This window comes from Suncus etruscus, chromosome 13, assembly GCF_024139225.1.
Source record: "Suncus etruscus isolate mSunEtr1 chromosome 13, mSunEtr1.pri.cur, whole genome shotgun sequence".
NCBI classification, from domain to species: domain Eukaryota; kingdom Metazoa; phylum Chordata; class Mammalia; order Eulipotyphla; family Soricidae; genus Suncus; species Suncus etruscus.
The window spans coordinates 98,008,194-98,076,820 of NC_064860.1; the positions used below are offsets into that span (position 1 = coordinate 98,008,194).

Sequence of the window (68,627 nt, forward strand, 5' to 3'; positions counted from 1 at the left end):
TGTCTGCTCAGAAATAGCTCCTGGCAGGCACGGGGGACCATATGGGACACCGGGATTCGAACCAACCACCTTAGGTCCTGGCTCGGCTGCTTGCAAGGTAAACACCGCTGTGCTATCTCTCCGGGCCCAAGGTAAACACCTTAACCCCTCTACTGTCTCTCCAATCCAAAATCAAACATTTATGTATTGTGTATTAATTTATTATGTATCAATCAATATAGGCAAACATCTGTCCATCCATTTGCAAGCCAACCACTTGTTGCCCCATTTGTTGGGTCCCATTTACTCCTTTGTTGATTGTTTGAGTTTCCGAAAAGAGCTCCCAGAATAAGAAATTGATTCCCATCCTCTTGTCCCCTTTTGGGAGGAGATCTTAGTAATATTTATCCGCAGCAAATAATCCACACAGAGAGGAGGGTTAAGGGGTACAGGTTGGGTGAAGAGAGTCCTTTGTCAGCCTGCTGCTAGCTCCAAAACACACTAGAGCCAGCCAGTCAACTCTGGCAAAAGACCCCAAACACCTCGCTCCCAAACTATTTATTTGGCTCTCAACAGTGCCCCACCTGGAAGGTCAAGGTGGGACAATAGGCAAAGAATAATCTTATGGAAATATTTTCATATACAACACCACTCATTCTTCCATATTTTCACCTAATCATCCATCCATCCACCCATCCATTCATCCATCTGTCATCCATCCATGCATCAACCCTCCACTCTACCCATCCATCCAATCATCCATCACTCACTCACCCACCCACCCACCCACCCATCCACCCATCTATCCATCCATCCATCCATTATCAATTTACCCATTCCCTTACCTAGCCAGTCAGCCATCTAATCACCCATCCACTCATCCTTTCATCCACCCAGACCCTGTGCCTCCAAGTCCGCTGAGCCACATCCTCTGGACCATGTTAAACACCAGCATCACCAATCTAGGTGCCATGACCACAACATTCACCCATATTTAACTTCTCCCTGGTTCCTTCCATGGGCGTTGCAAGTAGTCACACACAGTGATGTTGAGAAGCAAATGCCACAGACCAAGGAATCTTTGGCCACTGTCATCCTGCTTCTCCACAGCATGAAGTAAGTTTCTCCCTGTTGAAGGGTCCTAAGGGAGCATCCTGGCACCCAGCACGGGCCAGGCAGGCAGGCGAGGACATCCTCACAGATGCTGGCCCCTATTCTGAGTGGCCCGCAGTTAACTCAAAGAAGCCCAAAGGCACAGCAGATGGGGCACTGGCCTCACATGAAACCAACTGCGATCAAGGTCCAGCATCCCAGATGGTCCTATGAAAACTGCCAGAAGTAATTCCTGAGTACAGGATTAGGAGTGACCCCTGAGTTTCACTGGGTATGGCCAAAAATATAAATAATAAATAAATAAAACAAAGAAATCAAGAGCACTCTGTTTTTGTTGTGTCAGGAGCACTCTTTTCCCTCCCTCTAAGTGGCAGATAATTAGATTTCAGGATAATTTGTTCAAGTTCCATCTGCATCTGTCAGGTCAGTCCATGGACGTCAGAGACTAAAATGGACCCACGAGCACTCCCTCCTCAGCCCTCCCTCCTCCCGTCAGTGAGATCCTGCTCTTGATCTAATGCTGAATCTTGAATATTGCGATCCTGAGAGACACTAAACACCAGGATGCTGCAAACACAGCTCAGCTAAGTGGGGTTTTTTTTTTTGTTTGTTTGTTTGGTTGGTTTGGTTTTTGGACCACACCCAATGACGCTCAAGGTTACGCCTGGCTATGAGCTCAGAAATCGCTCTGGCTTGGGGGACCATATGGGATGCTGGGTGATCAAACCGAGGTCTGTCCTAGGGTAGCTCGTGCAAGGCAAACACCCTACTACTTGCAGCACCACTTTGGCCCCAGCTAAGTGGTTTCTGAGCAGACAGACGCCCTCCCCAAAGACATTTTGGCCTGCTCTGAGCATCTGGGGGCAACTTTTCTCTCCTCCTTTTTTTTTCTTCTCTCTTCTTGTAAAGGTGGGGAACGAGTGCAGCCTATGCCTCTAGTTCATCTCACATCACACACATCACATCACATGCATCATACAAATGATGCATCACACACATATCACATATCACATCACATCTCATATCAGATGCCCCAAGCTGGGCTGCAAAACAATGAATGTTTCTGGGGAAGGGAAAAGCAGAGCTGTGTTCCTCCTCAGTATGGGAGGCGGGGCCAGAAGAGCCTGGAAGAAAAGGAGGAAGGGAGGGAGGGGTGAGGAAGGAAGGAAGGAAGGAAGGAAGGAAGGAAGGAAGGAAGGAAGGAAGGAAGGAAGGAAGGAAGGAAGGAAGGAAGGAAGGAAGGAAGGAAGGAAGGAAGGAAGGAAGGAAGGAAGGAAGGAAGGAAGGAGAGGAAAGAAAGAAAGAAAGAAAGAAAGAAAGAAAGAAAGAAAGAAAGAAAGAAAGAAAGAAAGAAAAGAAAGAAAGAAAGAAAGAAAGAAAGAAAGAAAGAAAGAAAGAAAGAAAGAAAGAGAAGAGAGAGAGAAAGAAAGAAAGAGAGAAAGAAAGATAGAAAGAAAGAAAAGAAAGAAAGAAAGAAAGAAAAAGAAAGAAGAAAGAAAGAAAGAAAGAAAGAAAGAAAGAAGAAAGAAAGAAAGAAAGAAAGAAATAAAGAGAGAAAGAGAGAAAGAGAGAAAGAAAGAAAGAAAAGAAAGAAAGAAAGAAAGAAAGAGAGAGAGAGAGAGAAAGAGAGAAAGAAAGAAAGAGAGAGAAAGAAAGAAAGAAAGAGAGAGAAAGAGAAGAAAGAAAGAAGAGAAGAAAGAAAGAAAGAAAGAGAGAGAAAGAGAAGAAAGAAAGAAAGAAAGAGAAAGAAAGAAAGAAAGAAAGAAAGAAAGAAAGAAAGAAAGAAAGAAGAAAGAAAGAAAGAAAGAAAGAAAGAAAGAAAGAAAGAAAGAAAGAAAGAAAGAAAGAAAGAAAGAAGAAAGAAAGAAAGAAAGAAGAAAGAAAGAAAGAAAGAAAGAAAGAAAGAAAGAAAGAAAGAAAGAAAGAAAGAAAGAAAGAAAGAAAGAAAGAAAGAAAGAAAGAAAGAAAGAAAGAAAGAAAGAAAGAAAGAAGAAAGAAAGGGAGAGAGGGAGAGAGGGAGAGAGGGAGAGGGAAAGAAAGAGGGAAGGAAGGGAGGGAGGGAGAATGGGAGGGAGGAAAAGAGATTTTTTTTTTAAAGAGAAAGTAGATTCTGTAGAACAAAGCAGTACCTCCACACTGTAAGGGGTGGGGTACAGCCCCCTAGCACTCTCTCATTAAGGCAGAAGCAATTTAACCCTAAAATAAAGTGCTATTGAATCATAACTCAGAAACTAAGTGCCTGAGTCCACACAGAGCCATAAAGGGCTGAATAAACAAACCAGCGAGCAGTGAGCGTGGGAGCAGAGACTTTCCCAGCAGAAGCCTCCAGAAGCTTTGGCATGGGCTCTGCCCTCCCAGGGACCCCTGCCCCCCACATCCTCCCAGAGAGAAGGCACAGGACGGCTTCAAGGGAGACGCTGGCCCATGCTATCAGCAGGAATAGAGGGACCCTTCACCAAAGTGCACCCAAGGGACCAGGAGAGATCCAGCCCGGGGTCTACAGGGAACCCCACAGGACACAGACCCTCTGCCCAAAACACATGCCCCACCCCCCTGCGCTCCCCCAGGGCTCTCCTTTGTCACCTGCAGGTGTTCCAGCCCCCCCCCCCCGACTTTCCTGGTCAAAGACACAGATGAGAGGATCTGGGACACCAAAAAGGGATATCTCCCTGGGGTCCCGAAAAATGGGGCACAAGTGCTTTCTCTGGAACAGCCAAAGGCTGGGGGGGGATCAGCTGCCTGCTGCTGGGGACCCTGAGGGAGGGTTCTGATCTGCTCCTTCTTGCCAGGGTGCTCAGAGGTGAGAGGAATCGCCTTCCTCAACTTAGAACCCCTGCCCACCTGGGGGCACCCTAACTGGAAGAGGGAGAGGGAGGGAGAAGAGGAGGGAGAGGAGGAGGAAGAGGGAGGAGGGAAAACAGGGAGAGAGAGGAGGAGGGAGAGGAGGGAGAAAAGAAGGAAGGGGGAGGGAGAAGGGAGGGAGAGGAGGAGGAAGAGGGAAGAAGGAAAGTAGGGAAAGAGAGGGAAGAGGAGAGAGAGAGGAGGGAGGAGGAAGGGACAAAATGAAGCTCTTTGTTCACCTGTGCTCCTCGCCCTTGAGAAAGAGGAGTGCCAGGAGGAGCCTAGGACCTTGGAGCACCTGGGGAGGACCGGTGAGCACTCAGGAAATGAGGGCACAGTGCTGAGAGCTGAAACTAAGAGAAGCCACAAAGTCTACATAAGCACTGAGATACGTGTGAGCACTGAGACATACTCGAGCACTGAACCATTAAAATACACAGGATCGGGTCCGGAGAGATAGCACAGCATTGTTTGCCTTGCAAGCAGCCGATCCAGGACCTAAGGTGGTTGGTTCGAATCCCGGTGTCCCATATGGTCCCCCGTGCCTGCCGGGAGCTATTTCTGAGCAGATAACCAGGAGTAACCCCTGAGCACCGCCGGGTGTGGCCCAAAAACAAAAACAAAAACAAAAACAAAAATACACAGGATCACTGCCCTCTAAGACACACATAATCACGAACCACTGAAATGCCCAGCATCTCTAAAATACAAAAAATAAATAAATAAATAAAATACCCTTAAAGTATGCACCAGCGCTAAACCACTAAAGTACAAACAATCACTAAACCACTCAAACACACATAATCACTGACTGCTAACACACACGGCGTTGCTAAACCACTAAAACACACATGGTCAGTTACCACTAAAATGCGTAAAACCACTTGAGGTCGGAGACATAGCCAGCAGTAGGGTGTTTGCCTTGCAAGCAGCTGATCCAGGATGGATGGTGGCTTGAATCCTGGCATCCCATATGGTCCCCCAGGCCTGTAGGAGCAATTTCTAAGTGCAGAGCCAGAAGGAACCCCCCCCCACACCCAGCACCAGCAGGTATGGCCCGAAAACAAAACAAACCAAACAAGCAAACAAAAGAATATAACCACTAAAATCTAAGCTCCTCAGAGTCCACACAACCACCAACCCATTCCAACACACATGATCACTGGCCACTGAGACACACACGGACCCTCTTCTCCAACTCATCAGACACTCAGGAGGATTGTGCCGCTGACAGCTGATGTCCAGGAGCCACGAAAATCACCAAAACATCGAACCCCTGGCTCACGGAAATATCACACCACTGACGGCATGAGCCCCTAAAGGTACAGCGGCTGATTGCCAAGCCCGGGAAGGGGGTGTGGAAGGGCAGAAACACGCCTCGAGTCCAAATATCGCAGCTGCAAAGCTCGGAGCTTGGCAAAGAAGCAGCCAGCAGTGTGGGAGGAAGCCGCATAGAGACCGCTCCATCACTGCACCAGGCAACCCCCACCCCGGGCCCCCATGCTGGTTTGGAACCTGGTGATACCCCCACAGCTCACCCAGGGACACCCCTAGCACCCACAAGCTCCCTGCTCTGGTCCTCACCCCAAGGGCCCTCCAGAAACCGCAGCCAGTTGGGGTGACTGTGGGGCTGGGTCCGCTGCTCCCACTGTACTCCAGATGTTGAAGAAACCAGAGTCCCCAGGGCAGCCCTCGGGGACTTGGAGCTAGAATCTGGGGGCTCTGTCTCACTCTAGAGATTTGGGGGCTCCATGGAGGTGACCTCAAAGAAAAAGTCTAGCAGAAGAGGCAGTGGGAGATGTGCTTCTGGGAATGAGAAACCCCTTTGGAGAAAACTGCTCAGACCCTCTGCCATGCTGCCTCTCTGGTGCTCCCTGGCCCCCACCTGGTCACCCCAAATCCCCCCTGCCCGACCGACCCTAGGACAGATCTAGGCCCAGCCCTGTGGGTGACCACCAGGGGGAGCCTGTCCTCCCCTGCCTCCTCCTCCTCCTCCCCCGGCCCCAGCTGGAGAATTGGGGTCACCTCTGTCTCCGCTGGCATTTCTGTTATAATCGTGCATGATCAGCCGAAGGCCGAGGGCTTGCAGCTGCTGAGGAGCGGCTGCCGGTCAAAGGGCCATCCTGGTGGGAAGGGCCCGTCGGAATTAGATGCTGTCAGGAAGGGTGGGCTGGAGAAGTCAGAGCCAGCTGCGGACAGGCTTCCCCTTGGTCCCCCGAGGCAACAGGAGGAACTGAGACTGGGCAAGCAACTGACCCCCAGCACCACCCAGTGTCTCCCCATCCCAGTGAAACAGGGCTAGAGACAAGAAAGGAGAGGTTTTGCCTTATCTGCCACTGACCTGGGGTTAGTACCTGGCACTGCAGAGAGTCCCCAGAGAATAGCCAGGAGTGAACACAGAGCCAGGAGAGATCCCAGAGTACAGAGCCAGGAGTAAATCCTGAGCACAGAGCCAGGAGTCAGCCCTGAGCATAGCAGGGTGTGAGGCCCAATTCCCCCATGTTGGAATAATCGGTTTTCTCTCTAATCAGGACATTTCTTCTTTGCACGTGTTTGTCCTACCTGGATGGGAAGCCCCTCTGGATTGGCCCCTGCCCCTACCTGTTCTCCACCCATGGAGGGGGGGTTCCTACTCTTCCCAACAAAGACCTCGGTTTTGGTCTCGGTTACTCCAACACACCCCCCCCCAATATAAATCAATAAAAATAACATCTTGGGTCTAAGAGATAGCATGGAGGTGGGGCATTTGCCTTGCATGCAGAAGGACAGTGATTTGAATCCCGGCATCCCATATGGTCCCCCGAGCCTGCCAGGGGCGATTTCTGAGCATAGTCAGGAGTCACCCCTGAGCACTGTCGGGTGTGACCCAAAAACCAAATGTTACTAATAATAACATCTCATATGTGGGGGTGGCGTACAGGGTGGCATGCATGTCTCATGGCTAGTTTGATTCCCAGCACTGTCCTCCAAGGCGTCCCTGGGGGCGCCCAGCACCGTCCATCCAGACCTCTGGACTATCCAGTCCTCAGCACCAGGACTAAACCCCTGTTGCTGCACACACACACACACACACACACACACACACACACACACACCAGTTATACCTAGGACCACACACACACCCATTACTCCCAAGACCACAAGCTGAGAACTGGCCTGTTCTGTTCTGTGGGTCTGGGGGACCAAAATCCCTGACTGATGGAGGACACACCTCTCCCCTCAGACAGGCCCCTCCTCCCCCCCCTCAGACTCAGGCCCGGAACCTATCTGCTTCCTCCTGCCTCGCCCCTCAGGTCTCCTGGGGGGAAGGGCCTCGCCTGGGCTGTTCCGTTTTCTGGAACATTCTTCTCCACATCTACAGAGCCCCACCTGTCTGCTCTGGGAAATGCCAGCACCCTATGCAGTGCTCGGTTGTTCCGGGCATGACTCGCCCTTCTGCCCATCGGCCTACTTAGGGTCTGTCCCATGCCCAGACCGGAGGCTGCATCTCCATCTTTCCCCCGGTCCTCTAGTGCCCACAGACCAACCTAGCACAGACCAGAACAGACCAGAACAGAACACACCAACCCAGACCAGGCCAGACCAGACCAGACTAGACCAGACCAGTCCAGCCCAGACCAGACTAGACTAGACCAGTCCAGCCCAGACCAACCCAGACCAGACCAGACCAGACCAGTCCAGTCCAGCCCAGCCCAGACCAGACTAGACCAGTCCAACCCAGACTAGACTAGATCAGTCCAGTCCAGACCAGCTTAGACCAGTGTGGCCGGCAGTAGGGCCAGCTGTAGGCACCCCTGGGACTGCACCTTGATGCCCTGAATGTGGGAGCAGCCAGCTGGGTAATGGTGGCACAGGACATTGGTGCTGGATCACCCCAACTGCTGCTGGAGCTAGCCCTCCCCCAGCACCCCAGAGACAGGTGCCCCTTCGATGAGTCACCACCCTCTAGGTCACCCAAACCTCCAAGGCCTCGAGCTGACCCTGGCACTATGCCCACATGCCAAGTCTGTTTCCCAGTGCCCGGGGAGCAGCAGCAGGACCCTGTGTGGTGCCCAAGGGTGGAAAAAAACAGCCACAGGGAAGATCTAATCAGGGGAAGGGGGTCCTATGGGAGCAGACCCAGGATGGCATCGCCAGAAATGCTGGGGGGCCCACCCTCAGGGATGCAGCCTGCCCTCACCCCCAGGGGACTGGGGCCACCAGGCAAGCAGCAGTAGGACTGGCGAGGGCTGTGATGGACAGGCCTGTGGGGGGCACTGGGGCGCAGAGAAGGAGCTCGAAGCAGAAGAAGTGAGCTTGAAGGTTGGAGTTTGAACCTCCACCGAGGAACCACCTGACATCCCTGACACCCACCGACAGCCCCCCTGTCAGCAGGGGGAACCCCAAGCTCAAGACGGCCCCCAAGGGCAGGCTGGCCAGCAGTGGGCAAGTCCTTGCAGAGCAGAAGTGAAGTAATGGGATTGCAGCAGCAGAAGGGGCCCCACCAGGGAAGTGAGCAGAAGGTGAAGGGTGGTGTGTGAGACATAGCAGGGTCTGGGAAGATGGAGGGGGTCACAGGAGTACAGGACAGGGACCCTAGGCCACTTCCCAGTTGGGTACCCCCCAGGACCCCTTTCCAGCAGGTGCAGCCCCCAGATCAGAAGCTGCCCAGAAGGCCGGGTGGGGCAGGCACTTGCATCCACTCCTTGGGGGCCCCTCTGCTGACTGCAGAGGGTAGCTGTGGGCATTGGTCACCTGCGAAGGTGATGGCCGGCCCTGCCTCTACCAGGGCGGCTGTGGAATGGGAGGAGCCCCTGGGCTGGTGGTCACAGTGAGCTGAGGACACTTTACGGGGACAGGCACCCCAGTGAGGAAGAGGGGGAGAAGGTGCAACCCAGGAGAGAAGGAAGGAGGGAGGAAGAGGAGAGAGGAAGGAAAGAGGAGGAGGAGGAGGGAGGGAGGAGAGAAAAGAGGAGGAAGGGGAGGAGAGAGGAAGGAAGAGGAGGGAGAAAGGGGAGAAAAGAGGAGGAGGGAGGAGGAGAAAGTAGAGGAAAGAGGAGGTGTGCCAGGAGGAGGAGGAGGAGGCGAGTGGAGGGAGGGGGAGAAGGGAGGAAGGAGGAAAAGAGGAGGAGGAGGAAGGCGCGCGCTGTGCGGTCCGGGGGCGCGCGCGCGAGGCTGGGGCGCGCACGGCTTCGGGGTGCGCGGGGCCGGCCGCTGGTTGGCCGCTCCTGCTCCTGGTGCCCAGTCCCCCGCCGCCCCACCGGCCGGCAAAGTAGTAAAAGTGCCTGGGGCGGGCGGGCGGCCCGGCTTCGGGGCGCCATGGGCTCCGGCCCGTCCAGCTACAGGCCCAGGGCCGTGTACCTGGACGTCGACGGCCGCGTCCAGAAGGTAAGGGCCGGGCGGGCCGGGGCGCGATCCAGGGAGGCCGGACACCCCCACCCTCAGCCGCGGGCAGCCCCAGCTCCCCCCCGGGCGGTTCTGGGGAGCGAGCAGGTGGGGTTGCATCCGTGCCCCCATGGGCCCCCTCCTCCAGGTCCCTCTCCCCAACCGGCTGGAGATGGGGGGACAGGCCCACGGTGCTCCCCCTTTGTTCATGCCTCCCCTCCTCTCCAAGTCTCTCAGACCCCCGCTCCTGGGTGGCACAGCGATGGGGAGGCTGGCTGGGGGCAGGGTGTCTCGCATTAGAAGCCCCCCCAAAGCCTTAGGGAGGATGTAGGACTCCCACCCACCCTCCCACCCAGCTGGACCCTGCAGCCCTGGGGACTCGGCAAAGGCGCACGCCCTCCCGCCCCTAGGTGCCCGCTGCTCTCATTAGTGCCCAGGGCAGACTCATCCCATCCGGGCGCCCTGGGGGTGAGGCGGAGGCTGGCACCACTTTAATGGAATCACGGGACTCGGAGCCAAGGACGGGCAGGGCCGGGTCTGAGCGCGCACAGCAGCACGGCAGGGCCACGCCAGGCTCCCCACTGGACCCCTAGGCCTGCCACAGGACGTCTCTGACGGTCATCAGCCTGGGTGGGGACAGGCAGACATCCCCGTCCCAGCACATGAAGACACGCAGACGCACGCATGTACAGAGACACGCAGGTACACTCAGACACATGCAGGCATGCACAGAATGTACTTATGCAAGTACATAAGACAGCAGGCACACAGACATACAGATACACAGAGAGACACACGCACACACATGCCTATCTCAGCATACACAGTCTTACAGAACACAACTTACAGGCATGTCGCGTGTCTGGGTACATGGCATTAGCCTATAGACGTTCACACATCAGGTGTGTTGCATGTAGGGATGCTCCCAATTGTCCAGGTGCCGTTACTGGGGGGTGTCATCACCCCTTAAAGATGCATTGATATTAATCCCCTAACCCAGTCAGTACACACAACACGCGTGTTGGATTGTGCACGTGTGTATGCAGATGCTAACATACACACACACACCTGTGTGGTCGGCGTGGCCTGTGCTTGCTTAAAATCCCGGGGATGGATTAAAAGAGACGTAACCGTGAATGCGGCAGCTACTGGGGGAGATGGGCCCCCTCAACTCTCCAAGGCTGGTTATGGGGTGCGGCAGGGAGGCTGGGACTGCGTCCTGCAGCTGGCTAGAGGTGGGTTGCCCACAGCCCTGCAGACTCCCTTTTTCCGGAGCGTGGATGAGACCTGTCCCGGGTCCTGCCTGTCTCCGGGCCGCACTGCTTTGGCTGCTGGGAGGCCTGGGCGGCACTTGGAACATCAGCCTCAGGCCTGGTTATGGCCACCCCCAAAATCTGTGGGCAGCCCACTACCACTCCTGACCTTTTTGTGCAACTTTCAGGCCTCAGCAGGACCAGGCAGAACCACTCCAGGCCTGCAGTAACGTGCTAGAAAAGAAGCTCTTGGTCCTGACCCATATCAGGCCCCCGGAGGGTCCTGCCTGCCACACATGGTCTGAAAATGCCCCAACTTTCCAGACTGGTCAGGAATAAGATCCCTGTGGCTTCCACAGAGGAGGACGGAGTGACAGGGCTCCGTTCCTAGTTGTTCATGGCCCCCAACCCTGCACCCTAAAAGCTCTCTAATCATGGAACTGGCCCTGTCAGCCCCAGATGTCAGGAGCCCAGGGTGGGTGACAGACATGGGGCCTTGGGAGACAGGCCAGGGGCACATGCTCTCCTTCCTGGCAACCAGGGTGTTGGGGGCAGACCTGGGAGGGTCCCACTGGCCCAATCCCCCATGATTGAAATTAAACACAGACCCAGGCACCTGCCCAGGGCATATAGTGGGGTACCATTATCAGGAATTTGAGGTCCCCCGTCACATGGAGATCTTAGTCTTACTTTCTGCCTTTGCAGAATTGGAGAGGGGGCCCTCAAACCCTTCCTCTGCTTTGGTTTTGGGGCCACACCTGGCAGTGCTCAGAGGTTGTTCCTGGCTCTGCGCTCAGGAATCTCTCCTGGTGGTGTTCAGGTGACTCTATGGGATACCAAGGATTGAACCCAGGTCAGCTGCGTGCAAGGCAAACACCCTTCCTCCTGTGCTGTCGCTCCAGGCCGCATCTTCAGTCTCCACTTTGTATCCATGCACACTTGTTTGTGTGTTCATGCTGTGTCTGTGCATCTGTTCGTGTGTGCCCTTTATTGCTCCTAGCAGTGTCCACTGGGCCTGACCTGAGGTACACCATATGCCAGTAACTGCAGTGTGGACATGGGTCCTGTCTCCCTGACTCTCCAGACCTTCCTTGCTTCCCCTGCCCGTGACCTTCAGGAGTCCAGCTTAAGGCTTGTGATGACCAGGGCCAGCCTCACGCACCTTCAACCAGTGCACTCAGGCACCCGGAGGGCCCGAGCCCACCACAAGGCCCTTCGAAAGTTCCCACCTCTGCCAGGACCACTCTAGCCACCCTGGGCAGGGTGAACAGCAGCCCCTGCAGGCCTGCGTTGGGGAATGGGGGAGGCGGAAGGGGGAGTAATTGGAGTGTCTGTCCTCCCAGGGGGCTCGTGGTTAGGTGCTGTGGTCTGGGGGCATGGGCAGGGCCCATCCAATCTGCACAGCCACCCAGCTGACCCCAAGCTCCGCCACTTGGAAACTGTTTCTCCCCTCGCACATCCCAGCAGCCTCTGGAGCCAGACCTGGACCCAGGGGTCTCTTGCCTGGGCCTCGCCCTGGACTTCTGCCCTTTCACCCAGGTGGGCATCGACCCCCTGCTCCTCCAGGACCTCCAGCTTCCAGGACCGACTGCTGGCCTGGTTCCGGCTTCATTTTTTGGAGCTGGTGGTGAAACACACCCAAACTCCGTCCACCCTCTGGTGCATTTTCAAGGAGGCATCCCAGAGCTGCCCTCCTCGGGTCACAGTGCTCCCTCTCTTCCCCTCTGGAATGGAGTTCTCCTCCCACTGCTCCTCCCCCAGTCTGGCTTCCTGTTCCAGAATGCCTCTTCAGGGACACCTCCTCCAGCCGTGGGACCGTGAGGGGCAGCACCCAGCAGTGTGTTGGGGTCACCAGCACCCACTGGGATCCCACAGCCTAGGGCTGGGCTTTCAGCCCTGGGATGTTTGCTTGGCGCTGCCTTGGGGAATTGGTTCTGGAAATTTCTGTGACCTTACAACAGAGGCATCTTTGGGGCTGAAGGGAAAGCAGAGTCGGGAGGGTGTTTGCTTTGTACTCAGCAAGAGACTGACCTGGGTTCAAGCCCATCAGGTCCCCTGAGCACCACCAGGAGTGATTCCTGAGTGCAGAGTCATGAGTATTCACTGAGCCACTGGGTGTGGCCCAAAACAAACAAGCAAAAAAAAAAAATAATAATAATAAAACCCAGGGCTGGAGCCTGTGGAGAAGCATGGCAGGTGGGGTTCTGACCTTCCTCACAGCAAACCTGGTTGGAGCAATGCCCAGGCGCCAGAGTCAGGAGTAAACCCTGAGCACTGCTGGATGTACCCCCACCCTCCAAAAAAAAAAAAAAAAAAAAAGAAATTAGGATTTGGGCCAGAGCAACAGTATAGCAGGTAGGGAACTTGCCTTGCACCTGCCTGACCTGGGTTTGATCTCTGGCATCCCATCTGGTCCCCCAAGACTGCCAGGAATAAGGTCCAAGCATAGCTGGGTGTGGCCCCAAAACCAAAAGAATAATAAGAAAGAAAGAAATTGGAGTTTGGAGTGGCCAGCAAGCCCCAGGTCTGTCTCCTGTGGTGCTGGTCAACAGATCCTTCCTTCTGGGCAGCCCAGGCCCCTGACTGGCCACCAGCACCCCTAGCCCAGAAGCCTGGGGTGGGACTAGAGCAGGATGAGGTTGACGTGGAGTCAGTCAAAGTTGGGGGTGCAGCTTCCCTGTATGCCTGGTGGGGCTCCCACCTCTCCAGTCTCCATGCAGGCTCTGGGCGCAGGAGCCCTGGACTCTCCACCCTGCTCCCACTGATGTCCTCTGCCCTGTGTCTGCCAGCTCTGCCCCCTCTGCTCTCGCTCCTGCTCTTCGAGTCCTGCCTGGTCCTCTTCTGGCTGACTCTTGACTTTCTCCCGGAGGCAGGCTACAGGGAGGAGACAGCGTGAAGTCCCACAACGCAGTTTGTGCATCCCTGGTTCCGTGGCTAGTGCTCACCTGGCCTTGAGTCCCATCACTCCCCCACCATGTTTGCAGCCACATGGAGACGAACAGAAGGACACAGACCCCAGGCCCCTGCCCTTCAACGGGTGTGCCTGTGGGCTCGTGCCCATGGCTGCGTCGTGCAGTGTAAATGCGACATTTGTATAGATGTGCCCCTGGGTATCGTGTATGCATGCATGTATGTGTGTCTGTTTATGGCTGTGTGTCCACATGTCTGCATTTATTTGTATGTCCAGACCTTGTGCATTATATACTGTGGGTGCATATATATAGTTGCACCTGAGTGAGGGATATGTGTATGTGTCATGTATGTGTGTCTGTGTGTCCATGTATGTGTCTGTCCACATGTATGTGCATATATCTGTTTCCTTATGGACATGTGTTCTATATGCATATGTCTGTGTCCATGTGTATGTGTGGAGAGAGGGAAAAGGAGAGAGAGAGGAAGAGGGTGGGAAAAGAGAGCAAACTTTTTTTTTTTTTTTTTTTTTTTTGGTTTTTGGGCCACACCCAGTAACGCTCAGGGGTTACTCCTGGCTATGTGCTCAGAAGTTGCTCCTGGCTTGGGGGACCATATGGGACACCGGGGGATCGAACCGCGGTCCGTCCAAGGTTAGCACAGGCAAGGCAGGCACCTTACAAACGTTTAGCGCCACCGCCCGGCCCCTAGAGCAAACTTTCTTTGCACCTTGGCCAATCCAGGTTCAATCCCAGCACCCCATGAGAGGGAGAGGGAGAGAGAGAGAGAGAGAGAGAGAGAGAGAGAGAGAGAGACAGAGAGAGAGAGAGAGAGAGAGAGAGAGAGAGAGAGAGAGAGAGAGAGAGAGAGAGAGAGAGAGAGCAGGGGTTACAGAACTTGCCTTGCGTAGTGTTGACCTGGGTTCAATCCCAGCACCCCATAGAGTACTACACCCTACCCCCAGAGTGAGCCCTGAGCACTGCCAGACATGGTCACCAACAAACAAGCCCAAGTGGCCAATTTGAATTTGAGAAGAGTCTCACTGCTGTGAAGCACTGGGAGGTGGACCGAACCCTGAGAAAACTCCTCGAGCATTAGTGGGGACCAGCATGCACCCTGGAGCTGCCTCCCCACAGGCTGCCCTGCATCTGCTGGGGTGTGCCAGCCCCTCCCCACACCCCCCCCCACAGTTTGCTGGAAAGAGGGGTCAAGGAGAGTTTCTAGGGCTGCAGATACCAAGGGAGACATTCACCAGAGTGTGGGGCCCAGAAAGGGGGACCCCTGCATGCTTCTCTCCAGGAAAGAGGGTGCTCTTATAGACCCCATAAGGGAAGTCGGGGCCAAGGGCATGTCCCACATGATCCTGCCTCAAAGCCAGACTCACATGACCTCTGTCCTTTCCTTGGCGTCAGATGTGCCACTCAGCCTGGGTGGACTGTGACACCGACTCCGCCTGGGCATTTATGGGGCCATCGCTTTGCTTTGGGGCTCCCTGGAACGTGAGCAACAGCACGTGCTGCATGTCCGCGTGCAGCCCCTCAACCGGTCCTCCTCCCCCCGCAGGTGGTCTTCAGCCGCTACTGCAGCTCCAGCGACATCATGGACCTGTTCTGCATTGCCACCGGCCTGCCCAGGTGGGTGCCTGCCACGGCCCTCTGTGTGCCCAGAGGAGGCTGCTGGGTCACTGTTCATGTGCTTATCACAGGCATCATGCATCATACGTGTGACTTCCTGTCTGTGGCAGTGATCATGTGTGTTTACCAAATGCCATTCTCATGTCTGCTGCCTGTCACATAAGCGTCCTCATTATCCATGTGATTAGACAGAGACCTTGACATAAGTTACTCATATTTGTCCATGTGGGCTGTTATATGTGGCGGCACTGGGATGATTCGTGATATAGGTGGGGCTGCCTTTTCTCTGTTACATATATCACTCTATGTCTCCACAGAATATAGTATTACCATATCTTTTGCATATATTGCTTTTTTTCTGGTGGTGCTCAGGGTTGGTACTCAGGAATCCTGGCAGTGCTCAGAGGCCCATATAGGATGCTGAGGATTGAACTCAGGTCGGCTACACACAGGGCAACTGCCCTCCCCGCTTAGCTATCGCTCCGGTCCCCATTCATTGCTTACGTATGTAATTCATGTTATATGTGTATACAGGACAACTATTGCATGCATTGCTTATGCAATTGTTCATGTTATGTAGCCATGCAGGACACTGTGTTGCTTACATGTATTCTTCATGTTATACATGTGGTTCTCATGACACCAGTACACATATTACATGCAAGTCATGCTATGACACCCGTTGCACAAACTGGACGCACATAACCAACTCTTCACGTCACACACGTGATTGTCATTGTGATACCTGCTACATATATAGCCTCTTAGAACAACCTGGGTTTACTAGGGCATCACGCCAAGGCCCACATCACATGTTAAGGCCATGGCAGCAGAAGCTCAGAGCCTGCATGCTGGCAGGGGTCACTGTCCCCGTTTGGGCAGAGCAGAGGAGGCTGGTGGATCTCTGTGGATCCTTGTGGCAGAGACCCCTCCGCTTCAGAGGCTGTGCCCAGGGCCAGTCCCGTGCTTGCCAGGCTGGGCTTGCCATGTCTCTCCTGCTTTCACACCCCACTCAGGACAGGATGGGATGTGAGCTGCAGGGGCGGGGGGCAGGGGGTGCTTATGCCGACTGTGTCACAGGAACACCACCATCTCCCTGCTCACCACGGACGACGCCATGGTGTCCATCGACCCCACCATGCCCACCAACTCAGAACGGTGAGCGGCTTTGCGGGGGTGCGGCTGCATGCATGCAGGGTTGTGGGGTTCAGGCCTGCAGAACAGCAAGCGGGGATGGAGCGGCCCCGCCCACCACTCAGACCCCGCCCCTTCTCCTTCATAGGCCACGCCCCTCACACAGGCCCCGCCCCTTCCCAGACCCTGCCTCCCATCCAGGCGACGCCCATCATAAGGCTCCACCCCTCACAAGGCCCCACCTCTTACACAAGCCCCGCCCTTCTCTAGGCCACGCCTCTCGTGAGGCCACGCCCCTTCCCGGGCCCCGCCCCTCGCCCCGGACCCTGCTGGCCCTGAGCACCAGGTGATCTGATCTAGGTGAGACCTGAGCTTGGGAGCACTGCCCCACCTGAGCTCTGCACCCTGTGACACGCCCCCTTGGAGAGTCACAGAGATCCCCAGGTTCCCGTGCCTGCCTCAGTTTCCTCCCTGACCCTGGGCATCGGGGGTCGAGGCCAATCCAGAGGCCCCAGTGATGTTTCCCGGAGGGGAATGAGTGGCAGCCCCAGGACCTCCCCACACACCGTTGGGTGACCGGCTCAAACTCACAACCTGCTAGCCACCACCCTGCACCCTTCACACCCCTGGAAGTCTGTTTTGCGATGGCCCCTAAGCTCCAGGTCTGGGAGCTCCGCTTTGCTGCCATCTCCAGTCATCGCCTATCACTTTTGTAGAGCAGCGGGGTGATTGGGCCTCCCCCAGAAGTGCTCAGGGACTCAGAAGTCACTCCCAGCAGCAGTACTGACACTTGGCCTTCTGGTTGTTCTGGGGGACCATGTGGGCCTGGGGGATCAAGCCCTGCTCCCCAGCCCTTCTCTCACCCCTCTTGGCTATGTCCTCCTCTTGCCCTTTCCTGGAGCTCCTGTCTACAGAGACGGGGCCCAACACTGGGTTCCTTGGGGTTCTCGGGTTTTGGGGACGAGCACAACCTTTTGAGCAGCGGGCAACGCCAGCTTCCCTTGGCATTCACTGCAGCAGGGCGTATAGGAGGTGCTAATGGGATCTGTTCCCTATGCCTCTAACTCAGAACATAGCTGAGACCAAGCTTAGCAGGACATGCTGGATGGGGTTTAATCCCTGGTACCCCCATAAGATCCCCTGTGCACAGAACCAGGAGTGATCCCTGAGCACTGAGCCAGTAATAAGCCCTGAGCACCATCAGGGGTGACTTCAAACAAATAAACAAACAAAAAAACCCACAAGAATAGAACTGCGGGGCCGGGCGGTGGCGCTGGAGGTAAGGTGCCTGCCTTGCCTGCGCTAGCCTAGGATGGACCTCGGTTCGATCCCCCGGCGTCCCATATGGTCCCCCAAGAAGCCAGGAGCAACTTCTGAGCGCATAGCCAGCAGTAACCCCTGAGCGTCACAGGGTGTGGCCCAAAAACCAAAAAAAAAAAAAAAAAAAAAGAATAGAACTGCTTGGGGCCAGAGAGATAGCACAGTGGTAGGGTGTCTGCCTTGCATGGGACTGACCTGGGACGAATTCGGGCTCAATTCCTGGCATCCCATATGGTCCCTTGAGCCTGCCAGGAGCAATTTCTGAGCACACAGCCAGAAATTGCCCGAGTGCCTCAAAGTGTGGCCCAAAAGCCAAAAGCCAAAAAAAAAAGCAATAGAGCTGGAGGGTCACCCACGGGGCTGTGACATGCCTTGCATGTCTTGCATGTCTGGGCTCCAGCACTGGCACTGGGAAGGACCCTAAAAAAATTGTAGACAAAATGAGTACTTGAACACATGGAGGATTCCCTTGCATGAGTATGCACGGGACAGAAACTGATTGAGAAAATAACACCCCAACCTCTCAGCGTACATCCGGCTCTCGGGTCTCACGGCCAATTTCTCTCTTATAGGACCCCCTACAAAGTCAGGCCGGTGGCCCTCAAGCAGCTGTCTGGTAAGGCCTGTCTCTTTCTTTTTCTTAGAATAAAGGCCCACTTGGACCAGAGCGGTAGCAAGCAGGGAGGGCACTTACCTTGCCAACCAATTCAATCCCCTGCATCCCATAGGATCCCCAGAGCATGTTCAGGAGGGATTCCTGAGTGCAGAGCCAGAAGGAACCCCTGAGCACCATTAGATGTGGCCCACCAAAAACAAACAAAAGAAAGAGGGCTGGAGAGAGAGAACAGAGGTAGGGCATTGGCTTTGCCTTGCACGCAGTTGACCCATGACAGACTGTGGTTCGAATTCCAGTGTCCCATATGGTCCCCCGAGCCTGCCAAAGGCGATTTCTGAGTGCAGAGCCAGGAGTAACTCTGAGCACTGCCTGGTGTGACCAAAAACAAAAACAACAAAAAATTACTCCTGATGGGATTGGGGGCGGGGGAGGGGGGGGGCTCTATGGGATGCTGGAGATCAAGCCCAGGTCGGCCGCATACAAAGCAAATGCCCTCCCTGATGTGCTATGTGCTATTGCTCTGGCCTCCCACATTCCAATTTTGCTTTCTCAGACAGTGCTCCTGAGAGTATTCCTAAGAGAACACTAAGGGGGGGGGGCATGCCTCTAAAGGAAGGGCACTTCCCCTGAATTGAGCCCCCAGAGTTCCCCCTCCCCGCAGTGGGTGCAGACTTCCTGGTGGTGTCTAAAGTGGTGGCCTTGGAATGTTGCTGCTCTGACATCAGGATCGGTAGACGCTGAGAACAATTTTGTGGGCTCGTAAACCATGCTGGGACTTTTCTCTCCCTCTCTCTCTATCTCTCTCTCCTTTCTGAGAGGCTTTGCGTCATTTTGCTGTTTCCTTCCTATGTCTATGTGTATCTGGCGTTCCAGATTTTTTTTATAAGTTTTTATCTTTATTTTAATATTTATTTATTTATTTTAAACTTTATTGATTGGTTTTTGGCCATACCCCGTGGCACTCAGGGGCCACTCCTGGCTCTACATTCAGAAACTGCCCCTGGCAGGCTCTGGGGACCATAAGGGATGCAGGGTATAGAACTCAGATTGGGAAGAAAAAAAAAAAAAAAAGAACTTAGGTTGGTTGCATGCAAGGCAAAGGCCCTCCCTGGTGTGTTATCGCTCTGACCCCTTAAAATAATTTATTTATTTTTTAAACTTTACTTATTGATTGATTGATTCTGGGCCACACTCAGCAGCGCCCCAGGGTCACTCCTGGCTCTGCACTCAGAAATCATCCATGGCAGGCTGGGAGACTATACCATATGACAGGAATCCAACCTAGTCCCTCCTGGGTCGGCCGCATGCAAGGCAAACGCCCTACTGCTGTGCTATCTCTCCGGCCCCTTATAAGCTTTTGTAAGTTTTATAAGTTCCAGGTGAGGTATACGCCCTGTAGACTAGGCCTGGCTGGTCTCCAGTCGCCTCCTCCCAGCCACCTTCTTCCGCTTTCCTGGACTTAATGCCCGGGGTTTTCCCTCGCCTTCCTCCTGCTCCAGTCTTTGTGGCTCTGCTCTTCCTGGCCTGTGTCTCACCCGTGAGCCTCGTTTTGGGAGCAGAAAGGAACCAGGCCCCGAGTTCCCACGGCTCCCGCTGCCCCGCCGAGGCCCCTCCCGGAAGAGCTCACCCCACTGTCAGACAAAGTCCAGAGTTCACAGCAGGCTCCATCTTGCCATCCTCTGACTGTTGGTGACAGCAGGGGCTCTCCCACTCACTCCCCTCACCCCCCCCCCACAACTACACTAGATTGACTTTCCCCAGACTTCTGCCCCATCACAGACAGATGCTGACAGCTCTGACTCGGGTTTGAATCTCAGCACTGCTCCGGGTCACTCCTGATCACAGATCTGGGAGGAAGAGGCCCCCACCTCCCAAACGCCACAGGCTGTGCCCCTCCCAAATAAAATGAGCAGAAAAGGGACTGGAACAATAGTAAAGCAGGGAAGGCACTTTTTTCTGCTTTGGTTCTGGGGGCTGCATCTGGTGACACTCAGGGGTTACTCCTGGCTCTGCACTAAGAAATCGCTCCTGGCTTGGGGGACTATATGGGATGCCGGGGGATTGAACCACGGTCCATCCTAGGCTGGTGCACGCAAGGCAGATGCCTTACGCTTTGCGCCACCTCTCTGGCCTCAGGGAAGGCACTTGTTTTACTCACTGCCAACCCGGGTTTGATCCACAGCATCCCATATGCTCCTCTCAGCCCTGCTAGGAGTGATCCAAAAGCACATAGCCAGAAATAATAGCCTGAGTACAGCTGGGTGTGTCACAAAATTCAAATAAATAAATTAATTTAAAAAAATTGGGTGGGCAGAGTTATAGTACAACAAAAAGGTCATTTGCTTTGCATGCAGCCTACCCTGGTTTGATCACTGGCATCCCAGATGGTTCCCTGAGCACCACCTGATGCTCAAACTAAAAATTATTTTTCAGAGGCCGGAGCAATAGCACAGCGGCAGGGTGTTTGCCTTACATGCTACCAACCTGGAATGGACCCAGGCTAGATCCCCTGCATCCCATACGGTCCCCAAGCCTGCCAGGAGCTACTTATGAGCACAGAGCCAGGAGTAAACCCTGAGTGGCGCCTGGTATGGCCCAAAAATCAAAAACAAAAAAATTATTTTTAATTAAAAATGCAGAGCCACGGGGCCGGAGAGATAACATGGAGGTAGGGTGTTTGCCTTGCATGCAAAACGACAGTGGTTCGAATTCTGGCATCCCATATGGTCCCCAAACCTGCCAGGAGCGATTTCTGAGCAGAGAGCCAGGAGGAACCCCTGAACACTGCCAGGTGTGACCCAAAAACCATCAAAATGAAATAAAATAAAATCCAGAGCCATGGAGCTGGGAGATAGTACAGCAAGTAGGGTCCTTGCCTTACACACTGCTGGCCCAGCATCCCATAGGTTCCCCTGCAGCCTGCCAAGAACAATTCCTGAGCGCAGAACCAGGAGTTACCTCTGAGCAGAGTGAGGAGTGAACCCTGGGCACAGAGCCAGGAGTCATCCCTGAACACCACCAGGTGTGTCTTTCCTCCAAAATTCCAGAGCAGCCTGTTTGTCTTGACCTGAGTAGCTACCCTGCAGGTATCTGTGGCTTTGGGGCCACCAGGTGGGACCACTGGCCACTGTCTCTTCCTCCTCCCCAGAACACCATCAGGAACACTCTCCTCCCCAGAGCACCATCAGGAACACTCACCCGTGTCCTCCCACTGTTGGGAGCCTATCATGCCTGTGCCTCCAAGGGGGTTTCTGGGGTCACGGGGAGTGGGGTGACTCAGAGCCTCCTTACCCCTGGGCACTTGCTGTATCCTTGAGCCCCACCCCACTGGGGTCAATGCACCAGCCTCGGGTCTCCTGGTATTAGGATGAGCTGGTCCCGCTGCCAAAACCTGAGGCCAGGAATCTCAGTGATGAGAGCTCAGATCACACAGCAGTAACATCTTGAGCCAGGGAGGTCAGGGGGCACTGAGCCCACCTGGTATAAATGGGTGTGATCAGAGGGCATGGTACAAGCAGGTATAATCAGAGGTGCATGATGGTGCCCATCTGGCAAAAGCGGGTGCAGGCAGCTGAGACCAGTTAACCATGAGAGTGCACCCAAGGCTCCCCCCAAAATCCAAGGGACCCCATTCCTACACATCTGAGGACCCTGTGAGGCCCCCAGGAAGTCACTACTCCACGGACTTTCCCGGGGCCCTGCCCACCCTGCTTTCCTCTCCCAGCCCCCCCCACCTGGGGTCCCCGTACCCCCCTCTGCTGACAGAGCCTATGCCTTTAAGGCCCTGCAGACTCTGCCACTCTAGGCTGCAGCTCCTTCCTGGTCCTTCCTCCCTGTCTGTTTTATGGGGCTCATAAACTCCCGACAGGGCTGGGTCCCCACTGGCTTCGAAGTTTTCTGCTGCAGCGGCTGGCAGGGAAAGAGGGCAGAGGTGAGTCCCCCCCGAGAAGCAATAGGGGTGCCCCAGAATGGAAGCACAGAGAGGGAAACAGGAGCAGGGTGAGCACTGGATGAGAGCATAACTCAGTGCACCTCATGTTCTGGGAGGGTGCTCCCCGGAGGCCAAGAGATGAGAATCATGGTCCCCCAGTTTGTGATTGAGGTGTGGGGTGACTATGTTCAAGAGACCTTGAGGGAAGTTCTGTCTGCACCCCTGTGGCTTTGGGGGAGTCAAGAACACAGCCAGGATGGCACCAGCTATGGTACCTGATCAGCAAGTATGGGGACGCCCTGGGCTCCCTGCAGTGCTGCCATCTTCCCCAGGGGCATCGCCCTCTTGTCCCTGTGCATGGGTCTGACACTCCCATACTTAGTGGTCCCTGCAGCCAGATTCCCCGACATCCTGCACTGCAGAGACCCAGCTCTGGAGGTGACAACTCCTGGAAGGGGGTAGAGAGGTGGGCGGGTAGGCTCGGGAATCGGACAACACCCACCCTGCTTGCTGCTCTTGGGGCAAATAACAGAGAGGCCCGACACCCCCAGTTCTCCAGCTCAGCCCTGCCTAGGAGAGACACTGCTTGGGGCCCTGCTGGCTGTGGGGATGTCTGCACTGGAGCAGACACTGGGGGTCTCCAGGTGGGGTTCAGCAGCAACCTAAGCCCTGGACATAGGGCAGGGCATTGGCTCGAAAGACTGTATGTAGCTCTATTTCCACCCCATTTGGAGCCCAAGCATCTTGAGGTCTCCCAGCCCTGCAGGGTGTGGACATGCCCTGCCTCACCCCAAAAAACAGCCCAGACCCCAACACTCCAGGCCACTCACTGATGCACTTGCCCAGCAATGCCACGTCCCTGATTGTCCCTGAACGTCTTGTCCTCTGGCTAGAGACCCATCCCGGAGTGGGAACTGGGGTCTCCAGGTTTAGGGGTGCGTTTTGCTCACACACGAGCTGTCCCCGCACTGCAGGACCCCTGGAAGAAGTCGGGAGCACACGGTGGCACCCAAACCCAGGCTGCGCTCCTGCGGTCCCTCGGCCCTTCCTAAGACAAGTTGCTAGCCTCCAACACAGTTCCCAACTCTGCCTCTGCTCACAAGTCGCACCCCTGATGGCATGGAATAGAAGCCTAGGGCCCGGAGAGATAGCACAGCGGCGTTTGCCTTGCAAGTAGCCGATCCAGGACCAAAGGTGGTTGGTTCAAATCCCGGTGTCCCATAGGGTCCCCCGTGCCTGCCAGGAGGTATTTCTGAGCAGACAGCCAGGAGTCACCCCTGAGCACCGCCGTGTGGCCCAAAAACCAAAAAAAAAAAAGAAGCCTAGGAGGTCCCACAAGTGGTTCCCCCATGTACCGGTGACAGTGTCATCCTGTCCCTTCACTCGCCTGTCCCCACCTTCCCTGCACCACTGGAGCAGGACTCCAGAATGTGCTCCCATGAGGGATGCTGAGCAGTGCTCCATGGGGACCCCCATGTCTGAGGGCCATAGGGGTGTTGCTGTCACCTGCCCTCAGGCTTGTCCAGTGTGTGTGAACCCCCTTTGCGCCTCTGCCCAGATGTGGTTCTGAAGTCCGTGAAGTCAGGTAAGGGCAGGTGTGCAGTCCTGTGGGTTTGACTAAGGGCCAGGGGTGTTCCCAGACGAGACCTTTTCTGTGGAGATTTCTGGCAATTCTTTTTGTTTTGTTGTTGTTTTTGTTATTGGGTCACACCCGGTAGTGCTCAAGGGTTACTCCTGGCTCTATGCTCAGAAATCACTCCTGGCAGGCTCATAGAACCCTGTGGGATGCCGAGAATCGAACCTGGGCTTGCCACATGCAAGGCAAACGTCCTCTGTGCTGTGCTATGGCCATGGCCCCTCCTGACAATTTTTAGCCAAACCAGGCTGGCGGTCAGTGACAGGTCATACCAGATATGTGCCAGAGACACTGGGCAGTGCTCAGGAGACTCTCACCCCTGTATGGGCCCCACCCAAAAATGCTGCAGCTTCAAGAGCTGCTGAGCTGACTTTCAGAGACCCTCAACCACGCACAGAATTCAGAATTTCTCCATGTGCTACTCGTTTTGGGGGGTGGTCACACCCAGCAGAGCTCAGGAATTATTCCTGGCTCTGCGCTCAGAAGTCAGTCCTGGCAGGCTCCAGGGACTATATGGGATGCCAGGATTCAAACCAGGGTCCATCCTGTATTGTCCGCATGCAAGGCAAATGCCTTACTGCTGTGCTATCTGCGCTCCAGCCCCAGGTCCTGTCTTTTATTCTAGAATTTTCCATAAGCACCAAGACAGTTCTACGGTTGCTTCTCCTGCCCTTCCTCCTGGTTCCTGCTGGCTGTCAGCAGTGCCCCTGTGGGGATCATGCGGAGCTCAGTGGCCCCTGGTCACCCAGGGTCCTAGGCACAGCTGCAGGCAGGCCCCCAGCTGAGCACTGCAGCCCCTCTCAGCCCCATTCCTGCACCAATGGGTCCTGGGGTTCGAGTCATCTCTAAGATCCCCAGGAACCTTGATGACTTGACACTATTCTGCTTCATGTCAGCTGGAGGGTTGTGGCTGATTTTCCTGTCCCCAAAGGCCTGTATCCGCAACTCCCTTTGTCTTTCCACCGAGTAATGGGCCTCAGCCGGAGAATCGGAAATGGGGCGCCTTTGCACATCGGCACACAGACGACCGCTGGGCTCTGCGTCTCTTGCACCCAGAGCCACACCCGACCAGCTGCACAGGAGCCAGATCCCAGGTCCCTCAGGCTCTGGGTCCTCTTTTGCAAATGGTGCTCGCTCTTCTGGTGCCTTTGTGGATCTATAAATACCGGCAGCGTCTTGTCTGACTAAAAATCTTGCTGGGGTTGTGAGAATTGTCTGGAGGCCCAAGAGATAATGCAGTGGTGGGGAAGATGCTTACCTTGCACATAACTGACCTGGGCTCGGGCCCCAGCACCCCATATGCCCCCCTGAGTCCCTCCAGGGCTAAGCCCTGAACCCCACTGCTGGGATCCCTAAAAGCAAAGGTAAAGAATTGTGTGTGTTGTCTCTGCCCAGAAAGGAAAAGCCTTTGTCTCTTGGCCAGTCCCTCTGCGTGGTCCCCACGGTCCTCCCAGAAAATTATTCTCTTTTCCCGGAGTTTAGTGCTAACACTCGGCCTAGAGTTTTAAAGAATTGTGTGTGTTGTCTCTGCCCAGAAAGGAAAAGCCTTTGTCTCTTGGCCAGTCCCTCTGCGTGGTCCCCACGGTCCTCCCAGAAAATTATTCTCTTTTCCCGGAGTTTAGTGCTAACACTCGGCCTAGAGTTTTCAAGTGTGTCTGTCCTTTCACAGGGGGAAGTGCGGCTGCTGCTTCCTCTGTGCTTTTGTAGGTGCAGCTAAGAAGGGCTCTGCCTTCTCCCTTCTAGAAGATTCTGGCTAGATTCCCGTTTGCTCGTCCTTGTCTCCTGGGAATCCGCGTCCACTAGGAAATTCTTTTTGGGGGAGTTTCTCATTCTGAGCTAGTTTCCTCCTAACTCTGCACTAACCTAATGGAGTGTTGGTGCCTGGGGTGGGGGGAGAGCCGAGTGGTGGCTGTTCCGGTATCTTCCTTTTCCACCTGAGAGGTGCGAGGCACCACACCGTGCCCTGGCCCCGAACTGGCTCCCCAGGGTTTCATTTCCAGCCTCACATGGATGGATATCCCCCTTATGAGTTTTCCAGCTCCCAGCTTGACTTGATGGCTCATCCCTGTTCTCTCCAGCTACCTCCTACCTTCCCTCCCTGCTTCCTCCTTCATTTTCTCAGCGAAATCTGCCCATGTCCTTTCGTTAAAGGCCCTCCTTTCCCAGCCCCCTTGCCAGCTTCCTCCAGTGATCTCTGAGCTACTGAAAAGCGAGTTATTCCCTTCTCGGGTATATTCCCTGCTCTCTCTGTCTCTTTTTGTTTTGTTTTGTTTTGTTTCTGGGCCACTCCCAGCGGCGCTCAGAGGTTCCTCCTGGCTCTGCATTCAGAAATCGCTCCTGGCAGGCTCAGGGGACCATATGGGATGGCAGGGATCGAACCCGATTCATCCTGGGTCGGCCACATGCAAGGCATTCTACCACTGTGCTATCGCTCCAGCCCACCCCCCCCCCCTCACCTTATTTTCCTTTTATCCAGAGCAATCACCCAAACACTCATTAAACCTCAATCTCGTCCTGATTTGGGGTCACGCTCAGCAGTGCTGAGTGCTCGCTCCTGGCAGGGCTCGGAGTCCCATCCTAGGTGGTGCCAGGGAAGGAACCCCGTTCAGCCACATGTAAGGGAAGTGCCTCCTCCATGCCCCGTCCGGCTTCTCCATTGCCCGGGATTAATTTCTGGGTTTATGGGATGCCGGGGATTGAACACAAGCCTGTCTCACGTCAGCCACGTGCAAGGAAAACACCCAGTGCTGTACTACTGCCCCAGCCCCCAGGTTCGATTTCTGAAGTTGAAGGGCATTTCCCAGGGCCAGGTGTCAGCAGGAAGTGCCTCCCCTGGCACAGTGTGGCTGGGCAACGCCTGTCTGGCTTGATCACACTGTGAGGACCCCACTTTGTCCCTCCACATCGACTTCCTGTAAAAGGCCTTGAGGAGCTTGGCTGAGCACTATCTGTCCTCATCTGAGTCCTGGATCTGGGATTTGCAGGGATGGTTTGGCTCGGTTGACTCTTTGCTGGAGAGGAAAGATGGGAGGTGGGGGGGTCAGTGTTGATTAGGGGCTACTCCCAGCTCAGTGCTCAGGACCCTGCAGCCTGGAAGTTGAAACTCCATGCACACAGCCTTGTGCTCAGGGCCCTGGTCTGGTGCAGATCTGTTAGGGACTCCGTGAGGCTTTGGGGTAAGTGGATGACATGTAGGACAAGAGGGTGGGGTGTCGGGTCCCTAGGAGTAGTTGAGGGCAAGAGGTGCCTGCCCCAGAGCACAAAGATGAGCCCCTGGAGGTTGGAACCCTGCAGGCCAAAGACTGGAGTACAGTTAGGATGGCTGCCTGCCCAACTACCAGCCTCCCTGCCCACCTGCCCTCCTGCCTTTCTGCATGGCCACCCACTGCCTTCCTTTCTGCTCTCCGCACCAGGCACCATAGGACATCGGCACTTCCTCCTACCCCACGCCCCGGAGCACCCAGACACAGCCTGTCAGAGTAATTGCCCCATAAAGGGCCTGTGGCACATCTCGTCCCATCCTCCTCCTCAGGAGCTTTTATGGCTCCAGGACACAGCTCTGGCCTCTGAGAGCACAACAGCAGGGGTGGGGGCAGGTGCAGGGGACTGGCAGTGATCGCCTGCGTGAGCCCCACACTTCCCTGTTCTGTTGTGTTCCACAGAGAAGGAGGAGCTCTTGCAGAGTGCGCTGAGCCAGGTGGCTGAGCAGCTGTCCAGGTATGGCTGGGGGGGGGGCAGGACACTACCCACGTGGGGCCAGTGGGGTCTGCTCAACCGCCCGCGTTTCACTTCTTAAGGGTGCCTCACTCCCAAGGCCAGCAAAATGGGGAGCACAAAGCCAGGTGTAAACCCTGAGCACCGCCAGGCATAGCCCCCAAAACTACATGGGGGCCAATGTGCGCAGGATTCCTGAAAGCCCAGAATGACCCAGCCTCAGGGCTCCTCGAGGGAGGGTTGACAGGGCGTGGGGTTGGGCACTGGGCTGTGCTCCAGCGAGGAACCCAGAAATCAAGGCCACACCCAGCTTTGGGACAGGGACTGGCCTGCCCTAAGGGCAGTTTTGCACCCGGTCTTGGAGCCCTGAAAATGGGGTGTCTCTTCCCACCCTGCCCCACAGCCAGACTGAGGGACCCACACTGGAATCCCAGGAGTCCCTGAGCCCCCATGTTCGTGCCCTTCCAGCCCCAACCCTGGCCTCATGCACACGGGGATCTGGTTAACCTGCTCCCTCTCCTCTTCCCCTCCCAGAGCTTTTAAGATCAACGAACTGAAGGCGGAAGTCGCCGATCACCTGGCCGGGCTGGAGAAACGGGTGGAGTGTGAGTGGATGCTGGGAGGCGCTGGGGATGGGGGGGGGGGGAGTACCAGGATGTTACACTGTGCGGCAAGAAAGGGGAGGGAGGGACGGGAGTTATGGGGAGCTATGGTAAAGGCCAGGCGGTGATCAGGGCTGCCTTGGGGACAGTGCCCTGACTGGGTGGACACAGGACAGTTTGGAGTGAGGGAAGCGAAGACACGAGACAGGTTTGATCCTGGCAGTGCAATCTAGGACCTAATTCACAGAGGTGATTGCGGGGGTCTGACCCACAGATATGAATGCTGGAACCCAACATTCAGCCGTGCATGCAGGGACCTGACCCATAGCAATACATGCTGGGACCTGACCCGCAGAACTGCATGCTGGGACCTGAGCCCATCTCCTGTCCTGGTCTCACCTGTCCCTGACCGTGTCCTGCAGATACATGGTTTGGGGGCCTCACCCAGAGATTCTGTCATTTCTTTCAAGTCCCCATATATCGGGGGCTTTGGTGGGGCCTGTCATTGGATGCCATAGTTCAAGCCAATCCAGGGAGCATTTCCACCTTATTCCCACCAGGTTCAGCAAACTGCCCCCATGGTCTTTAAGGGCACCTTTGTGCCAGCATCTCCCAATGAACCTGCCCCTGGCTATCCCGTGGACTTCCCCACACACCTGCCTACATCTCACTCACGCCACCTTTGCCCACTTTGCTTTTCTCTGGGGGACAAAAGGCACATTTGTCCTGACTGTCTGAAGTGTGGGAAGGAAAGGAAAACATGGGGACTGATGGACAGAGGGCCAGAAGGGTTTGGCCCATCCAGGGCAGAGGCCGAGGCCACCTGGAAAGGCCCAGTTGTGGGATCCTGGGCAGGAAGCCTGTCTCCCATCCAAGGCCAAGTCACCCTCTCATCCTCCACCACCTGTGGCCGTATCCTTGGTAACATCCGTGCGGTCTGGTCTCTGCTTTCAGTGGAGGCTCTGAAAGCCGTAGAGATAGAAAAATGCAAGAGTGACATTAAGAAGATGAAGGAGGAGCTGGCGGCCAGAGGCACCAGGTGGGTCTGTGCGGGGTGGGCCGGAGAAGGGGGGCCGTGCTGGTATCTGGGGCACAGGGCTGGGCTTTGTCTCCCCAAAGCCAGGCTGGGGGATCCACGCTGCCCTTCCTGCGGTTCGCTTTTCAGTCACTCAGGGCTTTCTGGTTAGACAGAGGCAGCGTGGAGGATTGATCAAAGGGATCCCGCTGCAGTGAATGTTCAAATACAATTTCTCAGCCTGAATGGTCCCAGTGTGGGTTTCTAACAAAAGGAAAAGGACACCAAGCTGGGGAGGGATGTCGAGGGCCAGAGGAACAGGAGGCACAAGGCCCCACCACATGGAGAAATCACGGGGTCCCTCCAGAGGTGCCCTTGAAGCTGCAGAAATTCAGGGACAGGGGCCGGAGCAGTGGCCTTGCAGGCAGCTGACCTAGGACGAACCTCGGTTAAAATCCCCATTGTCCCATAGGGTCCCCCAATCCAGGAGCGATTTCTGAACTCATTGCCAGGAGTAGCCTTGAATGTCACCGGGTGTGGCTCAAAAACCAAAAAAAAGGAAAAGAAAAGAAAAGAAAAGAAAAGAAAAGAAAAGAAAAGAAAAGAAAAGAAAAGAAAAGAAAAGAAATCGCTCCTGACATTACCCACTCCTGCAAAAGGGAGGTTTCGTGCAGCACGGCTGCTGAATGAAATCAGGGGCACATCCAAATGAAAATGCAGTGTCGCCCACGGGGGTAGTGGTGCAGAGCTGAGCGTGGTGCTGACTAGCCACAATGGTGAAAGGCTGAAGTGGCACTCAGAGCGATGCCACACTGGTAGGGATGTGCGTGGTGAGGCTGATGGCGTGGCTGATGGCGGTGCCTGTGGGCATCCTGATGGTGGTCCTGATGTGGGCACTGATGTGACACTGATGCTAGAACTGATGGATGCTGCTGCTGCCTCTGGTGATATTGATGCTCATGATGAGGCTGGAAAGCAGGAAGTGAAGGAAGGCTGTCGTGGCATCTTGGACCCTGGACACAGGCAGGGAAAGCCAGCTGGGATCAGTCTGGACACAGGCAGGGAAAGCCAGCTGGGATCAGTCAAGCCATATGATTGAAACCGCTCCAGATACCATGTCAGTTATGGTTAGAAATGGGGCTTCTAGAAGCAAAATGGACTGGGGATGGGGCCGGAGAGATAGCACAGCGGTGGGCATTTATTTGCCTTGCATGCAGCCGACCTGGAAGGGATCAGTTTGATTCCCAGCATCCCATCGGGTCCCCAAGCCTGTTAGAAGCAATTTCTGAGTGCAAAGCCAGGAGAAACCCTTCAGTGCCACTGGGTGTGGCCCAAAAACCAATCAATCTGTCAATAAATAAAAGTTAAAAAAAAAAGTGATTGGTGGGGCTGGAGAGATAGCACAGCGGTAGGGCGTTTGCCTTGCAAGCAGTCCATCCAGGATGAATGGTGGTTCAAATCCTGGTATCCCATAGAGTCCCCTGGGCCTGCCGGAGATGATTTCTGAGCGCAGTCAGAAGGAACCCCTGAGTGCCGCAGGGTGTGACCCAAAAACAAACAAACAAACAAAAAGTGATTGGGGCTTCTAGAAGCAAAGGCCTCTTCAGCACTGAGTGAGAGAAATGAGTGAGAACGACTGAACTGAATGTGTGATGATGAGCGGAGAGAATGAGTGAGGAGGGGTGTAAGTGGGTAGTGAGTGGGTGAAGAATGAGTGAATGAGAATGATTAAGTGAATGAGTAAGTGTGGAGCTGGCGAAGTGGCGCTAGAGGTAAGGTGCCTGCCTTGCAAGCACTAGCCAAGGAAGGACTGTGGTTTGATCCCCTGGCGTCCCATATGGTCCCCCCAAGCCAGGGGCGATTTCTGAGCGCTTAGCCAGGAGTAACCCCTGAGCATCAAACGGGTGTGGCCCAAAAAAAACAAAACAAAAAAAAAAGTGAATGAGTAAGTGGTGAGTGGGTGAGTGTGATGAATGATTGTGCCTCCTTCCATGCTATGGTGGCCGCTAAGGGACAGGACAGGAGCCCCATGTGTCGTAGTGAGGGGCCTCAGTGTGCGCCTGAGGGCACCACCAGCTCACCTGGGCACTGCAGCCCGTTGGCTCAGGGCCTATGTAACCATGTTCCACCCAGGTTCTCTGCCCTCAGCTGCCCCGTGGGGCGGCAGGCATCCTTGCAGCCCGGCCCTCAGATCCATGTCCTCCCAAGCCCAAGGCCAGTGGTGTCTGACGTCACCTCCACAGGTGACAAGGATGTGCCCCAGACTGGCAGGTGGTTTGAGGGTGACCAAGACTATCCCTGGAAGGTCCTGCCTGAACTTCCGCTACCTCCTTGGTTGCTGCCTGCTCCTCCCTCCGTCCCTCCAGCCTCTCTGAGTCCCCTCATTTTCTCTCAGGGTGGCCCACTCTTGCTGCTCAGAGGCTGCTCCCAGCTCAGTGCTCAGGATCACTCCTAGGGACATGTCAGGGATTAAACCACAGGACAGATATGTTTCGGGATTATGCAAGGCCTAGGTCCCCAGAACTTCCCCTCATCCTCGGTGCCTAAAAGCAGCAATTCCTGCACCCCTGGCCCATATAAGACTCCAGAACCACAGATGCCCTGGCCACAACGGCCCACAGGGCTGTACTGTGGGGCCTGCCCAGCCTGTGTTCCCAGGCGGGCACCAGCCGGCACAGTCCGTCCATCTCCCTGATGGCTCCAGGCAGCTGTTCTGTATCCCCAGGGCCGGCTGCTCCTGCAAGCTCAGCTTCCTGGACGACAGCAAGAAGCTGGCTCCGCGCCGTGATGTCCTGGCCTATCCCAAGGTAAGACCGGTATGATCTCTGGGACACATGGAAACGGCACAGCCCTGGGTGGGTCACTTGGCCCTTCGAGCCAGCGGCCCACAGGGGTGTCTCAGACTCCACATTGGCCAGACCCCTGCTGTCCTGGGGTGGCCTGGACACATGGACCAGGTTATATTAGCCCCACTGTCCTGTTCATTTGGATTTGGGGGGAGGCCACTCCTGGTGGTGCTCAGTGGACACTATAGGATGCCAAGGATCGAACCCAGGTTGCCTGTGTGAAGGCAAATGCCCTCCCTGCTGTGCTATTCATTTTTGGAGGCTGTCCTGTTCATTTTGGAAGGCTTTTCCCAAGGGTCACCTCTAAGCCACCACGACAGGGCTGAATGCGAGCACCTGGAATTGGAGGCTGCAGGAGACACAAGAGCCATGCCCAGTGGGGCTACACCTAACAGGGCTCAGCGGTAACTCTCAGCATCTCCCAGTGTCACCCAGTATCTCCTGATATCTCCCTCCACGCAGCTCTAGCCCAGCCAAACCTGACCCTATTCTTAGGGGTGACCTGGCACCCTCCCTTGCTCATTTGCATGTGGCCTGATAAAAAGTCAGAGCCATGGTCCCCTGGGGAAGGCCGTTGTCCTGCACCCCGCCGACCCAGGTTCAATCCCTGCATCCCATATGGTTCTCCAAGCCCTACCACAAAGGACGCCTGGACATAGATCCAGGGGTCAGCCCTGAGCACTGCCAGGTACGGCCAAAAACAAAACTCAGGAGCAGGAGCAGTGGCACAAACAGTAGAGCGTCTGCCTTGCCCGAGTTAACCTAGGACGGACTGCGGTTCGATCCCCCAGTGTCTCATATGTTCCCTCAAGCCAGGAGCAATTTCTGAGTGCATAGCCAGGAGTAACCCCTGAAAGTGACCGGGTGTGCCTCCCCCCAAAAAAACCTCAAAGGCAAGTAAAACTCCCAGAATGTTCCCGGCACCCCCTTGGCCTTGTAGGCAGACTGGGAACTGCCCTGTCCTGTCTCTGTGTCTCTGTGTGTCCTCGAGGGGAAGCGAGGCCACCGGGGGCCGCGCTGATCCTCACTCCGTTGCTTTCAGTACCTGCTGTCCCCTGAGACCATCGAAGCCCTCCGCAAGCCCAGCTTCGACGTGTGGTTCTGGGAACCCAACGAGGTGAGTTCTCCAACCCAATTCGCCCCTGGGGAATGTGGTGCACGCTGCAGCCCTGGAGTATCGAGGGGCTCCGGGACGTCCAGACACTCTGAGGAATGGGGAGCACTGCCCTCCGCCCCCCTGATGTCTCTGGGAAACTCCATCAAGTCCCCAAATCCCGAGTCCCATCCCCAAATCCCCGTGGCATGTCGCAGCCACGGGAACCAGAGCCTCCTTAGGCACAGTGATTCTTGAAATGAGAAAATGTCACCTGGGGGCTGAGGGTGCAGCTACCCCTAAAATCATCACACACCCCAAATGCTGGGATCCAAAGGTGGAAACAGAGAAAGGTAGGGGCAGCTGTGACGTGCCTGTGGAGGCCAGCTGGTCCCCAGACTCCCGGGGTAAGCCTCACCCTGTCCTGGACCCTGCAGCCTGGGGTCCCCCCACCATGGTCACCAGCTGGGACATTGACTCTGCCTTGTGCCCCTCCCATGGTGGCATTCAGACCCAGAACTGGTTTAAATAGTCGGTTCTTGGGGGTGGCTGCCCGCACAGTCCCCCCAGAAGTGGGCAGAGAGAGGGTCCCCATAGGTTCACACATCTCCCCACACCCAGGAGGATGCGGGGAGCAGGTGAGGAGAAGCAAAGCCCACGGTTGGATCTGACTCTGACCCATGGAGCCTTCTGCACCCGCCCTTGGGCCCTCCCTGCGCTGCCCCTGACTTTTCTGCCAATAGCTCCTTCCACCCCACATCCTGTCTGGGGGTACCGACCCCATCACCTTGCTACCCTTGGAGGGGTGTCCGCGGGTGGCTGAGCCAGCCTGCAGGACCGTTGGCACCTGCCCTGGGGCCTCCTCCAGATGCTGAGCTGCCTGGAGCACATGTACCACGACCTAGGCCTGGTCAGAGAGTTCAACATCAACCCCATCACGCTCAAGAGGTGGCTGGTGAGTGTGGCCCGTGCACACACGTACACACACTTGTGCGTACACATACACGCCAACATATATATGCGGGATCCCTGCTGGCCTTCCCTAGGACCCCTGGGTCAAAATCAGCTGCAGAGCCATGAAAGGAGGGGATAGGGGCCGGGCGGTGGCGCTAGAGGTAAGGTGTCTGCCTTGCAAGCGCTAGCATAGGACGGACCACGGTTCCGATCCCCCGGTGTCCCATAGGGTCCCCCAAGCCAGGAGCGACTTCTGAGCGCATAGGCAGGAGTAACCCCTGAGCGTCACCGGGTGTGGCCCAAAAACAAACAAACAAACAAAGAACAAAAAGAAAGGAGGGGATAGCAGGCAAGACCGCTGTGGGACCTGGAGAACAATGTGTATGAACTGACATGTACATGTGGAGGCAGATTGCTCTATCCGATGTTTCTCAGAATGGGAACCTGTGAAAGCCTTGTTGGCACAGGACCCACAGCCCTAGGCCTGTCTCATATCCCAGCACGGCCCCAGACCTGGCATCCAGGTGCTGAGTGGAAGCCGAGGGGTCCTCGCACTGGGCATTCTCGGGTGCCCGGACCCCTCAGGCCGGCAGTCAGCCTGGTTCCTTCAGGACAGGGTTGGAGAACTGGCAGCAGAGTAAGAAGAGGGTTCTGGGGGCCAGTGTGGATGGGGAGGGGGAAGTGGAGCATGGGTGGGTGTGACCAAGAGGATAGAGGGAGGAGCCAAAAGGGGAGTGGGTGTAGCTGGGCTGGTGGGGGGCCCAGGAAGGGAGAAGCAGGACTGGGAGGGGCGAGGCCAGGTGGGGAATGGGCGCTATCAAGAGCCGGGAGGGTGGAGCCAGGCGTGTAGAGGTGGTCTCATTGGGGCATGGCCAGGGTTAGAATTGGGGGCCTGGCAAGGCTGCAGCCACCCGGTGTCCCCCACAGGCCTGCGTGCAGGACAACTACAGGAACAACCCCTTCCACAACTTCCGGCACTGCTTCTGCGTCACCCAGATGATGTACAGCATGGTGTGGCTCTGCGGGCTCCAGGTAGGCACCAAGGGGCTCAGTCAGCCTGGGGACAGGGTCCCCCCCTCAGGGTCCTCCATACACTGGCCCCCACAAACATGGTCCCACACTCACGGTCCAACCCATAGGGTCCCCCACATACAGGGTCCTCTAGCCCACAGAGTCCCCCCACGTCCCACAGTGCAACTGCCCCCGCAGAGGTCAGTCCTCATGCCCCCCCTCAGGAGAAGCTCTCGCAGTTGGACATCCTGGTGCTGATGACAGCCGCCGTGTGCCACGACCTGGACCACCCTGGGTTCAACAACACGTACGCAAAGGCCCCCTCCCTCTGCAGCCCCCACTGCAAGGCCACTGAGCCCCAAGCGACACCATGGCCTGCAGGGCCCCTACTGGCCTGCACATGGGTGCGAATGAGCCTTGGCACCTTGGGCAGGGGTGTCGCCGTGACTCTCATGGGGACCCCCGTATCCCTTGTGGCCTCCCTAGCCTGTTGGGAACAGAGCGAGTGAGGCCCGGCGAGCCAGCTCTGGGCACGGGCCCACGTCCTCCAGGGGGCAGGCAGTGTTTGTGGGACCATCCCCTGGGGTCTCCTTGGTGGGGTCCCGTAGGGGCAGTGCCCTGAGTCTCCACGTCCATCACCAGGTACCAGGTCAACGCCCGAACCGAGCTGGCCGTGCGCTACAACGACGCCTCGCCCCTGGAGAACCACCACTGCGCTGTGGCCTTCCGCATCCTGGCACAGCCCCGCTGCAACATCTTTGCCAGCCTCCAGCCCGACACCTTCAGGCAGATCCGCCAGGTGGGGCCCTCGAAGCCCTAGGACTGGGGACTGGTGTGGTGCTCCCGGGGACAGGCATGGTACTCCCGGGCTCGACTGCTAGTGGGATGGGGTCAGACCAGACGCCTCCATGCCCTACGCACAGGCCATGTGCCCAGGACACAGCCTGCAGGGCTGGGGTGGCCTGGAGTGTGTGCAGAGGGTATGGATGTGTGTCAACACATGTGTGGGGTGTGTTGGTGGGGCTCCCATGTGGATGCATGTGGGAGGCATATGGGAGGACCTATGTTGGATGTGTGTATCGGACACACATGAGCACCATTGTGAGCATGACTGTGGGGGACCCAGGTGGATGTGGGGTACCCGTGTGGCTGGTGTTGGGGCATGCGGGCAAGTGCCCATGTGGGACACCCTCCAGGGCATGATCACACTCATCCTTGCCACCGACATGGCGAGGCACGCGGAGATCATGGAGGCCTTCAAGGAGAAGGTGGATAGTTTTGACTTCAGCAACGAGGAGCACCGAACGCTGGTGAGTCTGGGGGTGCAGGGGGGCCCAGGGAGGGGTGAGGACGAGACCCTGTGGCCTCCAGCTCGGGTTAGGCAGCAGCCACTGTTCATCCATCTTCCCATCCCTGAGGGAGGGTCTATCCCCTGAAATGACCTTGTGACCCCACACCCCAATCTCTGAGGGCACCACTGCATCCCCTAACCAGGAACTGGCAGGGGACATTGGCCCGGCTCTGCCTCATCTCCCTCCCCAACTCCAGTGGGTCTTGTCCGGGCCCCCAGCCCTGTGCCATCCCGGGGCCTTCTCTCAGCATCCCTTGACCCCAGCCCTCACTAAGACCAAGACCACCTGCCCCCCAGAGCTGAAGCAGGCAGGGGAGAGGGGAGGTCCCAAGACTTCAGAACACCCCGAAGTCTCCTTCATGGGGCCGGACTGTGGTGCTGCCCTTGTTCCTGGCCCTGGGTGGAAGAAGACAGGTGCAGAATTGGGGGCACTCTGGGCAGGACACAGGACTGTTCATGGGGCCCCAAACCCCAACTGCCTTGGGGTTCCTCCCACTGCTGTTCAAGCCCCTGGAACTCTGACTTCTTGGCCAGCCAGGCAGCTCCAGCATGGGGCCCAGAGATTAGAGACCACCCAGGGACCCCAGACCAACTGGAACCGTAGTCTGCCCCACATAGCTCAGAACCTCCATGGGCTGCATCAGGCAGTTCTTTGGGGCTCGCTCAGTGCCAGGGATAAAGGGTCGACGCACAGCAGGACAGGCACCTTATGTCCCTGTCCCGTGCCCTGTGCCCCCTTCACCTCCCCACCACAGCTGAGGCAGTGCCAACTTCCATGATGCACCCCAGCTGCACCTGTCTGCTCCCCATAAATGGGACAGAGGGGAGGACACCCTGTCCTCCTCTCTGCACTCCCAGCTCCCTCTGACCCCCAGACCCGTCCTTGCAGCTGAAGATGATCCTGATCAAATGCTGCGACATTTCCAACGAGGTGCGGCCCATGGAGGTGGCGGAGCCCTGGGTGGACTGCCTGCTGGAGGAGTACTTCATGCAGGTGAGGCCCTGCAGACCCCACAGGGACCCGAACACAGCCCCGCCCACATGGCGCATCTCCCAGTTTGGTGAAGCCATGACCCGCCTTCCTTGCTGACCCCCACATCATGCGGGTGTGTCCTGCGCCCCCCTTACTCCTGCACCTCAACGCCCTCCAGTCCCTCCTCACTGCAGACACTGGCATTGTGGGTTTCAGGGCCAAGGGGGGGCACTGGGCAAATATCCATATTCCCATCCTCTGCCACGGCTCAAGGACTGCAGATGAGAGAGGACATGGGAGCACTCGGGGACCAGTGGGGGTGGCCAGTGTGTAGGGAGTGGATCGGTGAGTGAGCCCAGGAAGGAGGTTCCATGGGCTGCAAAGAGAACTGTGTTCTGGGGGGTCCCTGGGTTCAGTCCCTAGCACCCACCCCCAACACTGAGATAGGGAGAGCAGAGACCACCCCTGAACAGCCACTATTCAGGGGCCACCTCAGAGAAGGCTGGAGGGACACCCCCTGCAGCACTGAGCTTCCCGCCTCCCCACAGAGTGATCGGGAGAAGTCGGAGGGGCTCCCCGTGGCTCCCTTCATGGACCGAGACAAGGTGACCAAGGCCACGGCCCAGATCGGCTTCCTGGAGTTCATCCTGATTCCCATGTTCAAGACCGTGGCCCAGGTGAGGGGGTCGGGAGGCGGAGGGGGTGAGGCTCGAAAAAGGATAGGGCCGGGGGCTGCACTGCACCCCACACGCATACACACGCCCTGTGGACCCAGAACACACATTGACACGTGTGGAGAAACACAGCAAGAGCATGGCGAAAGAAACACGAGAGCACACAGCTCTCGTGACCTCCACATGTAGGTGCCTTCACTTGTGGACATGTGTTTGTGTGTGCTCACACATGTGTGCAGATGCATTCACTCATGGGTACGTGTGTACACATTCCCATGTATATGTGGGGACATTCACTCATTGGCACATGCTTGTGAGGACACACACATGCTCACACCTATGCAGGTACCCTCACACATGTGCACATCAGACGTACTCACAGCCTCGCTCACGTATGCTTGCAGCTGTGCCCACTGTCACTCAAACATGCACGCACATACTCTGCCTCAGCCACCTTCCACCCCACTGGTAGCCTCTGTCCTTGGCCCCCATGCCCGGAACCCTGTCCTCCCGCCTCGTGTCACTGGTGAGGCCAGTGCAGCCAGAACCTCCCGCTGCCCTCAGTCCAGATGTCCCAGCCACTACGACTACCCCATCCTGCCAGGGCCAACACAGCTGTCGGCAGGATGGGGAGCCATCTCAGCACTGCCCCCACCTATCCCCAGCTCTTCCCCGCGGTCGGGGACCTCATGCTGCAGCCGCTGTGGGAGTCCCGAGACCGCTATGAGGAGCTGAAGCGCAAGGATGACGTCACCACAGCAGTGAGTTGGGGCCGCACACATCTAAGGCAGGGACAGGGCTACGGGAGTCAAGGGGGGGTGCACTGCCCTGGGGTGGCCAGATCATCTTTGTCATGGGAATAGCTGCCCCATGGCCGAGCCCACTGGGGTCAGGGAGGGGCTCTGTCTGAGACTGTCCCAGCCGTATCTAGCCCTGAGCCCTGAGCCTGACCTTGGTTCTCTGCCATCCCAGAAGGCCAAGGGTGAGGCGTGTGAGGACGCAGCCCCGTCGGGAGAGAAAGGCTGTGTGGAGAAAAGCCCCGACCGGGACGTGCTGGCCACCTGACCCCACGGACGGACGGCTGGATGGGCACCAGGTGGGCCTGCTGACATGTGCTGCCACCCCTCTTCACCCGAAGGCTAGGGGAGTCCCACAGCAGCTCCGGGCAGAGCTCCCCTGGCACTGCACATTTGAGCGCTGGCGGGAAGCACACAGTCCGCATTGGACAGCGGTGTCCCAGGCACCAGAGCCAAGGGCCTCGGTCTGGCCCCTAGAAGGTGCTAGGCCCAGATCGCCACACACCTGCCCTGATACTGGACAGTCATTAATACAGGGCGTCATGGGATTCAGCTTTGGTGAACCTCGGGAACAGGCTGGGACCTTGCAGATGGCGCTGTGTCAGCCCAACAAAATGACAGGCTAGGACCTCTCCTCTCCCTCCCTCTCCCCCTCTCCCGCTTCCCTCCCTCCCTCCCTCCCTCCCTCCCTCCCTCCCTCAGCGGCTTGCAGCCTCATCACTCAGTTCAAGTTTGTGTACTTGGCCTGCCTGGCTGTTTTTGGAAAGTTCCACCCACAGGGATCTCCTCCCTCAGCAGGTAGTGGCAGCGGAAGGAAGGTTGGGGCGCCCCTTCCCCCTGGGCCAGGAAGGAGCGACAGTGCCAGCTGGCAGTGCCAACTGCGGACATGTCTCCTGAGAACCGCGCATTGCCAAGGCTTCATGATGGGCCAAGGCTTCATGACGATGTACAGATTTTTATTTTTCAATGTTCGTAAATCATCTATTCTTATACAGAGACAGTGCGGCCTTTTTCTCTGCTCTGACGCCCGAAGAAGCCCCCTTGCTGATGAGGGCTGTGGGATGCACAGGATGGAAATGGGAGGGAGGTCACACCCAGTGGTGCTCAGTCGTTAGTCCCCGAGAGGCTCAGGAGATCCCACTGTGCTGGCTCTGACCCTACCTGGGCCAGAGCCTGTACTTCCTCTCTGGCCCCTACACAAGGCCACCTCAGGGCCACCCACCATTCTACACAAAACACAGGAGAGTGCTGGGTACAGGCGGAGTCAACTCCCACCACCGCTCAGACCCTCCAGGTCCACGGCCAAGGAAGCAGCGAGCACCAGCCAGAGCCTTGCACGAGGGCTGACCCGGCCTCGGCGGTTCGGACCAGGCTGGGCCAGGCTCAGGGCCGCAAGGACAGTGGGATTCGGACTCACCAATCACCACGAAGGAGCTTGGCTGAGCCTGGAGGGCCTGAGGGTCCCGTCCATTAAGGAAGACACGGCCCACTAGCGCTCCGCAGGGCACAAGAGCCCAGACTTGCCTGCTGAGCTATGAATGGAGGTCTGGGAGCCGAGAGGAGACAGGAAACAGCCCCGGGCAAGGACAACTGTCCTGGCCCGTCCTGTCGCAAGAGAGGCACATAGCTGGGCCAGCAGAGGCCTCCAGATGCCTGAACTGGGGCCTCGAGATTTTCACATCTGGAAGCGGTGGGCACGGGGCACCCCAAGTCACGGTTTGGGGCCATTTAGAGGGAAACAGGCACTTAGGAGAGATGCAACCAACCCACCTGCTATCCCAGCCCCGCCAAGCATGCAACAGCCACCATCCACTCCCGCAGCTCCGCTGGGCTCCTCGGCGCCGTCATCACTTCTGCTGCCCACGGGGTGGCCGTACCTGTGCTGGGGCTGCTTGTCCACGGGGAGTCGAGGCCCAGAGGGTCCCGGAACCGTCCATGCCGGCACCTCCATGTGGCTTGCTTCTCTCCCCACCACGGAATATTCCAGAATAGGGTGGTGCTAGCAGGAGGGTGGGCGCCTGCCGCTAGGAACAGCCCAGGGCTGCGTCCCCTGTATGCAGCCGTGTGGGGGTTCCAGGTGACGCATCCCGGCGCCGCTTTCTCTGCAGCAGCCGCTGTTCCTTGCGCTGCAGGTACGCAGTCATGTTGTCGCAGGCGGCCTTGTAGAGGCTGCTCAGGCTGGGGTCCTGGCCCGCGGAGCCTGTAGACGGGGTATGGGGATGGTCACTGGGGCGAAGGCACAGGGGTGGGAGGTGTGAGGATCCCTCCCTGTCCCAACTGATGGCCCCACTCACCCCCCAGAATGGCCCACTCTTCACGCAAGAGGCCGGAGATGGTCTTCAGCACAGAGTCATCAGGAACAAACTGAGGGAGAGACAGGCAGGGAGCACCATCCATGGGGCCGGAGTGACAGCACAGTGGGGAGGGAATTTGTCTAGCACGCAGCCAACCCAGGTTCGATCCCTGGCATCCCCGAGGGTCCCCCAAGCCCACCAGGTGTGATTCCTGAGCACAGAGTCAGGAGTAACTTCTGAGCACTGCTGGGTGTGGCCTCAAAACGAAACAGAAAGGGGTATCATCCACTGATGGATGAGACACTCCACACTTGGGCCCGGAGAGATAGCATAGCGGTGTTTGCCTTGCAAGCAACCGATCCAGGACCAAAGGTGGTTGGTTCAAATCCCGGTGTCCCATAGGGTCCCCTGTGGCTGCCGGGAGCTATCTGAGCAGACAGCCAGGAGTGACCCCTGAGCACTGCCAGGTGTGGCCCAAAACAAAACAAATAAAAAAAAAAAAAACAAACAAAGGAGACACTCCACAGAGCACCGCCCACAGAGACATCAAGAGCACTGCCCCATGGGGACACGTCAGCCCCCCCCCCACGACTGGCCCAGGGTGCCTGCCCTCACCTGCCACTGGCCGCCGTGGGGCCTGCAGAGCAGGAGGGGGGTATCCGCGCAGTCCTGCAGCACCCACAGCCCACGGCCGTCCTCGAAGCCCAGGTCCCATGCGCGGTGCTGTAGCGGGAGCTGCTGTTCCAGAACCAGCCGGCGCTGGGACCCAAGAAGCCGGAAGATGGCGACGGCAGAAAGGCTGGCACAGAGGGAGATGCGAATGCCGATCTGCATAACAGTGCCCGCTCCCCTAGCCTGGGGTCACAGGGTCTGAGGATCACACGGGGGCTGACCCAGGGTACAGCCTGACAGGAGTGGCTGCGGGGACACACACCCTCCCCATGGCTGGGAAAGCGGCAACAGGGTCCCTGGGTGGCACTTACCCCTCGCAGAGAAGTGCCACACAGCCCTCCCCGCGCCAGTACGCCAGCCTGGAGGCGGCCACCCGCTGCAGGGAGGGACAGTACATGGGTACAAGGGATCCTCAGAACTGCCCACCCTCTCACAGACTGTCCAGGGCCCAAGAGAGAGGAGGTGAGCTGAGCGGATCCAGGCTCCCCTTCCAGCAGGGATAGCATTATTCCCCACCTCGCCAGACAAACCTGGTGCTCCGAGGTATCCCTGGGCTCCCGCAGGCTGGCCAAGGGGCAGCAGCACAGCTCACAGCCTCGACTGAACTCCCAGAGCCTCAAGGTGCCGTCCTGCAGGGGGCCCGGACACGGGTCAGTCAGCACACGGGGTGGGGAACGCCTGGGACCCAGCTCCCAGGGCCCTGCACAAAGGAGGTCTGAGCTCACGGCGATCCACAGGCCAGAACAGGGCACAGTGGCTCCCACACGGCTGATGGTGGGGCACATGTGCAGGCTGAGAGCAGCTATACGATTGCACACACGCACACATACTCAGTCTCACACGTGCAGAAGCCCCCACCCCATATATCTTCACACACAACAGCACACATAGAACATGGGCAGAAACATGCCAAGGGCCAGCGCCCATTGACAGGGAAAGGGGGCATCAGGCAGGGAAGCCTAAAGCAGCAGGGCCCCCCTCTGCACGTACCCCAGAGGTGGACAGCAGCAGCTCGGGATTGTCGGGGGGCACCAGGATGCGACTCACGAACCTGCAGGGGGAGCAGGGGAGCTGCAGGAACAATGGAGCTGAGGATAAGGGGAACTCAGACCCCATTGGGCCTCCTGCATGGGGGCTGGGGGTCCCCGCATTCCCAGGGGGTAATGAAAGGGGGGCAGGGCTGAGCCTTCCCTGCCCAAATCACAGAGGCATGGGGCCCCAATACCCTGCCGTGGGGCCCAGGACCATCCCAGCAACTGCAGCCTAGACTCTGGCCTGAAGGGGGGGGTGGGAGTGAGACCCCAGCACCCCCAGCCCCAACACCCAGGAGGGCCGACTCACTCCGTATGCCCCAAGCAGAAGGCCTCGATGCTGTGCGGGGCCACGGCCCAGCTAACCCGGATCTTCTCATCCCGGTCAGCCGTAAGGATGAAGCGGTCATCAGGGCTAATGGCCTGTGGGGTTGGGAGGGAAAACGGTCCCTTCTAGGTCCCCCACACCAAGTCACGAGCATGCATGCCCACTCTGCCGACCCGGCAGCAGGAAGAGGGTTCCTGCAACCAGCCCTACCACATCCAGCAGCATGGACAGGTGGCCCAGCTCCAGGTGGCCGTGGGCATTCGGCTCCTGCACCAAGAAGGAGTAGACGTCCCCTGATTTGTCGGCCACCAGAACCTTCTCCTCAGACGCCGTGAAGGTCAAGGCTGTGCAGCGCCTTGCCACGCTCCTGATCTCGGGAAAAAGGAAATCGCTGTGAGCCACGTAACAGGATGGGCGGGACGAAGTCCCGAGCACTGCCACACAGAGCCCCGAGACTGTTAGACGTAGCCCTGAGCACTGCCAGAGGAGCCCCGAGCACTATGCCCAAAAATAAACACCAGGACCAAAACCCAAGCAACTGGTGGCCTGGACCTCGTGGGCAGAGGGAGAAGGCGGCAGGTGATCCCGGGGGTCCTCAACATTAGCTGTGGACAGAGGGGAGGGCCCTCAGGGCAGTCGTGTCCACTCCATCTCCCTCACACCCGAGTCCTCCTTGCCCTGCTAGAAACCAGAGTCCAGGCCGGAAGTCACGATTCCCCTGGGCCCAACAGACAGGACAGTCCCGGGGTCCCAAAGGAAAGGATAAGACTGATTGGCACAGGGGACTGGGTGCAGGGACACAGTTATACCTGGGCATGGCTACGGGTCCACTGAGAAGGGGACAGAACCCCTTGACCCCAGTAGCACTCAGGAGTCTATACCTGTGCCCTTTGCTGGCCTCAGCTCTGTCTTGGGGGCTCTGATGTGGGTTTCCAGCCCTTTCTGTCCCAGGACAGACAAATCAGGCTCCATACACAGCCTCTCTGTGGGCCTCAGCAGAAGGGCATGGGCAGAAGCATCACCTAAGGGGCACACACACACCCATCCAGAGCCAACGTGGTGACCAGTGGGACATGGAGCAGAACCCCCCCCCAGGTGTGACTCTGGGAGATCAGGTTCACGGTGGGCGGGAGACAATACTATGACCCCAGGCCAACCTTGATATGCATCAGCTGAGGACCAACTGCAGCCATGCTTTTAGCAGAGGGGACCCAGGGCACCCAGGGTGTGTGCCGGGAATGGGTTACCCATGACCTGCACTGGGCCCAACTTTGCCATCTGTCATCTGTGCTCGCTCACAGGTTGGCATCACGTCCAGACCCCTGACCAGTGGGGTGGGCACTGCCCGTCCACCCAAGACTGAAGGAAGGCATCTGGTCAGCTGCGGGGAAACGCTGACTCAAGAGCTCCGTACCTAACGCCCAGACACCGCCACGGTCTGGTATGGAAAAGGATCAGGCGCTTCCTGTCGTCCGTTAGAGCGAAGTAGCTGCTGGACGCCGAGAAGGCACAGGCCAGGATTGTGTCGCTCCCTCTGTCCACGGGTTGCCCATCCTCCCTGCGGAAGGAGGCGGCAGGTGGCAAGGCCGCCCCACTGTCTGGAACCTACTAGTCTGAACCCCAGAAGACCAGAGCAGGTGCAGAGGGTGTAGAGGCCACAGCAGTGAGGACACTGAGGCTGACCAGAGAGGTGAAGGCAACAGAAACAGGGCAGTTTCCATCCCTGGCACCCCACATGGTCCCCTCTGAGCCCCCACTGGGAATGATCCCTGAACACAGAGCCAGGAGGAAGCCCTGAGCACCGCTGGGTGTGGCTCCAAAGCAAGAAAAGTGTCCAGACTCACAGGCCTCATGACCACAGGGCGCTCTGCTGTCCCCAGCTGTGACCTGACCCTCATAGACACATGGGTCAGTTCCCTTTCCCAGTAGGACCATCTCAATATGCTCAGGATAGCCTGGCATTTGCCATGGTTCATCCAATAGTTCCCACTCCTTCTGGGACCTGTGGCACAAGGGCAAGCCTCAGTTCCCCTTCTCTTTCTCAGATCAGGTGCAGACCCCCGAGGCCACCCGCCGACTCACCCTTTGCTCTCCGGGGGCTTCTCCGCAGCGCTGCAGTCGTAGGTGAAAAGGACACCACCATTGCTTCAAAGGGAAAGAGGAGAAAGGTTTGCAAAGGAGCACACTGGTCTCCAGGCTGGTGGCCTCACTCACTCACTCATACTTCTATGCTGCAACAACTCCACTTCTTGGTATCTACCCCCAGGGCCCAAAACTTCTATTCAGAAAAGCCCTCTACTCCTTTTTTTTTTTTGGGGGGGGGGGTGTTTGGGCCACACCCGGTGGTGCTCAGGGGTTCCTCTGGCTCTGCACTTAGAAATTGCTCCTGGTTGGGCCCGGAGAGATAGCACAGCGGCGTTTGCATTGCAAGCTGCTGATCCAGGACCAAAGGTGGTTGGTTCGAATCCCGGTGTCCCATATGGTCCCCCGTGCCTGCCAGGAGCTATTTCTGAGCAGACAGCCAGGAATAACCCCTGAGCACTGCCGGGAGTGACCCAAAAACCAAAAAAAAAAAGAAAAAAGAAAAAAGAAATTGCTCCTGGCAGGCTCAGGGGACCATATGGGATGCTGGGTATTGAACCTAGATCTGTCCGGGGTCAGTAGTGTGCAAGGCAAACACCCTACTGTTGTGCTATTGCTCCGTCCCGCCCCACCCCCCACTCCTATGTTCATTGTAGTACTATTCATCAGAGACAAAGTCTGAAGTCTGAGTGTCCAACAACAGCGGAACGGGTCAAGAATTTAGGATGGAATATCCCATTTGCTGGATGGAATACTACTTAACTGTAAGGAAAGAGGAAATCAAGCAATTTGCTGCTATGTGGAAAGATCTGGAGAATATCAGGCTGAATGAAGTTGAGAAAGAGACAGAGAGAACGGTTCTCTCGTAGACAGGATCTAGACATAATCGTGCCCCAAAGTAGCAGAAACTGAGACTTGTCCCAGGGGGAGCTGGAGGGAGGGCAGAGGCCGGTGGGGAAGGGTCATGGATGCGGGTGGCACATGACATGATACGTGGCATGGCACCCACGCGGCTTGTTTCGCCAACCGCAGTGCCTACAAAAGGCGGCGGGGAGCTGGGAAGAGGGGAGCTCGCCTCCCAGACCGGCCTCAAGCGCTCCAGCAAGAAAAAGCGTCGGCTGCGAATCCTTTCCCCGTAGAAGAGGACGATCTCGGGGCCAGAGAAGCAGCACAGCGGCGGGGCACTGGCCTTGCATGAGCCAATCTGGGGGGACCCGGTTCGATCCCCGGCCCCCCACGTGGTCCCGATCTCTGGGCGCGGAGCCAGGAGGGACCCCGCCCGCCGGCGCCTCACCTGCTCGCGGTGTCGGTGGCCAGGAAGCGGCTGCCGCCCCGCACCACCAGCAAGGACCCGCACAGCGTTAGCCCCGCGGAGACCGCCATGCCCGACGCGCCCACCTGTCGCCCGCGCCGCTTCCGGCGCCCGTGGATGACGTCCGAGGCGTCGTGTGATGACGTAAGCGCGCATGCGCGGTCCGGCCTCGGCTTTTTTTTTCCCTGCCAAGCCTTGGCTGGCCCAGCTGGAACACTGGGATATGGGCACCGCCTTGCAGAACCTCAGAAGCTACTGCTTCACAGGCCCCCAAAACAATAACATTTGGGGGGTCTCCAGTGGGGAAGTTTTTTTTAATTAAGCATCATTTTATTTATTTTTATTTTTATTTTGAAGGGAATTCTTTTAGCCTAATTTGTTCTTGACTTCCTCCTCCAACCCCCTACACAACGTCATCCCACATACAATTCTTGAAAGTGGACAAGGTGAATGAACAAAGACTTTATAGCTAGGAAGATTTCAAGTTTAAATCCACCATCTGGAAAACCCTGGACCTTTCACCACATCACTTTGGTCACATGACTACATCTCTGTGGGTCTCCTATTTCTTTCTCTTTTTTTTCTTTTTTTTTTTTTTTTTTTTTTTTAGTAATTTTTATTTTGACCAAAGTGGATTCCAAATCATTCACAGTAGTATTTCAGGTACATAATGACATTGAATCAGGGGCATTCTCCAGTGGAGAAGTTTTAGAGCAAACACTGCCGGTTTAATTTGAAGGAAGGAACCAGTCTGTCTTCCCTGGTTCTCCACTCTCCACAGGCATTTGCTTGGAGCGAAGGAGCTCCCCCACTGCAAAGAGCAGGAGCACTGTGCCAGGGAGCACCCAGCCTGCACGGAACATTGGTGCTTCCTTCTGTATAAAAGTCTCACCTTCGTGCTTCCTTAAGCAGAAGTAACATACAGTGTTACCCCATATCCCTCGCTATGGCCCCTCCACCCTGTGCATGGGAAGAAAAGTAGCAGAGAGCCTTGAGCAGGGGCAGGAGCACACCTAGATCTTGAGGCAGCAAGAAGTCCCAAGTTGATGTGTAAGGCCACGGAGGTGGCACGGACAGACAGCGTTCCAGGACAGGACGGAGAGAAAATGTGCAAGCCTAAGAATTCTGCTAGGGAGGCCCACAGATAGCACAGCAACCTAGACGTGGTCCAGCAGCCAACTCTAGCCCCACACAGGATTCCTCAAACACCACTAGGAGTGATCCCTCAGACCAGAGCTGGGGTAATCCCTGAGTACTACAGGGTGTGGCCCCCAAAAAAGACAAGAATTCTGCCAAGCTCAGAAGTGCTTGCTTTGAATGTAGGAGGCCTAGGTCCCATCCTGACTCCTCAAGCAATGCCAAGTAGTGACACCTCCACTTTCCTCAACTAAGACTGCTGCACCAGGAGTAGCCCCCTGAACACCTTAGGATGAAGGAGGAGAAGGAGGGAAAAGGAAAAGGGAGAAGGAGGAAGAAGAAGAAAAAGAAGAAGAAGAAGAAGAAGAAGAAGAAGAAGAAGAAGAAGAAGAAGAAGAAGAAGAAGAAGAAGAAGAAGAAAAGGAGGAGGAAGAAGAGGGGAGGAGGAAGAAGAGGGGAGGAGAATGTAAAGAGAAGAGGAGGAGGAGGAGAAGAAAAGAAAGAGAAAGGAGGAAGAGGAGGAGCAGGAAGAGGAAGAAGAGGAGAAATCTGTGACATGAAGGAGTAAGAAACCTGGAGCAGTATTATAGAGTCTGAGATCTCCAAACAATGGCGCAGGGTAGAGGGCGGGGGGTTCTCCTTTGAAGGTGATATTAAGTGAAGGAAGTGAGTTCTGTGTAGAAGGATAAAGCCCTTCCGAAAATTCTTTCAAGGTCCTTAAAAAATCAAAAGAAAGGGATTCTGCTCAAGGGCCGGAATCTTCCAAGGATGGACAGCCGAGGGCTGAGATCGTTGCAACAAAGCAGCAAGCTTCAATCCCAAGGAGCAACAACGTATTGCAAGGAGAAAGTGCTAGAGGGGCGAGGCAACAATGAATCGAACAGAGTGGAGGCCAGGATTTGTGCAACAAGATTTCCAAGCATGGGACATCAAAGAGCTACAGGGATAGAACCAGGGAACAATGTGTCAAAATGAGGTTTCGGCCAAGAAAAATCATTCCAGGGGTCACTGGAGAGATGGCATGGAGGCAGGGCATTTGCCTCGCATGCAGAAGCATGCAGAAGGCCGGTGGTTTGAATCCCATATGGCATCTCATATGGTCCCCGAGCCTGCCAGGAGCGATTTCTTAGCGTAGGGCCAGGAGGAATCCCTGAGCGCTGCTGGGTGGGACCCAAAAACAAAACAAACAAACAAAAAAAATTATTACAAAGAAGGGCTTGGAGGGATGGGGTGGGGGGGATAGTACATCCCAGAGAGCATTTACCTGGCATGCAGTTGACCTGGGTTCGATCCCTATGCAACACCCCTTATGGTCTCCAGTCTGCCAGAAATGACCCCTGAGCCAGAAGTAAGCCATGGGTACATCATCAGGTGTGGTCCCAAAACAATTATAAAAAGGAAATTCTAGGGGTCAAATCGATAGCACAGCGGTAGGGCACTTGCCTTGCACGGGGCTGAACCAGGATGGGCCTGATATCAATCCCCAGCATTCCATAGAGTCCCCAAGGCCTGCCAGAAGCGATTTCTGAGCACATAGCCTGGAGTAACCCCTGAGCGTCACAGGTGTGGCCCAAAACCAAAAAGAAAACAATTTAAAAAAAAAAGGAAATTTTGCACTGAATTCAACACCATAAGAGGAAAAATGCAAAATTCAGCACCAGCACCAAAAAGGATCAAATAAAAAAAATTGTGAATTAGGGCTGGAGCGCTGGCACAAGCAGTAGGGAGTTAGTTTGCCTTGCACACGGCTGACCCAGGACGAACCTCAGTTCGATCCCCAACATTCCATATGGTCCCCCAAGCCAGGAGCGATTTCTGAGCACAGAGCCAGGAGGAACCCCTGAGCGTCACCAGGTGTGGCCCAAAAACCAAAGAAATTTTAAATTAGAATATTAAGAATTTAGGAGGCTGGAGAGATAGTGCAGGGGGAAAGTTCTTGCCTTGCTCCCCAGGGCAACCACAGACTGGCCTACTTAGGGGTGGAGGTGGGACCCTTGTGGATTCCTTCTCCCTGCAGGTTACAGCCCAGCTGCAGGACCAAGAAATTATTTTTTATATAAACCAGGATTACAAACATGATTGTAGTTGGGTTTCAGTCATAAACAGGATACCCCTTCACTAGTGCAACATTCCCACACTGATGCCCACCTCCCTCCTTCCCAACCCCTGCCTGTATTCGAGACAGGCAATTTACTACAGTTACTTTTCTTTTGTTTGTTTGTTTTTGGGTCACACCCGGCATTGCTCAGGGGTTACTCCTGGCTTGCTCAGAAATAGCTCCTGGCAGGCACGGGGGACCATATGGGACACCGGGATTCGAACCAACCACCTTTGGTCCTGGATCGGCCACTTGCAAGGCAAACGCCGCTGTGCTATCTCTCGGGGCCCTGTTACTTTTTTTTTTTTTAATTTATGCTTTTTTATTTGGAAGCAATAAAGATTAAGCAATTAGATGCATTTATATATTTGATATCCTACAGTTACTTTTCTTTAAAGTTTATTAAGCTCTTCTTTTTTTAACGGATAACAGTTAAAAAATTACAATAATAACGGTTGAGCGGCCATTGTTTTTGTTTGCATAGGCCCAGCAAAATATGGGGAAAATGGAAAGAAAAAAAGCCTTGGTCTAAATACAAGGAGACCTTATCCCCGAAGTTTTCTGGCATAAGACCAACTCTGGGATCCTGGCAAACGAGGTTGTCCAACCCCTGAGTCATTCTCTGTGAGGACCAAGAAATTCTAAGAACAAAGCTTTTCTGGCTTGGCCTGGGAGCCACACTCCAGTAAGCTGGTATGTGTGAAAGTGACAACATCTAAGTTTTCTTAGGCCTCCTGAGACATCTGTGTTCATGTGTGACATGTTGAAAAGCAGGTGCCATGTGTGTGCGTGCGTGCATATGCGTATGAGAAAGCCTATGTGTTGACAGTAACCATCAGGACTGTGGGACGCCTGGCTGTCATTGCAGTTCGAGGTCCTCCTTGCAGCTGTTAGTTTCTGTGACAGCCCTTCTCCAAAACACCCCAAATCCAGGGGACCAGTATGCTAATTGGTCGGGTGCCTGCTGTGGTGGTATGTCAGGTGACTGAGTCACAGGACCCCAGAGCTCCCCGGGCTTCATCATGACCCCAATTCCACTCTGAAAGTTTCCTTCCTCAATTTCAATTCCACGATTTTCTTTGTGTGTGTGTGTGTGTGTGTGTGTCTGTGTGTCTGTGTGTCTGTGTGTGTGTCTGTGTCTGTGTTAGACCTTCCCAGTGGTGCTGGGGTGGGGGGATGTTCTAGGGTCGCAATGGGCAGTGGACAGGTGACATGTGATGCTGGGGCTCAAAGCTGGCTCACCCCACCCACACCCACCAGCTTTGCAAGCCAGGACCACCGCACTTCTCTCTCTCTCTCTCTCTCTCTCTCTCTCTCTCTCTCTCTCTCTCTCTCTCTCTCTCTCTCTCTCTCTCTCTCTCTCTCTATTTGTCTTTGGTTTGGGGGCCACACCTGGCAGGCTCCAAAAACCAAATGGGGTGCTGAGGCTCGAACCCCGGGCCCCTCCTGGGCTGGCCACGTTCAAGGTAAACGCCCTACCGCTGTGCTACCTCTCTGGCCCCCACTTCAGTCTCTCAAGCATCCCCCGGGTCCCTAACTCCATCCACTCGGACTGCCAACCTGTCAGGGACTAACTATTGCCCTAAGTGCCCTGGATGTGTGAGGGCCGGGGGCCTGTCCCAGCTGTCACCTGACTTGCCTATGCCTAGCAAAGATTCCTTCCCGAAACAAACAACAAGCAAAGATCCCTTCCCAGTATTAGGTTTTGGAGTCACACTCAACGCTGCTCCTGGGGTCTCTCTTGGTTCGAGGCTCAGGGCGACCTTATGCAGTGCAGAGGACAGAACCCGGTTGCACAGCAGACTTTATTTTATTATTCTCGTTTTTTGTTTGTTTTGGGGCCACACCCAGTGATGCTCAAGGATTACTCCTGGCTACGGGCTCAGAAATCGCTCCTGGCTTCTTGGGGGACCCTATGGAATGCCGGGATTCGAACCCGGGTCCGTCCTAGGTCAGCGCGTGCAAGGCAGACGCCTTACCGCTTGCGCCACCGCTCCGGCCCCATGCACGGCACGGCAGGCTTCTTTCTGTCCGCCAGGGGGCGCCTTCCCAGCCTCCAGCGGCTTCCGTGTCCCGGCCCCGCCCCCTGGAGGAAAGGAGCCCTCTGACTGGCTGCTCGCGGGTGCCGAGATGCGCGCGCCGACCCAAGGCTCCGCCCAGAGTGGGCGTGTCCTCTCGCGGCTGTGCGCGCAGCCTTCGGTCCGTCCGTGGTGCGCATGCGCAGGCCGTGACCCCGAGCGGGCCGTGACCTGACCCCAGCATGGCGGCGCTCCTCTTGCTGCGCCAAGGGCGGGCGGCGGCGCTCAAGGTGGGCGAGACCCGGCAGGGTTTGGGGGGCTCGGGCTGCGGGAGCTCCGGGGTGCTGGGAGTCCTGGTGGCTCCTGGGTTTCAGCCTCTGATTCTGGCTGCTCCTTGGAATCACGGCTGAGCCCTCCCTGGTGTTTGATGCTCTTTGGGGTTGCACACTGACAGCTGGTGGGGTGGGGGGGGTCTGGTCCCTGCACCCCAGCAGGACCCTGGACCGGCACTCTGGCCCCTAATGGAAGGAAGGGAGTGGGAGAAGAAGCAGGAGCAGAGGTCGAGATGCACCAGGATGAGAGCAGGGAAGGGGAAGGAGGGGGCCCCACACTGGTCAGGCCTCACAAGGCTCCAGGCCCAGAGTAGGTTTGATGGATGCCCCCCAACACCCCACCTCACCTACGTGTATGCCGGGCAGGACCCCTGCTTCTGCATTCTCGGGCACCGGGATATGAGACAGACAGGCCCTTGAGCGTCTTACAGTGTGTGTGTATTTGGCCCTTGAGCGTCTTACAGTATGTGTGTGTGTGTGTGTATTTGGCCCTTGAGCGTCTTACAGTGTGTGTGTGTGACAGACAGGCCCTTGAGCGTGTTACTGTGTGTGTGTGTGTGTGTGTGTGTGTGTGACAGACAGGCCCTTGAGCATCTTACAGGATGTGTGTGTGTGTGTGTCTGTGTTTGTATTTGGCCCTTGAGCATGTTACTGTGTGTGTGTGTGTGTGTGTGTGTGTGTGTGTAGACATGCCCTTGAGCATCTTACAGGAAGTGTGTGTGTCTGTGTGTGTATTTGGCCCTTGAGTGTGTTACTGTGTGTGTGTGTGTGTCTGCATGCTTCAGAACATGCTCCTGCTGCCTTTTCCTGGGCAGATGGTCCAAATAAAGGGAAACATTTTAGAAAAAAAGAGACTTGCACGTGTGATCCACCCAGGCTCCATCCCTGACTGGCACCACATATGGTCCCCTGAGCACTGCCAGCTGTTCCCAGCCCCCCCCCAAATAAAAAACAGCAACAACAAAACATCCTGATAGCTAAATGGAGTTCTGTAAGAGTTTTTGTTTGTTTGCCTTCTGGCAGGCTCAAGAACCATATGTGGTACCAGAGCAGTCATGTGCAAGGCAAGCAGCACCCAACTCGCCCCACCATACTACTGTTGCAGCCCCTATATGTGATTTTTATTTTTGATTTTTTTTTTGGAGCCACACCTGGTGGAGCTCAGGGATTACTCCTGGCTCCACACTCAGAAATCGTTCTTGGCAGGCTTGGGGGACCCTATGGCATGCCAGGGATAGAACCCCCAGGTGTGACCTGGGTTGGCAGCGTGCAAGGCAAAAGCACTACCGCTGTGCTATCACTCCAGTCCCAGATGTAGTGTTTTTTTAATAGGATTCTGGAAAAGACTTTAGTACAAAAGTGATGGACTCTGACAGGTTATTATGGTCCAGGATTCACTTCCCTGTGCCAACGCCAGGTGAAGATAAATCCCCTCCTATCTTGAGTGGATTGGGGAATGCGGGTCTGTACATAGCTGACACAGGAAATAGTCCATACCAATCTAAGGAGATGTAACAGGTCCAGGAACTTTTTTTTTTTTTTTTTTTTTTTTTTGGAACTTTTTTTTTTTATATATAAATGGTTTTTTTGGTCACATCCGGCAGCACTCAGGGGTTACTCCTGGCTCTATGCTCAGAAATCGCTCCTGGCAGGCTCCGGGGACCATATGGGATGCCAGGATTCAAACCACCGCCCTTCTGCATCTAAGGCAAATGCCTTACCGCTGTGCTATCTCTCTGGCCCTGAGGTCCAGGAACTTCTACCGTGAGTAAGCAGCAAACAGCAAGCAAGCTAGCTAGCTAGCTGTGGAACTCTCCCCTGAGCCTTAGACTTTATTGGGAAGAGTAGGACCACCCCCGTGGGTGGAGAACAGGTTAGGGTCGGGGTCTATCCAGAGGTTCCTCCCACCCAGGTGGGACAAACACATGCAAAGAAGCCACGCTGATGAGGGTAAAAGTCAGTTATTCCTACAATTATTGTTATTTGATACTCTAGCAATAACAGCTGGTTGTGACATCACTCATGTAAGACGTTGGTAAAATGAGAAACAGAACTGAAACGTTCTTTTCACACACCTGCTGATATCTAAAGACACTCCACAGCCACGTTTAAAATAACAGGAAGATTTCATAGGCTATCATTCGTCAGCAGTCATATGAACAGATGTGCAGGAGAATGCTTGAAAAAGTGCAAATAGGGGTCAGAGAGAGAGGACAGTGGGGAAGGGCCTTCCTTCCCTTGTGTGCTGTCAATTTGGCTGGATTCGGTCCCCAGCACCACATATAGTCCCAGAGCCCCACCAGAAGAAATCTCTGAGTGCAGAGCCCAGAGTAATAAGGTCCTGAGCATGGCCTAGTGGGACTCGAATAAAACAAACCAGGGACCGGAGCTATAGCACATCAGTAGGGCATTTGCTTTACATGCTGCTGACCTGGGTTCCATGCCTTGCATTCTATATGGTCCCTGAACCTGCTATGAGTGATTTCTGAATGCAGAGCTAGGAGTAGCCCCTGAGCATCGCCACCAGGTGTGGCCCCAAAACAAAAACAAACAAAATATCCAAAAAGCAGCTGTCCTAGATCTGAGGAATATCCCCCCCCCCCTCTTTGGGTCACACCTAGCAGGACTCTGTTCAGGGATCACTGGTGGTGCTCAAGGGACCATGTGGAATGCCAGAGATCGAATCCAGGGTGGCCACATTGCAAGGCAAGCACCTTCGCCTCTGTCCTATCCAACAGTCTCAAAGGGATTTTTTTTTGTAAGCTGCAGCACATTTTGCATTTTCAGAAGCACCATGTTGCTGACATGCTGAGAACAACAATCGGCAAGTGCCATGTGCGATGCTGGCTGGCGAGTTCGTCACTGTGGCCACTTCTGAGACATACCCATGTGCTTGTTCCTTCCAGGCGCTTCTAGACACCCACAGAACTCGAGGACTCGCTTCCACGGTTTCTCTCGCTGCAGAATCAGGGAAGTCGGACCGGGCACAGTCCCCAAGCTCCAAGAAGCAGAGTCCGCCCAAAAGTAAGACACAGAGAGGGAAGGAGTGCTGGACTGAAAGAGCCACCAGCTTCTCCCACAGGGCAGGGTAGGCTGCCCATGACAGTGGGCTCAGGCGGTGAGGGGGCCCTGCATATGTGTGGGTTTTGTTATTTTTTTTTATGGGGGAGCCACACCCGGTGGTGCTCAGGGGTTACTTCTGGCTCTGTGCTCAGAAATTGCTCCTGGTAGGCACTGGGGACCATATGGGATACCTGGATTCGAACCACCATCCATCTTGGATTGACGACAATCAAGGCAAACGCCCTACTGCTGTGCTATCCTTCTGGCTCCTGTTTTTGTTTTTATTGTTTTTGGGTGACTCACTCCTTGCTCTGTACTCAGGAATCACTTCTGGCAGGCTTGGGGGACTGTACAGGATGCCAGGGATTGAACCCGGGTTGGCTATGTGCAAGGCAAACGTCCTCCCCACTGTGCTGTCTCTCCATTCCCCTACCCCTGGCCTGTGCACTTACTGTTTTCTCCGTTGGGGCTAAGTGAGGCTGTGGGGTTTGGAGCACAGTGACTTTGTGGGGTAGCTATGGCCCTAGCCACCAGGTCCCCCTCGGCCCACCCTCAGTTGTCCCCTGCCTTTCTAGGGTCAGAACAGCGCTGCCCCTGTTTCTGAGGACCCTGGGTGAGGCATGACCTCTGCACTGTTTCCAGAGCTTTCCACAGCCCCTGTGATCTTTTTTATTTATTTTTTGGTTTTTGGGTCGCACCCGGCATCGCTCAGGGGTTACTCCTGGCTCTACCCTCAGAAATTGCTCCTGGCAGGCTTGGGGGATCCTATGGGATGCCAGGATTCGAACCAATGACCTTCTGCATGAAAGGCAAACGCCTTACCTCCATGCTATTTCTCCGGCCCCCTGCCCCTGTGATCTTTATTGCCCATGTTGATGTTTTGCTTTGTTTGGGGGTCACTCCTGCAGTGCTCAGGAGACCTTATAAGGTGCTGGAGTTGGGGTGCCTGGGTGAGCCACATGCAAGACAAGAGCCTTCTTATTTTGCTGTGCTGTTACTCCATCTCTTTTCTTTATTTCTACCACCCCCATGCCAGTGTCACTTGCCTTCAATGACAGGAAATTGAACATATGAGGACATGTTTGAAATCCTTCAGGGAATGGCTATTTTTCATTCCTATAGCTCACTTGGGCTCCTGGCATTTAATGAATTAATCTTCGTTGGTGAGACCTAAGTTAACCTTTTTTTTTTTTTTTTTTTTTTTTTTTTTTTTTTTTTGTGGGGAACAACATCCGGCAGTGCTCAGGGGTTCCTCCTGGCTCTGTGCTCAGGTATCACTCCCAGCAGGCTCAGGGGTCCTTATGGGAAGCCGGGAATTGAACCCAGGTCTGTCCTGAGTCAGCCACGTGAAAGGCAAACATCCTACCACTGTGCTATTACTCCGGCCCCTGGCCCTTAACTTTTTTTTTAACTTTATTAATTGATTAATTGATCGATTGGTTGTTGGGCCACACCCATCGGTGTTCAGGGGCCACTCCTGCCTCTACACTCAGAAATCACCCCTGGCAGACTTGGGGAACCATATGGGATGCCGGGAATCAAACCGGGTCCCTCCCGGGTTGGCTGCATCAAGACAAATGCCTTACTGCTGTGCTATCTCTCCAGCCCTGGCCCTTAACTTTTAAAACGTTCGTGTTTTAAAATGTTCGTGTTTGCAAACCTTCAACCTTTTTATGGGACTTTTGGTAAGTTTGCCTTATTCTCATGAGAATTCCATGTGGCTTGAAAGGCTTGGTTCTCTCCCTGGGGATGAGTGCGGGAGTATGGGGTGACATTACCTCGGGGTGAGTGCAGGAACATGGGGTGATGTTCCTGCACCCTAGTGGCAGATGGACAGGACAGAGGTCGGCTCCGCGCTCACTTGCCACCTTCAAGCACTACTCTGCGCACACGTTCCCCCAGCCCCCGACTGTCCCTATACTCCATGTCCTCCTGCTGATAGCTGATGGGGCATGGCCCAATGGCCAGCCTTTGGGCCTCATATTCTCCCTGCTCAGTGGTTGTATCTTGCTGTCCACGTTCCCCCGAACCCTGCCTTTGTTTGGCGTTGGTCTGCTCAGAGCATTGTGAGTCTGTTCTGGTGATGGTCAGGAGTGGACAGAGCTGCCACTAGGACACATGTCTGGGCCTTGGGCAGGTGGTGAGGACGAGTGGGAGCTGTCTCGGTTCAGTCCCTGTGTGCCCCATGGGCCAGGGCTGGTGTCTTGGCTGCTGGTGGTGAATCAGCTGGACCCCAGGGACGGGCACACAGCCTCACTCATGCGGGCCTGGGCCGGTGCCAGTATTCGAGAACATTCTTCTTCCTGAGCAGAGCGGCTGAGCCGATGCCTGAGCCTACGGCTCCAGAGCGGTGCCACACTCCGAGGGTGCCTAGGCTGTCACAGCTGGTCTCATCGATGGGCAGGTCTCCCACCTGGTGCCAGTGGTCACTGGGGTTCGACCACCTGGGGACTCTAGTGGACTCCGAGTTTCAGGCTGGTGCACAACGAGGACTCTGGCTCCCTGCAGACAGCTTGGCCCAGGGTATGAGACTGGTGGCCACAACCTTACACGAAACACCCGACCTTACTGTGGGGGTCCCTGCTGTCCCCCAGACTTAGGGAAATATGGCAACACTTGGGTTCCTCCTGGCTCTGTGCTCAAAATCACTCCTGGCAGGCTCGGGGGACATATGGGATGTCGGGAATCGAACCCGGGTCCATCCCAGGTCGGCCGTATGCAAGGCAAATGCCCTGTTGCTGTGCTATCACTCCAGCCCTGAGAAATTATCTTTATGTCCTGTCCCCCCCTGGCCCTAACACACTGAGCACAACCTCTGTGAGGGCATTTAGTCATCAAAGGGTCTGTGTTCTGTATGTCTGTGGTGTTTTTGTTTGTTTCTGTTTGGGGGCCACATCTGGTGATGCTTGGTGGTTACTGTGCTCAGGAATATTCCTGGCAGGCTCGGGGGACCTGGAATCAAATCCAGCTCCACCATGTGCAAGGCAAACACCCTCACCACCATCCTGTCTCTGGCCCGTGTGTGTGTTCTGTATGGATATAGGTATCTCCGTTATGTATGTGTCACGTATGTATATCTGTGTGTGTGCTTTGCCTGGACAGAGTCCAGTGCTCTTCCAAGGAGGTCTGTGCTCTCTGCTAACCTAGAGCAGACCCCGAGGAGGATGACTGGACCCAGCATGTGACCCCTGTGCTGCCCGCCCAGCTCCTCCGTCTCGATTCTAGAACATGTCCCATGCCATGAGTACTTCTCACTGTTGTTCTTGTGTTCTGGGCTTTCCCCTGGATGGGCCCAGCCCATCCCTGCAAGAGACACCCTCAGGTCTGTGACGATCCAGGCAACTGTCACCGGCATTTTGGACAGGGACACCCGCTGTAACCGTCATGAACTGGGGCTCGCTCTGAGTTGAGCTGCTCTGTGTTAAGTTCCTCTCTCTGCTGTTCCCGGACATAGAGGAGCCACAGAAGGGCCCCACGGTCCCCGGCTAAAAACCCATCGTTTGTGCCCGCAGGCAGCAGGACGGTGGCAGCCAAGACCACAGTGTCGTTTCCACAGAGAGACCTGCCTCCCCTTCGGCCCAACTCCGGAGTCCTGCAGGGGCGCGGGCGGGACACTTCGTCATCTTCATCCTCGTCCTCCTCTTCATCTTCCTCCAGCTCCTCTGACTCAGAGTCTGACGAGGAGGGTGACCGCCAAGACAAAAGCAGGGTCCCCAAATCCTCAGCCTCCCGAGACGGGGCAGCAGCGGGCCCCTCCCCGCCACACCTCAGCACCCCCGAGAAGCTGCCGCTGGCTGTGAAAAGGGGCACTGCCGTCCGGGAGGGCAGAGATGCCCAACCCCATGGCTCAGCACTCAGGGGACCACAAACAGCTCAGCGAGGACCCGGGGACCACGCCGGCCCCCAGAAGCCTCCGGGGACCCTGCCGTCCTCCCTGGGCAGAGAGCAGAAGGCAGCCAGAGTCGCGGGTGTGGGTGGCCCAGTGCCCACACCAGGCGCGAGGCCCGTTCCCACCTCCTCTGAAGACATTTCCGCGGGAACAGGGGCCACGCTGGGGCCTGAAGCAGGGGCTAGACGCCCCAGGACAGCGCAGGCCACCACTCAGGGTACACCCCTCTCCCCCAGCGACAGTCCTGGGGGTGGCCGTGTCTGAGGACGGGGAGAGACTGGGCACCCTCGGCCCTCCCACTGATCTTGGACTTGCCAGGGGCCACACGGCACCCCGGAGCACTGAATGCTGAGCGCTGCTCCATTTTGCAGGCTGCCAGGCTGGATGGACCCTGGCAACTCACAACTGCTTTTTGTCTCTCTGACTTTCGCCCTGCCCTGGTGCTCCTTAGCACTGTCTGTCCTCGCTAACACGCGCTCGTCCACCCCTTGGGAGAAGAAACCGGGATTTGGGGTCCTAGTCACACACACCCCTGAAGACGGTCCACATCTGCTAATCTTTCTCAGAGCATAGGGGCCACGGTGACCAAGGGGTGCAGCCTCCCCACCTGGCTCAGACAATGGCCTGGCCGGGTTCGAGTGGACACTGGGAAGCGTCGGTGCCTTAAACTAGGCATCATTGGGGCTGGAGCGGTGGCATAAGCGGTAGGGCATTTGCCTTGCATGTAGCTAACCCAGGATAGACCTGGGTTCTATCCCCAGCACCCTATATGGTCCCCCCGAGCCTGCCAGGAGTGATTTCTGAGCACAAAGCCAGGAGTAACCCCTAAGCATCACTGAGTGTGGCCAAAAAAAAAAAAAAGAAAAGAAAAAAAAAGCTAGGCTTCACTTGTTTGATGCAACAAGGGATAGGGTGGGCCTTGGTGGGCTGCTGGCTGGGGAAGTGGGAAGCAGTGACCCCTAATGGCCCCTCACTCTTGTCAGGCCTTGGACACTGGTTTTCAGCAAGGCCCCCATGCAGGACTTAGCCTTCGCAGCGTCCAATTCTTAGCTTTATTACTTCTCTTGGTTTGGGGGGTCACACCCGGCGATGCTCGGGGCTTACTCCTGGCAGAGCTTGGTGACCATATGTGTATGTGTTGCCGGAGTCAAACCCGGGCCGGCATGGTTCCTGCCTCCTGGTCTTCAAGTAACTTCCACCTCATTGAGACAGTTTTTGGGGGCTCAAGACCTGCAGCACTGTGCTAATAACCATTCCTTCTCTGCAGCTAATTCCTTCATGTTCCTCACTGAGTCTTCCCCCCACCCCCTGCCTTTGCCTGCCACCCTGTGTGCCTCCTTAACGGGTCTCCTCTCCCCGCAGAGCCGGCCCCCGCCGCGGCCCCCCCGGAGCCCTTCGACAACAGCAAGTACCGGAACCTGCAGCACCACGAGTACACGCCGTACACCTTCCTAGACGTGAACACGCAGCTGGCCGGCCAGCGCCTGCCCCAGCCGTCCTCGGGCCGAGAGTCCCCACGCCACTGACGTGACGCCACGCCGGCCCCATAAAGAAATAAAGAGAAGCTTTAACGTAGGGTGGGACGTGTCCACTGCATGTTTTTTTTTGTTTGTTTTTTTTTGGTTTTTGGGCCACACCCGGTGACGCTCAGGGGTTACTCCTGGCTATGCGCTCAGAAGTCGCTCCTGGCTTGGGGGACCATATGGGACGCCGGGGGATCGAACCTCGGTCCGTCTCCTAGGCTAGCTCAGGTAAGGCAGGCACCTTACCTCGAGCGCCACCGCCCGGCCCCCCACTGCATGTTTCCTGTCGGGGACAAGACTGCCCTGGGACACGCGTACGCACAGACACACATGCACACTCTGTCTCAGGTCACTGTCCATCCCCCCATCCGCCCAGGGAAGGCGAAGATCCCCTCCCTCAACACTCAGGCTTGTGAGTGCTCCCGGCCATGGGTTCTGCCTGGTTCCTGACCCCCGTACCCAAGGGCATGTGGGCAGATCGCCTTCCGGGTTTCTTGCCCTCCTGGGGCGCCTCTTTGATTTGGTTTGGTTAGGGGCCCACACCGGCCAGTGCTCAGGGCTGACTCCTGACTGCTCATGGATCACTCCCGGCTGAACTTGGGCCCTTTTGGGTATCAGGGCCAGACCATTGCCCCCCTGCTGTGCTGTGGCAACAGCCGACACTAATTGCCACTAATTGGTTTCCTGCCCATTTGGGGGAAACAGGGGATGTGGTTCCCGGCTGAGTTCCCAGTACACCAGGTCACTCAGTAGGCAAGCCCCGGCAAAGCACCACAGCTCCACAGCTCTGTGACACTGCTACAGTGTCACCTCTTCTCTTAAATGAGCTGGGGAAGTGTGTGGTGGGGGGAGATAGCACTGTGGGGAAGACGTTTGCCCTATTCACAGCTGACCTGGGTTAGATCCCTGCCATCCCAAATGGTCCCCGAGCCCACCAAGAGTGATACTTTTTGTTGTTGTTTTGTTTTTGTTCTCTTGGGCCACACATTGCAGTGCTCAGGGATTGCTCCTGGCTTGGGGGACCATATGGGATGCTGGGAATTGAATCTAGGTCCTTCCTGGGTCGGCAGCATGCAAGGCAAACTCCCTACCACTGTGCTATCCCTCCGCCCCACTAGAGTGATTCTTTTTTTTTTTTTTTTTTTGGTTTTTGGGCCACACCCAGCAGTGCTCAGGGGTTACTCCTGGCTGTCTGCTCAGAAATAGCTCCTGGCAGGCACGGGGGACCATATGGGACACCGGGATTCGAACCAACCACCTTTGGTCCTGGATCAGCTGCTTGCAAGGCAACCGCCGGGCCCTAGAGTGATTCTTTTTTTTTTTTTTTTTTTTTTTTTGGTTTTTGGGCCACACCCGTTTGATGCTCAGGGGTTACTCCTGGCTATGTGCTCAGAAATCGCCCCTGGCTTGGGGGAACCATATGGGACGCCGGGGGATCGAACCGAGGTCCTTCCTTGGCTAGCGCTTGCAAGGCAGACACCTTACCTCCAGCGCCACCTACCCGGCCCCCCTAGAGTGATTCTTGAGCAGAGCCAGGAGTGGCCTCTGAGCACCTCCAGGTGGGCCCCAAAATCCAAAAACAGTGAAGAGCACTTCTGTAACCCGAGACTCGGTGGCTGCAGTCATCCCTCCCCTCAACCCTGCACCCCTTTCTCTCCCTTCTTTCCTGTCTAGGAAGGACCAGATCCAAGAACCCTGACCTGTCCCCTCGACTGTCCCAGGGCCTCCAGACTCATGCCTACAGCTTTACCCACCCTGGGTCTGGGAACAAGATGGCATGGACCAGGCTCCCACACTTGTGGCAAAAGTGAAGGGGTACACAGAAAGTGGGGGTGCCCAAGAGGAGTCTGCGAACCACAGTACCTATCCGGGGGTTAAGAGGGGTGGATATATGGGCCGGGAAGGTGGCGCTAGAGGTAAGGTGTCTGCCTTGCAAGCGCTAGCATAGGACGGACTGAGGTTCGATCCCCCGGTGTCCCATATGGACCCCCCAAGCCAGGGGCGATTTCTGAGCGCATAGCCAGGAGTAACCCCTGAGCGTCAAACGGGTGTGGCCCAAAAACCAAAAAAAGGGGGGGGGGCAGGTGTGGGGCAGATGGTCCGGTGACCGACCTGGTTATCCAGAGCTGGGCTGGGTGTTACCTGCTCTGCCCTGGGCCTAAGGGTGGTGGGTGCTCCTGGAGATTCACACCGCGGGCATCGGGCATGGGCTCTGCTGTAGGGGCTGCCAGTGCTCCCTAGTGGGCTGTGCTTGATGCTGCACCTGGAAGGTCCTCCCACCAACTGGTCAGTCTTACAGGGGCTAGTTGTGGGGTGACGCCTGCTGATGTATGGCAGTTGGATTTGGGCATGCCCCTATGTATCCCCCCACTGTAATGACAGTTTTCCCTGAACATGCCCCTTGTTATGACAAGTATAAAAGGGAAAAAAAGCCCGAGCGGTCGCACAGTGGTAGGGTGTTAGCCTTGCACGCAGCTGGCCCAGGATGGACCTGGGTTCGATCCCCGACATCCCCTATGGTTCCCCAAGCCAGGAGCGATTTCTGAGCGTAGAGCTAGGAGGAACCCCGGAGGGTTTCTGGATGTGACCCAAAAAGACAAAAATGGAAAAAATTAGACAATTGTAGGAGGGACCATGATAGTGACCAGAAATGGACCTGCCGATGGGGGCTACATGTTGGAGTCCCTGGGAGGGCACAAGCCCCACCTGGCAGTCTGGCCTCATGTGTTCCTCCCAGTTTTGCAGCACCGGGCCCTTGCAGCCTTGGGCCTCTGCAGCATGCAGCCATGCAGCCGAGGAGCAGGCAGACTTGCAGCTTACTGCAGGTAACCTGCAGAAGCCCGGCAACCTTGCATCTAGATAATGCAGTGACTGCAGCGAGGGATTCTACAAATTCGTTTTTGGGTCACACCTGGCGGCACTCAAGGGTTCCTCCTGGCTCTGTGCTCTTGGCAGGCTCCGGGACCATATGGGATGCCTAGGATCGAACTCAGGTCTGTCCCGGTCATTTGCAAGGTAAACGCCCTACCGCTGGCCCCAATTCTACAAATTTCTACATACACTGGCCATACTCCATGCTTGAGGTTACTTCCAGCCCTGCTGGGGGAGCCTGGTTCTGGGTGTGCCCCTCGGTTGGTATGCACCCGTGTCACTCCACCCCTGCACCGGGTTCGAGGAAGTACTTCTCACCATGGCTCCCTGGGTATGAGCTACACCCACTTTCTGCGGCTGTTCTTTGTTGTGGAGCCACACAGAGCAATGCTCGGAGCTTATTCCTGGCTCCATATTTAGGGATCACTCCTGAGGGGCTGGGGGGGCCTTTGGGGTGCCAGAGACCAAACTGTGAGTGTGTGTTTGTGTGTGAGTACATGTGTGTATATGTGTGTGTGTGTGTGTGTTTGTTTGTGTTGGGGACCCAGATCTGAAAGTTCCCTGAACTGTCAAAGGCCAGAACTGCCTCCAGGATCTGGAAAGATAGCACAGTAGTAGGGCGTTTGCCTTGCATGGAGCCGACCCTGGACGGACCCAGGTTCGAAACCCTGAATCCTCCTGTATGGTCCCCTGAGCCTGCCAGGAGCAATTTCTGAGTTTAGAACCAGGAATAACCCCTGAGTGCCACTGGGTGTGGCCCCAAAACCAAAAATAAATCAATAAGATTAAAAAGAAAAGAACTGGCTCCAAAACTAACAGGTTAGAGCAGTGGTCCTCAAACTGGCCCACAGGCCACTTATTGTATTTTTATCTGTTTTGTTTCTTCATTGCAAAATAAGATATATGCAGTGTGCATAAGAATTCGTTCATAAGTTTTGTTTTTACTATAGTCAGACTCTCCAATGGTCTGAGGGACAGTGAACTGGCCCCCTGTTTAAAAAGTTTGAAGACGTCTGGGTTAGTTTCTGGCAGCACACATTTGTGGTTCCCAGATTTGAAGAGTTGAGTCTGTGCGACGGGCAGTGAGGGGGCCCAGAGTTTCCTGAGCCTTCTCCACTGACATGGGAGTTCAGTGCGGTCTCCACCTCTGCTAAGGCTGGACTGGCCCTTCCACTGTCTTTGGTCACGGTCCTCCCATCACTCAGAGTGCTCCCCCAAACACTTTCATCCGCAGACACATTTCAGAGCTGAAGCACCAGCCAGGCCCCAAGCAGTCTCTGCCCATCCGTCAGCCCAAGGCCCTGCTGTCTCTGCCAGTGTCCGTGGAGTCTCACACCCAGGATGATGCCCTGGCCTGCACTTCTGGGCATGGGGATGCCTTGCCCCTGTAAAAAGAACTCCCAGGGGATGGCAGTGGAGTTGGGACAGCAGGGAGGGTGCCGCTTTTGACACCGAGACCATCCCCAGCTCCACATAGGTTTCTCGAGCTCCTCCAGGAATGAGCTCTAAGCACCCCTGGGCATGGCCCTGCTCAGAAAATAAGCTGAGTTGGGGAGAGCAATAACAGAGTGGTAGGGAGTTTGCCTTGCATGTGGCCAAAGTGGGACGGACCCGGTTCAATCCCCGGCATCTCATATGTTCCCCCGAGCCTGCCAGGAGTGATTTATGAGCACAAGCCAGGAGGAACCCCAGAGCACTGCACGGTTTGGCCCAAAAACAAAAAAGAAAGCTGAAAGGAGAGAGTTGACCTTGCAGAGGGCACAGGAGCCGGGCGCCTTTTGTATATAGGACACACACGCCTTAGTCCCTGGCACCACAGATTCCCCCAGAACCCAAGTTGGGAGTAGCTGAGCCCCAACCCTAAACACATGTGTACATGTCCTCCTACTGAGGCAGCTGTGTCCGGGGGACAGACTGGGCCAGGCCAGTGGCCAAAGCAGGTGTCCAGACGGAGGGAAGGAGGGAGTGGCCTGGGTCTGTTCCTTTGACCTTCCCTGGGACATTCCGTGAGCTGCTGCCTGCCAGCAATGACTCGAAACCTTCCAGACTCTCCCAGGGCGGCAGGCGGGCATCTGCTGGAACCGCAGTGGATTCATGGGGACTCTTTTTTGTTTTGTTTTTGGGCCACACCGGTGGCACTCAGTTGTTACTCGTGGCGCTGTGCTCAGGAATCACTCCTGGGAATTCTCAGGGGACCCTATAGGATGCCGGGGATCGAACTCATGTTGGTCTCGTGCAAGGCAAACCCTGCTGTGCTATTACTGTGGCTCCAGAGAGAGGCTTTAACTGGCCCCATGGCCAGCAGGAATCTGTGGAATCCACAAGCCCCTCCTGCCCACCCCCCTGTCCACACCCTCTTGCCCTCCTTTTTTTTGTTTTCTTATTTTGGTTTTTGGGTCACATCCAGCAGCACTCAGGGGTTCCTCCTGGCTCTACGCTCAGAAATCACTCCTGGCAGACTTGAGGCACCATATGGGATGCCGGGATTTGAACTACCTTCCTTCTGCATGCAAGGCAAATGCCCTATCTCCGTGCTATCTCTCTGGCTCCTCTCCTGCCCTTCTCAAGGAGCCTCAACTCCTGGAAGATTGTGCCCAGGGGAAGATTGTGCAGCAGGGGGTGGACTCTGCGTCCTGGCAGGTGCGTCCAACCCTGTGGGAATGGCAGGGATGGTTCCCTGGTTTTGGGGTGCTGGCTGATGCTGGGGTAGGAGCCCTGGGGAGGCTGGAGGCCCTGGGGCTGTCGTCCCTCATGAAACCCCCAAAGGCCACAGAAGTAGTCCAGGCAGCTGTTCCCCCGGCTAATGTCTCTGCTCTGACTCACTGGGATCTGTGAGTGAGTGCCAGAATGTTCTGGCAGCTTCTGCAGCACTGCTGGGAGCCACGGCGGAAGCAGCGCCTGTCAGCTTCCCACACACAGGAACAGCTTCTCCATACCCCTCACCCCACGTCTGATGGCCCAATTTGCTCTGCATTCTCCCTACGTAGGGGACCCCCAATGCTCCCACACAGCCTCTTCCCCATGCCCAGAGTGTGTGGTAAAAGGCTCATCTGTTGGGGGACGGGGTCAGAGACTGGGCAAGGAAGGGGGACAGTCCCCAGAGGAGGGTGACAGGGTCAGATGGACAGAGGGATAGTCCCCAAAGGGACTGCTCCTGGTTACAGTGGGGAGACTAGTCCCAACAGGGGATTATTGGGTGTGTGAAATCTCGGTTGAGGTCAGTGAGTTCCACTCAGATGGGCCATGTGTCAGTAGCAGTGGCAGCAACTGTGGTCAGTGGACACGTGGCCCGTCCTCTGTGGCCAGCAGACTGTGATCTATACTTATCAGGACTTTCCCTCCTTGCTAGCAGTTTGGGGTCACTTTTTTGGGGGGGGTGTTATGAATGTAAACATTTTTATGGGATTATTATGTTACTGACCCTACCCTGATTGGTGATTGTGCCCTACCCTAGGGTTTGACCTGGCATTCTGCTCCCACCCTAGGGTGGTACCTGATTCTGCTCCCACCATTGGGTGGTACCTGATTCTGGGGCATAAAAGCAAGGGTCTGTAGAAGGTGAGGGGCTTTTTCCCTGAGGCTTATTCTTAGGCCTTTTGGCTTTGGCCTCTTCACGGAATAAAGAGCTGTTTTCTTTGCAAGCCTGACTGCCTGTTGGCTTTCTTCCCGCCGCATTATCCTCAGAACCGCTGGCTAAACAGGGGAACAGACGCGTGGTCCGAGCTGGAGGAGAAAGGCCTCATCCTCATCCCTCCATCAGTCAACCTCATCAGGGGCTGACTTGCAACAGTGGGGTCACACCCAATGATGCTCAGCAGTTACTCCTGGCTCTGCGCTCAGATATCACTCCTGGCAGGCTCAAGGGAACACATGGAATACCGGGAATCGAACCACCATCTGTCCTGGGTCAGCCGCTTGCAAGGCAAACGCTCTACCACTGTGCTATGGATCCGGCCCCAGTTTGGGGTCACTTTTTACCCTCAGGACACAGAGGGGGTCCTGTTCTATCTGTCAAAGAGCATGTGCAGCGCAGTAGGTGGCAGAAGTGATGTTGGGGGTCCCTAATTCCCCTTCCTAGGTGCCAGAAAAGCCCCACTGTGTTGGCCTAATTCTTCTGGACTGCAAGGGGACAAGTGAGACCACAATGTTCCTTCGCACAGCTGGCGTGGGATGCTATCACTTTCCTGTTTAGGTAGCAACCATGTGTATTCTGAAACCAGGGCCCACCTCAGTGCCAGTTCCCTGCTCTGGATCAATGTTCGGTCTTAGCCCCTGCAGTCATCTGCCCATGTCCCTCAGGTTCCAGTGGGGGAACCCTGGCCTGTGCCCGCCTCTGCCCACTCCCTGCCTGCTGTCCTGACTGAGATCTAATGGCCTCGGCACCCCCAGTGCTGAGGCATCCAGGGCCTCCCACCTTCCTCACCCTGCTGACAGAGTCTACTCCCCGCTCTTCAGTCTCTGGGTATGGGTGTGCAGGATTCACGGGACCCCCAGAGGCTGCTGATGGGCTACTGGCCTGAGGCCAGGCCCCGGAAGCAGTGGTGGGGCTCTAGCAGGACGTGGCTGCAGCTTAAACCCAGGCAGTGGGCCCAGGGCCTCACCATGGTGACCTGTACCCCTCTGCCCCCCTGAATCCCAGGCTAAATCCAGCCTCCTGACAGTCTCAACTCACGAAAGGCCAAGTGCACTTACTGAGAATCAGAGTCCCAGTTCAAGGCCCATAGGCCTTCTCAGAGGAAAAAAACCAGGCATGTCCCCCAGAAAAGGAGGAGGCAACGAGGAAGTCACAGGCCTCAGCCCTTCTTGGGATCCAAAGTGACATCTGAAAATAATCGTACTGGCCCATCCCAGCAGCCTCTGCCTGGTCCACTCGCTGGAAATGTGCCACGGCTCTCTGCCATGGCTCAACTGAGGTGCTGCAGGTCTCCACCAGCTCAGCCCGGGATCCTGGAGCTTGTGTGGGGCCCAAGACAGCAGAGCTGGGCTGGGAGGGCCTGGAAGGAACCCTCGGGGTCCATGTGGCTGCAGGAAAGGCTAGATGAGGGAGCATCTGGGACATGGGCTCCAGGCTGAGCCTCAGGGGCCGCAGGGTGATTCTTGCCTGTTGACTGATTGCCAATACTGATTGCCAACCACAGAACTATTGTCGGAACAAAAGTGGAAGATGATCCTTGTAATATTACTCTTTTTTTTGGGGGGGGGCACACCTAGGGGTT

General features: G+C 56.0%; 3 protein-coding genes across 4 annotated transcripts; 2 read left to right on the forward strand and 1 right to left on the reverse strand.

Annotated features, from left to right (window-relative positions):
* Window positions 1-9,165: 9,165 nt before the first annotated feature.
* On the forward strand, window positions 9,166-39,759 carry PDE9A (phosphodiesterase 9A). 2 transcript variants are annotated; one of them, XM_049785427.1, is made up of 19 exons: window positions 9,166-9,300; window positions 15,024-15,094; window positions 16,175-16,252; window positions 18,121-18,164; window positions 27,394-27,448; window positions 27,980-28,050; window positions 29,002-29,086; window positions 31,788-31,869; window positions 32,951-33,025; window positions 33,870-33,956; window positions 34,883-34,987; window positions 35,191-35,273; window positions 35,609-35,765; window positions 36,163-36,276; window positions 37,207-37,311; window positions 37,839-37,967; window positions 38,630-38,725; window positions 38,937-39,060; window positions 39,557-39,759. In XM_049785427.1, exons 1-18 carry the CDS (start codon window positions 9,232-9,234, stop codon window positions 39,027-39,029), a joined length of 1,599 nt encoding a protein of 532 aa, XP_049641384.1. In that variant the 5' UTR covers window positions 9,166-9,231; the 3' UTR covers window positions 39,030-39,060; window positions 39,557-39,759. The 2 variants fall into 2 exon arrangements, with proteins under 2 accessions (XP_049641384.1, XP_049641385.1); XM_049785428.1 differs by having other exon boundaries at window positions 39,560-39,759.
* Window positions 39,760-40,380: 621 nt separating this feature from the next.
* On the reverse strand, window positions 40,381-46,580 carry WDR4 (WD repeat domain 4). The gene is made up of 11 exons (XM_049785433.1): window positions 46,463-46,580; window positions 45,169-45,231; window positions 44,501-44,644; window positions 43,297-43,453; window positions 43,069-43,181; window positions 42,718-42,778; window positions 42,258-42,356; window positions 42,039-42,103; window positions 41,671-41,854; window positions 41,056-41,125; window positions 40,381-40,961 (listed from the first exon to the last, which is right to left on the reverse strand). Exons 1-11 carry the CDS (start codon window positions 46,549-46,551, stop codon window positions 40,786-40,788), a joined length of 1,221 nt encoding a protein of 406 aa, XP_049641390.1. The 5' UTR covers window positions 46,552-46,580; the 3' UTR covers window positions 40,381-40,785.
* Window positions 46,581-51,888: 5,308 nt separating this feature from the next.
* Window positions 51,889-60,596, forward strand: NDUFV3 (NADH:ubiquinone oxidoreductase subunit V3). The gene is made up of 3 exons (XM_049785454.1): window positions 51,889-52,023; window positions 54,972-55,089; window positions 60,380-60,596. The coding sequence occupies exons 1-3, from the start codon at window positions 51,976-51,978 to the stop codon at window positions 60,541-60,543; spliced, it is 330 nt and encodes a 109-aa protein (XP_049641411.1). The 5' UTR covers window positions 51,889-51,975; the 3' UTR covers window positions 60,544-60,596.
* The last annotated feature ends 8,031 nt before the right edge of the window (window positions 60,597-68,627 follow it).

Coding starts and splice junctions, on each gene's coding strand:
- NDUFV3 (XM_049785454.1), top strand. CDS start 51,976: ATGGCGGCGCTCCTCTTGCTGCGCCAAGGGCGGGCGGCGGCGCTCAAG. Junction 52,024..54,971: donor GGCGGGCGGCGGCGCTCAAG/GTGGGCGAGACC, acceptor TGTTCCTTCCAG/GCGCTTCTAGACACCCACAG. Junction 55,090..60,379: donor GAAGCAGAGTCCGCCCAAAA/GTAAGACACAGA, acceptor CTCTCCCCGCAG/AGCCGGCCCCCGCCGCGGCC.
- PDE9A (XM_049785427.1), top strand. CDS start 9,232: ATGGGCTCCGGCCCGTCCAGCTACAGGCCCAGGGCCGTGTACCTGGAC. Junction 16,253..18,120: donor ATGCCCACCAACTCAGAACG/GTGAGCGGCTTT, acceptor TCTCTCTTATAG/GACCCCCTACAAAGTCAGGC. Junction 33,957..34,882: donor TCACGCTCAAGAGGTGGCTG/GTGAGTGTGGCC, acceptor TGTCCCCCACAG/GCCTGCGTGCAGGACAACTA.
- WDR4 (XM_049785433.1), bottom strand. CDS start 46,551: ATGGCGGTCTCCGCGGGGCTAACGCTGTGCGGGTCCTTGCTGGTGGTG. Junction 43,182..43,296: donor TGTCCATGCTGCTGGATGTG/GTAGGGCTGGTT, acceptor CCAACCCCACAG/GCCATTAGCCCTGATGACCG. Junction 42,357..42,717: donor TGCTGCTGTCCACCTCTGGG/GTACGTGCAGAG, acceptor GGCCCCCTGCAG/GACGGCACCTTGAGGCTCTG.